The sequence below is a fragment of the Larus michahellis genome, chromosome 5, assembly GCF_964199755.1.
Source record: "Larus michahellis chromosome 5, bLarMic1.1, whole genome shotgun sequence".
Lineage (NCBI taxonomy): Eukaryota > Metazoa > Chordata > Aves > Charadriiformes > Laridae > Larus > Larus michahellis.
This window is the reverse complement of record NC_133900.1, coordinates 60,328,723-60,400,811: the sequence shown is the minus strand read 5'-3', so window position 1 is coordinate 60,400,811 and position 72,089 is coordinate 60,328,723. Positions and strand designations below refer to the sequence as shown.

Sequence of the window (72,089 nt, the reverse complement as noted above, 5' to 3'; positions counted from 1 at the left end):
TCACAAGCCAGCGCTGTAGTTCCACATGTAACACCGCCTGTCTGATCAGGCCAACATAATGACCCACAGGGCTGGTATAGTAAGCACAATACATATATATTTTCTTAGATACGCAGAGTTTAACTCTGCCTTTTCAGATTGTTTGATTTTTCACAGCAGTAACAGCATACACCAAGTACCTTATGCTTTGGGCATTTTTATAGTGAGAAAGACAGAGTTTAAAAAAAACTTCCAGAACTAGAGAAAAGTGCAGATATGCAACACATCAAGATCCACAGAGTTGTTCTGAAGTGAAACTGCACACTCTTAAGAGAGTGAGAGTGAGCTGGAGAGTGAACTCCACATTTTACACACTGTAAAGGACAGACCTATTGTTCACAATTAATGACTGGCCTCTAGCAAACAGCACATACTGCTCTGGGAATGCAACTCACCAGGCTGGGAAACCTGGATTTTATCATTAAATTACAGCAGCTAGTATAGAAAATATTTCATTGATTATTTACTGCTTTAATAGACGTAACACTAATATATTATTAGAAACATCTATTCATATAATCGCTGTATTATATACATACTGGATTTGGATTCTTCCCCATCCATAGCTGTGTACAATGTTGCCTTTCCTGGCTGTTGCTAAAATTTGTATTTGTTTCTTAATAGAACATACAATACTTTTCATCCAGTTTAATTTTTATTAAATGCTGGTTTACTAGGTACATTACAGGTAACAAGCATAGTAACATGGGAATGTTGCAGCTAAATCAGCCTGTATTATTTCAATTCGTGATGGTGAAATAAGAACGACATGCAAGTCTGTTTGAGCATGATAAGAACAGGGACAAACATTCAGTCTGTGTTTTGCTTAGAGATTGTCAGCATTATGAATATAATGTGGTAGGCAAAATGCTACAATGGAAGTGGGAACAGATGTGGAAAACATTAATGCTTTCCTAGGCTGCAGAACGCAACTGGATATTGTTCTTCAGTAGTCACCAGGCTCTACCATGCACATATCATCTCACATTCAGCTGATAGGCAAAGCTATGAAAGGTAACATTTTAATAAGTTAAAATTATGGCATTCATGATATTCACTGCAAATGAGACCCGTACATCTTCCTTAATGAGCAGGGATCACCAGCTATGAGACGCAGGTACAACGGAATCAATGGGGAAGAAATATCAAAGGACTTCACTCACATTTAAAGGTATTTTGAATACCATGGAGAGAGAGATCTCTCAGTTCCTTTTCTGGAACATTCACAGGAAAGAAAGCCCTGGGATTAAACGATATTGCCAAAGCAACAACTGGGCAGTAAGACGTTTATTCTGAAATTTGTTACCGATGTCTGCACTTGCATTCCCAGTTGCCATCTCAACACAGCAGGATATGTCACCCAACATTACAAAAAAGGTTGCTTGTATATGTGCTATAATAAAAAATACAGCTTGTATTGTAAAATCTAGAGCAATATGTTACAACATTTCTCACAAAGTTACTTGCAAGGCACGGCAGCTAGGCACATAAAAGAGACAACAGTGAGAGCCAAACCTTGTCTGAAAGGCTTGCAGTCCTACAGACGGACACAGGTTAAGACACGGACGTGCCAATCAGAGATTCAAGCCTTTATACTAGCACCTTGTTAAAGAGCTGGTAGTGTGTGGAGTTTTATAGGGCGTCTGACAGCTTCCCAGAAATAGTTTATGAAAGTGTAATACTCTTTATAAGAGGCTTTGAGCCTCTGATGGCAGGTCTAGCTCTAAAAATACAATGTGGAAGAAGTCCTGCAGGGAGGAATAAAGGATGAAAACAACCTGTCGAAAAGACTGGAGTCATTACTGGAGGAAGGGGAGCAAAGTAAGAGAGAAGATCAGACTGTTGAACGAGATGGAGCTACGAGGGCCTTCAAGACAAAGATGAGACATTTAAACCAGCCGGTGGAAATGAGCAAAAAGGAGAAACAGGGGCAGGCGCAGAGGGGTGTTGTGTTTTGAGTGATGGGGAGTGGAGAGAGGGAGTTCCCAGTGAGGCTGCAAGGAAAGAAGTTATACCAAGGGAGGAAAGATACCTGTTAGGATTTTGTTTCCTAACATGAGTCTTTTCTTTTGCCTTACAATTGAAAATGGATCCGGCACTCAACAGATATATAGGAAAACACGTTACCTGTACCACAGCTTATATAGGAAAGAACAAGAAAGTGTCAGTTACAAAAAAATTCATTAACATATTAAAAAAATTAGAATGCATGTATGTATAGTAGGAAACTGTATTTTAGACTATTCCTATAAGGCAGTGTTTTATTAGCTAATAATTATCGCTGCTTTATTTTTTAAGATAAAAATAATTTGTAAAAGAACAGAAGCGAATATTCAGAAAGAGAATAAAGCAAACTTGTTCTTCATTCAGTGAAATATGATTAGTAATGTTTCCATGTCTTAATGTGCTTTCTGGTGGGGTGCTTTTAAGACATGCAGCATATAACTAGGCATTAGTGAATGTAATCCTGACATTTGTTACTGCAATATACCTTAAAAGATACCACCATCCCTTTCTTTTCTGGATAACTTGGAAACCTGAATTTAGAATTGACAAGTAATATTACACAGGGGAATACATTTGACAAAACTGTTGTTAACCTCTTTGCTTTAGACCAAGTCTAAACAGACATTTCTTCCTTTCAGCTATCCAAATATCAACCACCCAGAAGTTTATGGCTGGCAGCAACAGCTGTAGCACAGTTCAGAGGAGAAATCTCTTACCTACCCCAAACAGCAGCCAGCAGCACAAGATTTCCCATCACCTTCTGTGTGCACTATGAATGAAAAAGTTTGTGTTGGCAATTTATATAAAAGTATAGCATACCAGGAAGAGAGACAGGTTGAAAGTGAGGGTAACGCCAGACAAGGAGAATAGGGTCAGAAGAATACCCGTATATTTTCTGCCCTACTAGAAAGAATGGAGTAAATACAGCGTCCCCCACCCAACACAGAGTAGGCAGCCTTACTCTTTGCATTTAGATTAGGCAGCTGCAACAAAAAGCCTTCCAAGCAAACCTGAAGCTGCCATTTCCACAAAGGGTGTGGATGCAGCAGAAAACCTACTAACCAATAACCGAATATAAACTCATTCTACTAATAGAAGTAAAAAGATACAGTCGATTTAGCAGAGAAGGCTAACTACTTGCAGACACAGCAAAAATTGTATTGTTGGTATGGTCTGTAAGGAACAACAGTTAACAGAGCAATTCTTTCAGAGAGGAAATCTCTTGCTACTTCTTGCCTCCCAGAAGCCAGTTTGGGGTATACCAGGAATACCCCTGGGAACAGCGTCTCAGAACATACGTACTCACCAGTTATGCCAGGTAAGGAGGGCAGAAATTCCTAAAACTCAGCCGAAGATCCCAGGAGACAACATAAGCAGGGATGAGATTGGCAAATGAATGAGCACCAGTTCAAAAAACACCAAACCTATTGGAATACCTCCGTGTCTCAGTAAGAAGGGATGCAGACAGAGACCGTAAATATTTTATATGTAATTGGCTCTACATTTAATAGTGATTGCAGTGGGGAAGATTAAATCCTGAATCTTGTAATTCTGAACAAGGACTCTTCCCTGCAGACAGGCACTGATTAATTATACCATTCTCTGAAATCTGAGCCACAGAGTCCTTCAGACTTCAAGAACATTTTAAACTGAATTTATGTGTCCTTCCCAGTTCACTGAACTCACTGTTCCATTATGTCACATTTACTTGCAAGAGAAGACTCTAGACTGTAACTAGCTGGTATTTTATATTTCGTAATCACGAAAAATTGGCATAACATTTCAAAAAAGTTGTATTTTTGAGCAGTAAATTTTATAAGGCAGCAGTGGTCGCTCTGATTGTATATAAAGAAAAATCTGTGCACACTGGAGAAGTGTATGGTTTTGTTCTTGCTATTGACACTTCTAAGCTATTTGCAGTTCACATTTTTGACGCGATCTCATGATCTGTGTGTCACAGTGGTACTCCACTAATGAGGCTAAAATGTATTCTCATCAAGACAATAAGACAGCCTTTGACTTCTTTTAGAGAGAGATTCTCACAGCTGGAGCATCTTCATTGTCTAGGAACATTTATAAGTGGCTGAAGAATTCCTTCCACATCCTCGCTTACTTAACCAAAGCGCAGATGACAATGAGTCCTGGAATCCCGATCACTGCAAAACGCCTTCGAGGCCACCACTATGGATGAGCATTGGAAATCAGGGTCTCTAGCAAAGAGCCCCAGAAGATGCTCAAGCTGATGTCCAAGCTTACATTTCCTTTAAATTTGTGGCAAGTAGATGTAAGCAGGAGCATAATAACAACAGTTGCCTAATTGCTCTTTCCACTTAAAATAAAGGTTTTTCAGTTTTACTCTTTTTAGGCATAATTCTTAAAAAGTAAAACTCAAGGCAAATCCACATTCTTCAATGTCACCAGCTCAAATCAATCTGTCTGGACTGTCTGCCCAGCTCCAGGACCGGAGCAGGAAGAGTTACGATACTGCAAGCAGAGCGTGTAGTGCCAGAGACATTGTTTCCCCCGGCATGCAAGGGAAATAGTTCATGGAATCGTAGAATCCACTACGATGCAGAAAATACTAAGTTTCTGCTCAGCACATAGTAAAAAGCCTTTATTGTTTAGATGTTATAAGGTAGTTTACAGAGGTTATAGCTGCCCAGCACACTCTTATCTTGTGTGGTAGTTCTGCCACTGGAAAATCCCTTTCTCCACTTCTAAAGACAAAGCTCCCCCTCCTCATCCTGGATGTGGTCAATTCTGACACTGTATATGTTTGGGAATATGAGGAACAATCCTGATAGATGAAATAGTTTTAGTTTTGTCTCCCTACCTTGTGATAGAATAAGTGGATAAAAACACTTCAGACCTTCTACCAAGCACATCTGTGCAGGTTAGTGCAATATAACCGAAACACAAGTCAGGCCCCTTGCCATGTACTACGGAGGTTGTAACCTCAAATCCAGTATCATTTAGAAGGATGAGTTTTAAAAGGATAACCGCGGGGGGGGGGAGGCGGGGGGAGGGGAGGGGGCGTGGAGCAGGAGGGGAAGTGTGGTACTGGGAAGAAAGCAGGTCTAAAGAAATTAGGTTTCATGCAGAAAGACCCAGTGGAGCAGAATCTGGTTTGAAGCCTCCTATTTGAGCTCTTGACACTAGATGTCGTTGCCATCGCGTCTCCCGGGGGGACAGCTGGCTCCTGCTGTAGGGCTGCTTTAGTGCCTTGCCGGCAGAGGCCTGTCATTTGCGATATTTAGGAATATAAACCTTTTGTTCTTGCTGCTGTAAATAAACTTGCCCTTTTCTTCAGCCTGTTTTTAGTACTATCATTTCAGATGCAGACTGGTGCCTGAACAGAGAGGACGGGTCGGGAATAGAAGCTATGGAGAAGCCTCGATTCCTTGGGAAAGCACCCAACACCCAGCAGGGATGTCACATGCCTACAACTCTGCCCCTGCGTTATGTCTATATATATAATGATATACGTCGATAGATATCTCCATCTGGGCACGTTGCTGGCAGGAAGGCTGGAAGGGCCTGCCCTTGTTCCAGTATCACACCCGCTGTCAGTGGGGAGCCCCGCGGCAGCATCCTCTTCACGCTCAGCATGCCTCGCGTTTTTCTGTGAGAGTGAGGAAGGACCTTCTTCAGTCGTATCAGCATGGCATTGGCCCCTGCTTCGTTCACATGCAGGGTTAAAGATTTATCATCCTTCAGCGTGGTGCAAAGAAAATTCTCCTGTTCTCTCTCATACTGACCCAGATGTAGCCGGGTGGGTTGGAAATAGTGTATTAAGGTTGTTCGATGAAAAATGCTAGCGAATTATAAATAGGAAACAGTCCTACACAGGTGGGAGGTGGAGTGTCATGTTTAGGAGAGGAAAAAATGGCATATTAAATTAGTGGAGCATCCAGCTAGCCCAGTATCTGGGACTAACAAAGTTCTTCTAAGAAGGTAAAAAAAAGTGATGTTGTTGATGATTAGAAAATTACTGATCTCTCTAGGAAATATTTCTATCAAATCCTCAAGAATTAGAAGTTTGAGTTTGCTCCAATACTGAGAATTTGTATCTTTAGAAACTCTGATCTTATGAACCATAAAACTCTTTTGAGGATTTAATGATTCTTAAAAAAAAGTAACTCCAAGATTTGATTAACTAGATTTTTGTACTCTGCAAGGTATTGAAACTCACAGTTTCATACTGCAGTTCTCATCTACCTTTTGAAGAATGCTTCAGTGGAGGGAATTTCTTTAACTAAAAGTGGTGCATTTCTGAATCCAAAGAATCTGAATGACATTTCATTGTGTCCAATTTTGGGCTACCTATTTCCATGAAGACATATGAGGCAGCCCAAAGGAGGGTCACCAAGGAAGTCTGGGGCTGGAGCACCTGCGGTAAGAGGAGGACCTGAGGTAGCTGGGCTTGTTCAGCGCGAAGAAGAGACATCTTCAAGGGGGGTCTAATAGCAGCTTTCAAATTCACAAGCTGGGCTGAGATTCAGCTCCATATTAGTGCAGCTGACTTAGCTTCTGGATAGCCTGGCACACAAGAGGGAGCAAGATCCCTGCTGCTGGCGCAGAAACAGAATGCCACAGCTCCCTGCTTCCCCTGTGCATTTATCCCTCCCTCTGTGAAACAGGAATAACAAAACTCCTTGTTTCACCTTTGTCTCTGTCTATCTGGGCTGCAAATGCTTTGCCTCTCACTATCAATGTGCGCAGTATCTAAAGCAGCTTCTCTCAGTTAGGGCTTCTCATCACAACGATGACACAGATAGATAGCCAAAATCATTGCAATGCTCAGCTAAATCTCCAGGAGTGTTTTCAAAGGTTGAGGGCTGCCATCTGCAGTTTTTAGCTGTGTTTTAAAGGATTAGGGTTTTCATAAATCAGATGTCACCAGAAGCTATTGTTCTCAGAGGCTGCTGCACCACTTGTAAGAAAAATTCCAAGTCATTTATCATCTGCATAACAGGCATAATCTATCAAACATCTCCATTTTCAAAGAAAGTGTATTGAGACATAAAGCAGACATTCTTTGCTTTAACAGTGGATTTCTTAATTTTGCCTTTGGATAGCTTTTCCTAAAACTGTGACAACCCCATTATGCTCTTGTTAATTTTTCAGAAGGACTCTTTCTTTCATTAATTTATTAATGCTCCTCGATCTACAGACAGCGCTAGCAGAACAGCATTTTGGCAGCATCTCAAACTATATCTTTAGTTTCGTGATGTTTATTTTTATTCTCAAAATAATCCTTATGTCATAGTGTACATTTTTGTGTAACATTAAGTGGTTCCTAAAAAGGATTTTTTTCCTTTTGGTTCTATGATGGTACTGGGTTTCACATTGATCCATATAAGGATGCAGTACATTAACTTTGCCAGATCTGAAGTACTGGCAGTCTTCTTCACTCATTTCTGCAGCTAAGGGAAGAGATTTAGTAAACAACTCCACTCCAGCCATGCATTTTTAACTGTTTCCAGAAAGATGCAAGAAAAGTCATCATGGGGACTCCTTTCTTTGCAGGAATGAATCAGTTTAACCAACAGGATTTGTTTTGGTAAACTCTCTCTAATCTGCTTTAGAACCTCTGGTCCGCCAGAAGAAAATGTCATGGTAACAAAGAAACACTCATACTTCCCTCATCCCTAAAGAAGAACCAGTGGCTGCCATTGCGAAGCTTAGTTCTGCTTCATTCAGAGACGTCAAAGAATGCATCTTGAATGCAATCCAAAAGGCTGCGTTTTCTTGTGCAGTTCCTGAGAGCGTAACACGTCAGCCCATGCAATGCTGCAGTATGACTATAGGGAATGTGTCTGACTTAACACAGGGAAGAAATCCTGTGTTTTCAGCTGCCATGCTTTGCTGCCAGAAGTACAGCAGCAAGGCAGTTATATGCTTCCTCAGGAGGGTCTACAGAAGCCACAGTTCCTGTAGAAAAGCCCTAGCCCAGTACACAGAGGGGAAAGCAGTTCCCTCGGATATACACTGATCTCGTGGCAGAGCTGCCGCTTCCCAAGCACGCTCTCACGCTTCTGCATCCTTGGCATCAGACACACTCCATGTTCTTGCATCATCTGCATTTCTCAGCCCCCTCACTCACATACAGACAGTCCTGCTGGGCTGAAATTAATACTGCATGATTGCTTTCTGAAGAAAAAAACAAAACAAAAACAAACAAACAAACAAAAAAACCCCACCCTCCTTTTATTTTTAGACTATGGCACAGTTTCAGATGATCCTGGACTCATTTCTACGTCGACTGACACTTGCCATTAATCTCACAGATCTGTAAAGAAAACAGTCCTAAAAATTTTTTAAAAATCCTTTATCTCTGGTAGAAAGGCCCTGGGAGTAAGCTGGGAGAAGCCCAAGTCAGAAGCAAGAGCTATTTCTTCCCGGTGATTGCTTGCCTGCCTGTCAGTATTGCCTCTGCCCACTTCCCCAGAGAAGTCAGGCTTTCTGGAATGTGGGAGGTGTATCAGATGGTGTCTGTCTACATCAAAGACCAAATAATGCTGTTACACAGAATGTAGAGGTTGTGTTTTGGTCCTTTTCAATAATTCTTTCTAGAAAATATGCCTTCACAGTCAGTATATACCTTTTATAAATGCTCCTTTAATAATGGCTAGTCTTTCTTTGGGAAACCATAACCACCCTACTGTTTTTCTTCACTTAGGAAATTAATAATCTATATAAATAGAGGTTGTTTATGCTTAGAAGTCTCTCAGACTTCTAGTCTCAAAGTCTAACAGTGCTGCAACATATCCAGGCTTCAATATCTTTCACTAGGTATAGACCAGCTCCATCATTTGAAAGTATTAGCATCTGTAGGCCAAGTATCACTGTTAGAAGACAATATATCACTTTGGATCTAACAGCCCAAGGGAGGTGAGGCTGCAGCAGCTCCATGTCCCCAAGTCCAACGAGCAGTGTGGCTGAAGATGTATTCCTACTAGGCACATGCACACAGAGGACATATATGACATACTACAGGCGGGTCAGCCTCACCTCCATCCCTGGAAAGATGATGGAACAGCTCATTCTGGGCATCATCTCAAGGCATGTGGAGGAAAAGGAAGCTATCAGAAGTACTCAGCATGGATTCACCAAGGGGAAATCATGTCTGACTAATCTGATAGCCTTCTATGATGGCATGACTAGATGGGTAGATGAGGGGAGGGCGGCAGATGTGGTCTACCTTGACTTCAGCAAGGCGTTCAACACGGTGTCCCACAGCATCCTCATAGGGAAGCTTAGGAAGAGTGGGTTAGATGAATGGACAGTAAGGTGGATAGAAAACTGGTTGAAAGACAGAGCTCAGAGGGTCGTGATTAGAGGCACAGGGTCTAGTTGGAGGTCAGTGACGAGTGGTGTTCCTCAGGGGTCAGTACTGGGTCCAGTCCTCTTCAATATATTAATCAATGACCTGGATGAGGGGATAGAGTGCACCCTCAGCAAGTTTGCTGATGACACAAAGCTGCGGGGGGTGGCTGACACACCGGAAGGCAGTGCCGCCATACAGAGAGACCTGGACAGGCTGGAGAGTTGGGCAAAGAGGAACCTTATGAAATTCAATAAGGGCAAGTGTAGGGTGCTGCACCTGGGGAGGAATAACCCCATGCACCAGTACAGGTTGGGGGCTGACCTGCTGGAGAGCAGCTCAGCTGAAAGAGACCTGGGAGTCCTGGTGGACAACAGGATGACCATGAGCCAGCAATGTGCCCTCGTGGCCAAAAAGGCCAATGGCATCCTGGGGTGCATCAAGAAGAGTGTGGCCAGCAGGTTGAGGGAGGTCATCCTCCCCCTCTACTCTGCCTTGGTGAGGCCACACCTGGAGTACTGTGTCCAGTTCCGGGCTCCCCAGTTCAAGAGGGAAAGGGAACTGCTGGAGAGGGTGCAGCAGAGACCTACCAAGATGATTAGGGGACTGGAACACCTCTCTTATGAAGAAAGGCTGAGGGATCTGGGTCTCTTCAGTCTGGAAAAAAGACGGCTGAGGGGGGATCTTATCAACACTTATAAATACTTAAAGGGTGGATGTCAGGAGGATGGGGCCAGGCTCTTTTCAGTGGTGCCCGAGGACAGGACAAGAGGTAATGGGCACAAACTTGAGCATAGGAACTTCCACCTAAACATGAGGAGGAACTCCTTTACTTTGAGGGTGGCAGAGCACTGGCACAGGCTGCCCAGAGAGGTGGTGGAGTCTCCAACTCTGGAGACATTCAAAACCCGCCTGGATGAGTTCCTGTGTAACCTGCTCTAGGTGACCCTGCTCTGGCAGGGGGGTTGGACTAGATGATCTCCAGAGGTCCCTTCCAACCCTATGGTTCTATGATTCTATGTACATGCCCAGACACACAGATCACAGATACACAGAGCACTCACACGAACACTGAGAACCCACAGGAAATCTGCCTTTCTTTACACTTTCTTTTCATGACTCTCCCCTCTTCTCTCAAGGCAAACCACAGGCACTGCTAACTTGCACACCCCAAGTGTCTGTGCACAACTTGATCGCCTATTTCTTTTCCCGAAACCAGAAAAACTGTAATGCCTGTTCCCACAAAATGTCAAAAGGAGTTGTTAACATTGGACTACCTCTGTTTTTGCTAAAATGATTAATGCTGCTTTACAATTTAGTTTTATTGATGATAAATTGTGGCAGACTTGTTTTCTGTTACTTAAAGGCAAACAACCAATAAGTAAAGCATTTCCCTATTTTTAGGTTTTGTAAGAGACAAGTCATGCTGCATGTTTAGACTTTTAACATATGCCTGAAGCAAGCCATCACTGCATTCTGGCTTCCTCAAAAATGGGGCTTTTGTGACTGCAGTGTCCATCCATCCACCCATCCATCCACCCCTCTCATAATTTGCGAGCCGTTGTCTAGTATCAGTCAGGTTTGATAGAGAATCGTAGATTCTCAAAGATAATTAGGTTCCTACCAGTTTCAACCATGTTTCATAAAACTTTTGAGTGTTTCCTCTCCTCTCTTTGAGGGAGAGGAAAGCAGAGTACAAAAGGGCTCTGTACTTCTGCTGTCTGAGCTGGGATGCCACACGTAAAAGCAGAAAAAAAGAGCACTTTGGATGAACAAGCTTGCCTAAAGTTCATCGCTTGTAGTCTTCAAATACTGAACTCTCTTACTAAAGTTACTGACATGCACAGGTGTATTGCTGTAGAACTTCTGTCAAACAAACATTAACACAAATTTCAAAGGTCCTTTGGTACACATATGAAAAACGAAAAATTTAATATTAGCTTACCTGGAGTGTTTCTTATGTGTGCACAAAAAGCACACAAAAAGCATTTGTACTAAAATACAAATTGTGTGCTGTTTCGTGATTACTTACAGGTTACTGCTTCTGCACTGCTGTGAATGAACAGCAGCAATCCTGTACACAGAGTTCGACTAAGAACCATTAGGATGCTCTTTGAAATTACTAAGATATCAGTTATGAAACAACATTTATGCAAAAAAAAAAAAAGAAAACAAGGAGACTTGCAAAGCTCAGGAAGATGGGCTTATTAGTCAATGTTTATTCATGCACTGACTAATGTGAGATGTCACTTGTACAGAACCGAATGTCTCTCCGCAGCCTGCAGCACTGGAGGCCCACAGGTGGTCTCCAGACAGTCACGGTCTTCCCCTTCGATCAGAAAATATTCTCTTTAAACCATGCTGATATTTTTCACAATGCACAGTTCAAAATTACAGCTTAGCCTTCCCTAGGGTGTTTTGTCATTTTCCTGAACTCCTCACTTTTTGGGAATTTGCTGTCTATACTCTTCGTTTTCTTCATTCTCCCATTTCTTGTCAGTGTAAGAGAATAAATGGGAGACCACAGGTACACAATGGACAACTGAGTCCTGGAGCACTCACAACACAAACTGCTGTTACAAGCTGGAATCTCATGTTTTGGAGGGAAGAGGATCTAGATGTACTAAATAACAAGATACTTCAGACTGCCAATGAAGGGCAACTCTGAAAAAGGCAAAAGCAATCCTTGGGTGTATTAATTGCAGTATTTCAAGTACAGATAGGAAAATATCAATATTATTGTCTGAAGTGTTTCTGCTGTCTTCTCTGGGGTAATGCATATTATTCCAATCATTCATACTTGCGAGGGACATAAACAGAAAGATGGCCAGGATGTGCCTGAATTTGGAGACCCTATCACATAAGGGTGGCTTGGCCTATTTAATCCAGCAGAGCAGCACTGGGAATTGATTTAATCATTGATTACAAATACATCATTGCATTGTTAGGAAAGGAAAATTCTGTCTAAGTGAGGGAACAATTTGTCACTAATAATTATGGGCTCATAATAAATAGCTTTAGGGTAGAAAATTAGAAAAAAGCTCTGAATAAGAAGTAAACTGAGCTTCTGAAACAGCCTTCCAGCTGCAACAGAGGATGCAAAAAAGATGTCAGGGCACAGCAAGGGTGGGTGGGAGATCCCCATGGCAGCCATCAGGGCAGGGCGTTGCCAGCCCAGGAGCAGGGCAGTTGGGGGAACTGGGGCAGCCCCAGGCATCAGGCACCTCCCTGGGGATGTCCAAGGCCAAGCCAGGACATCAGCCCATGGATGGGCCTGGCTCAGGGGGACCCATGGCTGGGCAAGGGAGCTGGAGACCAGCATCCTACGGCATCATTGGGGCAGGGACTGACAGCCCCAGGTGGGGGCTGAAATGGGGTCCTGGGACATGGGCAAGGTGGGGAGAGGCCCCAAGGGGGCTGGGAAGGGACTATCAGGCCTGCCTCTTGTTGCCCTCAGGGACCCAGCAAAGAAAAGCCACAACCTAGCTGTTATTAAATTGGATTTTGAAAGTCATTAATTATACTGTGTCTATAATAGTAAAGGATGATAACTGATGCACATAGGGTCATTTCCAGTTCTATATTCCTATGCAGTATGAAGAAATGGGGCAGAAGAAAGACTCCTAGAATCAATTTTTCCCAAAATAAATGAGAAAGACTCACTAGCAGCTGGATCAGACACCTTAGGAAAAAAGCAGGCAAAAAAATGGTTCCCAAAGTCCTATTTTCTGCTTTCAAAATGAGTTGCTCAAATGACAAAGATGTCTGGCAGGCATTTGTCAGTGCTGGGCACAGTCGCCAGACTACACCTCGAGGACACAGACCACAGTCAGACATGAGGTATAACATCTGCCACCTTCCTAGAGCTTCCAAAGTCTGCTAGTCTCCTTGATGCAGAGGGGCAGTCATCTTCTATTGACTCAATTCTAAATGTGCCTCTGCACATTAAAGTATCAGCACACCGCGATCTGTCAATAAGTTTCTCAACAGCTCAAATGATGCCACACCAGTTGTAGCACAGTCCCTGTCTGGAAAGTCCATTATCACCAGAAAGCCCTCCTCTACTGGAACTGTACAACCACTAATTGTAGAGGGCCCTTGGTACTCCTCACCTGACATAGTTATTTTGGTCCATATTGTTCAGGTAAATAACGTGTATAAGAAAGAGGATAGGAAATCTACTGGCTAGTAAAATCCAGTGAAAACATTCATGAGAAATGAATGAACTGAATGTCCTGAAGGGAACATATGGTGGCTCATGCAACTGTTTGCTCAAAAGCCATATGTTCTACAGCTCCACCCTTTGCAAATTATAACAAGAGACTCAGAAATATTGGTCATTGTGACTCTGGAAGTTCACAGAACATGTGTAAAAACTATGCCTAGCAAAACACCCTCTGTTAAGCACACTTCTACTCTTCTGTAAAGGTACCTGATTCTCTACATACTCAATACTGCAGTGTATTTGGCCATGTCAGGGTTGTCACTGTCTTCCCAGTGATGAGTCCTGCAAACCTTGATGTGCTAAATAATGGCTTTTAGGCACTGAAGTTCATGTCTGAGAATATATACCTATAAACTCACTGTTCTACATCAAGAGAACCAGCATCTGAATGATTTAACAATTCCATCTGCCAGAAAAGTTTTTAGACCATAAAACCTCAGTGTTCCTGAAATAGCAACAGCCAAAAAAAAAAAAATCAAAGCTTTTAGCACATAATTTGATGTGGTATATTGGGATTCATAAACCGGGTGATTTTAAAAGTTGTTTAAAATCAATACTCGGTGCCCTAAATTACGGGTGTTACATTACATTTGAATGTGCTGCCTGTGTAATTTGGATTGAAGAGGAGTGGGGAGAATGTGCTCTTAATTGCTTTCCTACACGTGTGTAAGAGCTGGGTACAGCATAATGATGCAAGAAGAGATGTTTCCTGGCAAAACTAACTGTTGATGCAAAGCCAGACGGTAGTTCTTCCTTTGAATAATTTAGTCTTGACATTAAAGCAACAAGAGTGAATTTACTCTAAGTTCCTTAAACGCTTGTGGTGTGACCCTGTGTCACAAGGCTCTGAGGTAGGTGCCCTCTGGGCTTCCTCGTTCTAAGCAAGTTCACCAAAACTAAGCTTTGACTGTTCAAATCTAAATTGTATTAAAACACATTGACCAGGGAGGCTTGTACTAGACCATCTCCAGAGGTCCCTTCTAACCTTAACTATTCTGCTATTCTATGATATTTTATTCAAGTACTATGTACAGAATGAAACACACTTACTATCGGCCATTTGGTATTTTAAATATTATTAAAGCCTTGGAAGCAGATTAACCAAGATACAGTGTGAATATACATTAATGAAGTAGCTATAGATGCATTCCCATTTCAAAGCACATTGCATGTTTGTTCAGTTTCGCCCACCTGCATCTCTCATCGTTTGGCTCTTCATCCGTATAACCTCAGTAGCATCATCCCTTGCCTATTTAAATCTTCGTGCTGCCCTTTGAATTGCAGTTCCTGAGCAATTCACACATTGACATGGCCATATCTGGACAACTGCATCCTATCCTGAGCTCCCCATTACAAGAGAGACATGGACAGACTGAAGAGAGTTCAGAGAGGGACCACTAAAACGATGAAGGGACTGGAGCATCTCTCCTATGAGGAAAGACTGGGAGAGCTGGGACTGTTCAGCCTGGAGGGGAGAAGGCTCAGGGGAATCTTATCAGTCTATATAAATATCCAAAGGGAGGGTGCGAGGAGGATGAAGCTCTTTTCAGTGGTGCCCACTGACAGGACAAGAGGCAACAGGCACAAACTGAAATAAAGGAAATTCCATTTAAAAATAAGAAAAACCTTTTCTACTGTGATGGTGGTTGAACACTAGAACAGGTTGCCCAGGTTGTGGTGTCTCCATACATGGAGATCCTCAAAATCTGACTGCTCTGAGCAACCTGCTCTATCTGACTCTGCTAGGTGATCTCCAGAGGTCCCTTCCAATCTTAACCATACTGTGATTCTGTGAGACGCTCCATCCTGAAGAGAAGGATCATTATATATACAATTCTACCCGAGATTTCTACAGATTTAGAGTCAGTTGCCAGTACTGCCACAAATTCATGTATGAACTGGGTAAAGTAATTTGTAACTATGTGCTACAGTTGCCCTGTCCTTAGAAATTACTAATTTATTATTATTTATGCTACTGCTGTATCATACCATGGAAATGCAATGTGTAACTAATATTACTGAAAAGATTAATTGGATAGTTCGCTTTTTAGGTTCCAAAAAGATGTGTCACTCAGAAAGCAGTCACAATCATGTATAATCTTGCAGTGAAACTGCAGAGTTCTTCAAAAGACAGACAGGCCAAGCTGCAAATGGACAACCAGGCAGAGCAGCCAGTGTATTCCATTGGCACGTACAGACAGCAGCCCCAAAGCTGTTAAACAAAAACTCAAGGATGGTGATGAAACATTTTATAGCACTTCCAATGAACGAATTAATAGCTTGCACGCATTTCTGAGAGGTAATCCAGTATTGCAAACAACTGTATTACATAGATCTTTTCAAAACTAGCTACAATAATGAAAATTACAGCAGTCAGTATTCAAACTACCAAAGCTTTTTCATGTCTGAAGAGCCAGTCTTTCAAGCAATCTTTCACCTCAGATAACCATATTCTTTGGCACTGACTTTTCAACGCTTGGGATTTACTAATCTAGAACATTATCTGTGTTTCTCTTCAGTTTCTTTGTAAACCCATGTTATGATTTTAAGGAGGATGATATTTCTTAACTACTACTTAACGTTAGCTATTAGAGGCTAAAAGCAACGTATGAACCTGGAATGTTTTGTTTGTTCCTTTAGCTTTGCTTTTAACAGTCACAACTTTTAATGTTGTTACATTAAGTAAACCAACAGCTCTTGCAAAACACTTAACTCTAAATTTAAATTCTAAAAATCTGGCAAGAAAACATTCTCTAGAGTCCCGTGGAGTTGAGCCCTGCTTCCCATTACTCTGTCGCATACCAAGATCTTTCTTGTTTATTACTAGGATTTTAAAAATGCTCAGTCCTGGCTTATTACCTTCCTTGTGATGTCCAGAGTACAAAGACCACCGCCTTTAACACTAAAGCTAATGCTGAGTTCTTTCAAAAACTACATCACAATTTAACTAGGTTTTGGGATAAGACAAATACATAGTCACTTTTAAGTCAGACACTTCTTGTGAATAAAGAAGGTTGATCTGTGCAGAAAGGAGGCCAAAGAACAGGAGAAGAGCTGAAATTTTATTTTAGGTAGTATGCTACTGAAATTCTCTAGAATGGCACGTCCTGTGTATGGTACTGTCCTTTGTCATATATGTTGTGTCTTAGCATAAAAAGTACTTTAAGCACTAGGAGATGTATCAAATCTCACAAATAGCCTTTTAGTTTTACTTTCCTGTACACTTGAACCACTCTAAAGAAACAACCACGATGAACACGTTTTTATCTCTTATAAATATCACTTGGAAAATGTTTTCATCAAAATTGTACACACTAAAATGTGCACACCAAAATTGTGCACATCACAATCGCTGCAGTATAGCCATGTTCTGGTGCGTCTGGCAAGGGAAGCCACATCAATCCAACAGAGAGTTCTCCAGGAGAAACAGCCATCAAAGTGTTTCCTCTTCCTAACATCATCAAGGATAATAATAACCAGCTTCAACAACCAGCTTCAACAACCACAGTTAATCATGTTTTTTATCCAATAACAAAACTTCTTAATTATCAAATAACTAGTATACGTTAGAGAAACATTCAGGTCAGACTCTCACTCAGTAACGTGGAAACCCTGGATGCAGTTGCGTGTTAGGGTCACTCACAACACACCACCGACGCTCTCTGCCAGCCCAGGTAAGCTCTGCCAGTCTAGCAAGAGCCACGCCAGGTTCATAAAGGCTTCTGAATGACATATCACACCTCCTTCCTTCATGGGATGCCTGTGATCTCTATGGCACGACAGTATGTCTTGACAGCTTACTTCATATTATAATTCTTAGCATTTATGAAAAGTCTTTCATCAGGGGATCTCACAGAGCCTTACAAGACCTGGGTTTTTTTTAATATTGAGTATATATAAAAACAGATTTCATGTCATGACTCCCCTGCTTTACTCAGTAGTCAAAGATATTTTTTGTAATAGGTATGTCTCATTTAACTGTCTCTCATCACCAGGATTACCTGAATTTCTGTCTGCTCTACCCCTGTTCTCTCGAGGAGGTTTTCAGGAGCAGAGAGGAGAATGACATTCATACATGCCAAATAACAGCACAGGACTGCTCACTATCTAAACTTTCTAAAGAAGGGATCAAGTGAAAACCAAGGGGTGAAAAACAAAGGCTCTCTTTCTCTGAAAATGAATTAGTTTAACTTGTAGGAAAAAAACCAAAACAGAACAACCTTACATGAGCAACCACAGTTCAGTCTACAGTATTTTTCAGAGGATACTTAGGGGTGAACATGTGAGAAGGCATTATTGGCACATGTATCTCCTTTTTCGATATATTTAATTTAATTGAGCTGACTCTTGAAATCAGCAGACCAATTTTTATTAATTCCAGCTTAAAATAATTGTTGCCATTACTATAATGCATTCCTCTCAGTAAGTTGGTGATTCTGCATGGATTTGCCATGACAGAAGTGAAGATGTGACCACCTACAGGAAGTACTCTGTGTCACAAAGTCAATCATTTCTAGAATTTTTCCTAACAAACAGGCTCACGGGAGAATCTAATGTCCCCGCCAGTAAATGTTGTCTAAGGACAGGCCTGACAATATGCCATCATTAACAATCTTGCCAAAATCCTCAGCAACGTCAGAGAGTTCTCTTTCTAAAAATTGAAAATTCTTCCTTATATGATAACAGCTGGCTAACATGAGGTGATCCAAAGGAGGTGTATGCCTACAGTAATTCACGGACATGTTATCTCACAAGTAAACTGTTACAAAAGCTATTTTCCTCCATTTTCAATTATTACATAGCACAAAGATGCCCATAGATTGCAAAACAATCAATAGATGACTTGATAAAACAGTTTAATATCTCCTTATGGTGTTTCCATTATATACACAGATATTGCAGGTGATGACTTTGGTGCAACACCACAGAGAGATTTAACTTCTATTTAAAGACCTAATTCTCAGTGGTTTCAGTGGAAAGATGGCAATTTAAACAGCATTTAGACATTAAGTTCCCTTAAGGATGTAAGCCCTTGTATTTCTATAGTAGATAGACCACCCTCGCTTTCCAGCCAGTTCAGTGTCGATGATTTTAGCTTTTGGGTCTTTAGGCTCTATGGAAGATAGTCATGATATATGATCCAGAAATTCTAGGAGAAATTTGGATCATTATCAACTATATTTAGCAATCCACTTTTAGAGCACGAATAACTCCATCATTAAAAAAAACAACTCTATCAGAATGTCGGAACACAGACGAATAGAGCTAAGAAGCCCATGTGAAACTTCACCGCTGTATTTAATTTTTGTTCTGTCACTTAGCATTGCATTTTTTGCACATACATTAGATACACATACATTTCCATATACATACATTATCAATAAATACACATACGTTTTCTGAAATAGAAAAAAAAAAGTTTTCATTCTGCCCAGTTTAGCAACTATTAAATTTGTAGAGCTTTGAACTTCAGAGACCTAAAGTTATTGGAAAGACTCTTACTGAATATATCAGGCTTTGTATTAGTACCACATTAGAACTTCTTCCTATGCAATAGGAAGAGCTTCCTGACATTTAACACATTGAATTCCCCGAGCATAGTCATTTAAGAAATTGGTTATAAATGGAATTAATCTAATCTTACTTAAGGAGCTTCTCAGTTAAGAAGCTCTGATTCCCCTTTCAGTGGGGTCGTCTTGGCAGACTCTACTTAAAAATCAAGCTCAGGGAAGCATGGAAAACAAAGGTCTCTGAAGGTTACTTAAATAGTCCAGAATCGGATTTTCACTATGTGGAAAACGCAGTCCTCAAAGTAAAGAGTCGCAACAGGGTATCGCAAAATAACACAGGAATGAGCTAATGCCATCAAGGCTGAATAACCTCTTGACTAGGGGAATGGGAGAGTGGGGAAAGGAGGTTGCCCGAGGGTAACCTAGGGCTAATTAGCATAGTAAAAATCACACCCCTGGAAGGAGACCTTACATGCTAAGGTCAGACCGCCTTTGTATAATGAACTAGCCACTAATCAGAGCATGCGCAGAACACCTTCAGTTTTATAATGGAAAGGTGACCAACGAAGAAGTTTTGTGTAACTTTTTCTTTGTTGCAAACTATATAAAAACCTACAACCCCTCTGAAGAGGTCTGCTAGCTTTCTGAACTATCGCTTGGCACCCCTTTCTGTAGAGAACTGCATTAAAGGTTAGAAGGGGGATCTCGACTCTGTGTGCTCATTGGCTCCTGTGCACCAGGGACGAACCTAAACCCCAATTAGGGGACAACAAAAATGATACCAACCTGGCTGAAGTTCATTTCAAGTATGTCCTCGTAAATGTTGCACAATTAAGAGCTCCCTTTGCTAGGCTGAGTAATTGCCCATGTAAATAAACTGGAGTTGAGACAGTCCCTCTTCCCGAGCTCTGAGGAAAGCTTTTTGGATTACATCTTTTCCTGGATATATCATCACATCTTCTGATGCAAATCCTTCTTCACCACACTCTTTTCAGTAGTTGCTTGTAGTTAGATGAATTACTCTGTGACACTACTGCTTTTCTTAAGTCTTTTGCCTCTTTTTGTTCCTCTTGCCTACCAGGCTTCTTTCTAATTTGCATATGTCAGTCTTTGTCTGCCTCATTTGCTTAATTGGGTATGGTTCTGCTCTACTAATGAGAAAAAACCCCAACTCCTAAAGAGCTTGTTAATGTAGAATGGAGACACTGTGTTATATTCTAATTCTCGGAAAGCAATCCAATCTCCACTACAAGATTAATATTAATGTTAGGAGGAAGAACCTTCTCATGCCTCAAGATAGAAGAAACACTCCTTAAGTTATTAACCGTGTTATAGGAACCTTAACTATATGCAAGCTACCATCAGAAGACTGAAGATCAACACTTTGAAATTTGGGTGCCTCAAGGTAACTAGTTTAAGCTGTTTCTACTATAGGTCTGATTTTTACGGTGGTACGCGCACACACACCCCTCTTAATGGAGGCGAAGGAACATGCACACATTCACTACACCTGAAATTGAGGCAACCTTACTTAGAGGCCTAAACGGCATTCCCTACCGTGCTCAGCTTTGACAACTTTAGTTTGGATTCAAGCTGTTCAAAATCAGAGCACATCAAATCCAAGCAGGTACACTGAATGGCACGGGAGAGTTACTGCATCCTGGTGAGCTGTGCCTTACAGTGTCCAATGTCACTTGGCAGTCAAAATTATTTTGACTCTTACCAGTGGCATTAGTGGTATGCTACAGGGAGCAAAGACTATGTCACCAGTGAAACGTGACAACTATAAATGGAGCGGCTGATTATCAGCTGCAAAGCCAACAAGCAGGAAAGAGCACCACGACTCAAAATAAAATGTTGATGTCAAATTTGAATCCCATACACGGCATCAAGAGCATCAGCAAATGAAGGACACTGACTAACTCTCAAGGGTATCCCAGGTACCTGAGTGACAGCTGGAAGCCAATGCATTTTTAAAAAGTCTACGTGAGGCCATGCTCTTAGCTTTTTTTTGAAATCGCTGAAGCTCTTTGTATGATGAGAAATGTCAAGGATTTTTATTTGTCTCCAATATTTCTCCTCATGTTGCTAACAGCACTGTAACCAAATATTACAGCCTTTCTTGTCAGACCAAATCAACAATGAGCATTTACAAAAGAATATGTTTTGTTTGTAGCTGCGTCTCGCTATAGACAGCATATAAGACATCTCTGGGAAGAACAAAAGCTTGCCTGTTTCAGAAGCTATGTATTCCTTTTGTTGTTAGGAGTAACAGAGGTACGGCTTCTCCTGTGCATGGCAGTAGATGTGGAAACATCGCTAACACCAGAGTATCTACAGCACAGCAGTCATTGTAACAAATGCATAATGTGTTCCATTACACGATAACTCTGTCTCATAATCCCACATGTAATAAAGATCCTTTTTTACGCCACTTAAGCTTGTTAGGAAGAGGGGAGCTTTAACTGCTCAACAATTTTGGCAATTGTAAATTGCCTCATTAAATTTGGTTTAGGCTGTTGTGGAATACAAAGGTATAAATATATATGGTTTCCCAAGCCTCCATTACAAAAGATCATGATCTCATCTGTTTCAGTCAGGATAATTTTCAATAGATTAAAATAGAGTAGCCCATAACCTGTATCATGTTGCAGACACCAGTCAAAGCTGTATGCTCTAAGACATAAAACCTCCACAACGCATTCAAGTAACATTTCACAGAGGGGAATTTACACCTATTCCCAGGTGGTGTACACTTTATGCCTTTAATCAGGAAAACAATCTTCTTCTTACTTAAGGCAGTGAGTATTCTAATATATATATATCATCTTAAGCGTTACCTTTGTAGTGACTGAATTCGGTGAAGGAATTATTTGACTGGAAGTTAGCCTGTGGCAAAGAATTCCATGGGTTAATTGTACAACACTCCTCCTATCACTTCTAAATCAATTGCCTCTTAATTTCAATGACTGTCCCCTTAAGAGGGTGAAAAGGATCTAATTGCCTCCCTGTGGACCGCTTGTAATGGCCTGTCCCTCCTATCAAAATGCCTTCCTTCCCCCTAGTTGTTAACTATTTTGTCATCTCCTCAGATTATTTCTCATACTTGCTGACAAGATGTCCAAAACAGAATGCTATACTATTAGTGAAAACACAGACTGGGTTGATACAACAGGTTTGGGTTGTTGTGTTGGTTTTTTTTTTTCAGAATTTTCTATATCCTTCTTTCCTTTACCTGAGGGTACTAGAGATACATCTTTACATTTTTGTCAGTGTTACTGACAAAAACTACCTTTATTGAGGTAGAATTTAGTGTAACAAGGACATATTCTTGTATTACTAAGAGCTCCAGGTAAAACTGTATTGATTCAAACATCAAAGAGGGATTCAAACAAGAGGGATGTAGTTTCTGGAGAAGAAGGACCAACAACAGTATTTTAACAAATAACCCTGTATCTCAGAACAGCTGAGATGAACATTATACATCTTGGAGAAGGGCACAGAACTTTGATCTTTCCAGAAAGGTCCATACATGACCCTCAGCCTGAAGTGTCAACAACCTTTACCTTTTATTGGCTTCTTAGGGCTCCCACAGTTCTTTACGACACACAGAGGTCATAGTGAGATGGGGATTCTGCAACCATTTCTTATTGCTGGGGCATGTGAAATGCACAAGTGGTCACCATGCCAATAGTCTCATGACACTCAGGCTTTCCCTCAGATTTTCCCTTGTCTCTCTGACAAAGCTAAGAACCTGTAAAAGAGAGAAATAACCAAGGTTTATCTCTGTAACAGCTGGAGATAATCAGCTGTATTGCTGATTTTGCAACCTTCCTCTCACACATTCCCAACCCTTTAGGCTCACCAAGCCCTGAGGTCATTTAACAGTCCCGCGAAACAGGCCAACGTTCATTTAATTGAAAACCGAAAATTTCATTTCGTCTGGCCCAGTTTAGGTCTCTCATCTAGGAATGGGAACACACGAGTGCCGGTATCTGAAGAAAGGATGGGAGAATAAGGTGTGGCCTGGGGAAACTAAAGGAACTACGGGATTGCGGCACCCCGGAATGAAATTCTCTTAAACTGCAGGGAACTTGATTTTCACCCACCTGGAACAAATTCTGACCCTACAAAGGTCAGTGAAAACAGAATTTCACCCTAATTCTCAGTATGTTTGCATTTTTAGATACTGAATGATCATGTTGCTATAGTATTTCTACGAAGATAGTAATTCAAAGTATTGTATTTTTTAGCTTTCTGTGTATTTCAGGGTATCAGGGTCAGAAAATAGTCATCACAGTCTATTTTCACTGATTTGATGATGAGCATTCTGATACTGACCCCACATGAGTCTGGCTGGAATCAGAATTCAGTATTTCTTAGGGCTCAAAGCAGAGTATTTATCTTGTTGGTATTTGTAATAATTGTAATTTGTAATATTGTAATAATAATTGTATTAGTAATATAGAATACCTAAAGCAATTACATATTGACATCTGGCATTCTGAAGTCTTGTCATAATAGCAGCAGATATGATGTTTAACATTAATTCTCATTTCAAACTTCTTGTTCCATTTCTGTTTGACTATCTGGGAGCAGTTTTCACCATTCAGACCTCATGACACAGCTGCAGCCTGGAAAAAAAACCCACCTCACAAACAAGTATTTTATTTAACATTCCTTTTAGAAAAGCTGACGGCTACTCAGCATCAGACAAAACTTGTGTATAAATGCAATGCTATGCTAAGTGATGTGGAAATACCAAAAGACTGTGAAATACTTTCTAAGGAGTTGTTAACATGTGCCTCAGGCTATACTGCTGAGTTGCAAATTTAAGGGGCGTGTTTTTGATCAGTATTCAAGTCATATTTGTTGGTGAGCAAAGGGGAACAGTAAATAAAGGTATGAAAACGTGAAGAGTTGCTATGAATTTTAGAAATTCCACGTGCTGAGCAATGTAACAGCATAATCTTTGATTTTTCATTACTTTCTTAGCTAATGGTCTGAAGTCCAGCCTTAAGTCCACACACCTTCCTCACACAATGTTGTCATTTATGCTTATTGTTATCGTAATGCTGGCCCAGAGCCTTAAGCATAACATTAGTATTCAACTCTAAATACGTGAACAACATCTTTGATATCACATGCCTAGCAGTAAACATCTACATGCCTGGAGAACAGAGGCTGCAGGTTATGAGCCTTCTGGAATAGAAATCAATCGTTACACATTTTATAAGCCACTGTATGTATCTGTGATCAACTACGTAAATAATGTTGGAAAATTCTCTAAAGCAACATAATAGGACGTCCATGTTGTCTCTATGTAATTAATGCTATGAAGATGAATCAGGTGGCACATTCACACTCTTGAAAAAAAGACGTAGCAAAACCTGGCTTTACAAAATACTCAGAAATGTCTCAATGTGTGCCAAGAGCAGGCCCAGGGGTGTCAGACTTTTCTGGCAGATTTCGTATGGCAGAAGGAAGCAGTCAGCCCTCACTGCCCACCCTCCACCAAAGACCACCCTCTCCACAGGTGTGCCCACGTAAACTGACATTGGCAGATCCCCACGGAGTCACTCAAGAGAAGAGCCGCCTGGCAGCTGGGAGCAGTGACTTCTTCAACTATTCCAAACAAATCTGCCACCAAATAGGAGTCAGCTGTGATTCCCCAAGAGGATGAGCACTTGCAGCTTGAGCTGGCTGGAAATCTCCGTTCCAAAAAAAAAACCCCAAGAATCTGCCAAAGTGGTTGTGGAAACACGAAAAAATTGTTAACCAAGTTAATGAAAACTAAGTGAAGTAGGGAAAAGTAACAATTCATCAATTCCGTCCCCCACTACAAGATGAAAAATGGAAGCTCCAGGAGCACCACACTGAGTCTTACCAGCCTACTTCAGATTTGGATTTCTAGCCTCTTGATTCCTTGATGCACCTCAAAAAAAAAAAAAAAAATTGCTTCTGAAATTCTGACTCCACATTTTTCACAGGAGTCTCTGCAGGCATACTTGCTACTTCTAAGCCTAGGCGATTATTTGGATATTTATGAGAAGTTAATGAGTAAGATATCTATAATACATTAGCTACATCATTTCAAGTCATTATCAAATTTATACTAAAAATCTTAGGATGTGAGCCGAGGTCAGTGCTTCAAGAAACTACAAAGGCAACCCCTGCATGGAGAGAAAATTTCTTCTATGAACTAACATAGTTGAAAAAATGTAAACATGATTCCGGGCACGTAAGATTTCATTCACGTACATAAGAGATAATACAGCTTTGGTGCACAAAAACATATTATGGCAAATGTAAAACCTTTACTTTGCCTTCAGCATGAAATATTGACATAATAAATACATACACATTCATTAATTTCTGAAAAATCCAAACAGGCGAAGCAAAAAAATAATCTGTTTTCATATGGATAATTTGCTTTTTGCTGGGCGCATGGCAATCATTCAAGGAAAATGTAACCCTATGAAGCCACATACTGGACAAGGGAAAACCCAAATCCGTTTAGCAGAGAACTGAAAAGCAGAGAAATCTCTTCCAGGAATCCCAGCATAGCTGTGAGCTGCTCTCGATGTTCTTTACGCAGAGCAGCTCCACAAGCCAACTCAAGACAGGTTCTTGGCGAAGTTTTAGCATCCTTTTATCCTGAACTGCCTATACCTGCCTGCACGAAAGCCTCTCTATCCCTGTACTGCAATGCTGATTCTTTTTGCATTTGAGAAGCTAAAGTTTTATTTCTCTTCCCCCCCCCCCCCCCATCCCTAGTCCCAACCCCTAAAGAAGAAACCCCCAGGGCTTCCCATGCCTGTTTTACAGGTCAATTGGCCAAGCACACACTGAGGGCACTGGCATTATTGTACACTATATTCACATGCTGCACAAGGCATTGTTGTCATACCCATCTATCCTGATGCTTTTTTCCCCATTTGATATGAAAAAACTAACTCACTTCATGAACGAAGCAAGTTAAAGGGACAAAAACACAAACCAGCACCCGTTTCAGGAGTTTCTGACAATTAGATATAAATGCTTTGTCTTGCTGTAGAACTATGGTATACTTATGATCTATATTAATAGCATTGGAAGGAGAGAAAAATACAATTTATCCAAAGTTAATAGGAGAAGTGAAGGATGGTATGTGGTTCTCCTTCCAGCTTGCTGTCCACGTTAATTTAAGCAGACATCCAACTTGGCCTCTGGGCACATCTCTGAGATAAACACGCAGTTTGTAAAGCACCTCAGCAGTATCTGGAGTTGAGTGGCATTAAAACTATGGGAATATGCCCCAGACATTAGTAATTACAATCACAAATGCTTAAGGGATGAGGTTAAGACCCATGGTCAAGGAAACGCTGACTGCAGGCAGGAAGGGCCTTCCCAAGACCTCTATACAAGGAGGAAATCAAGGACCAGCAGGCCTGCATAGCCTCTATTGCGGGACATTATATCCAGGTATATATATCTATGGATATATATGTCTCCCTACAGCAAACTCTGTCTACTAACAAGTAGGATGGCTCCCAAGCAAAACTAAAGGCCCGTTCCCACAGTACCTTAAGGCACACCCCACAACAGCCATCACTGGCACAAATTTCCCCCAGTTCAGTTTATTTTAGTTATGTTGAGTGATGCCGTGGGAGTCAAGCAGTGCTGCTGCCTGCAAGTGAGGAGGGCCGGAGCTGCCCCGCAGCCCCTCACCACACGACGACAGAAGGGCGGGAAGACGGTAACAGGGCAAGGGGGGCGGTGGAGCTCCCCCCGGCCTGTGTCCCCCACACAGCCGCAGGCGCCCCTAGGCCTCCTTCTCTCCCCTTCCTTGGGGATCAGGACGAATTCACCTCCCCTCACAGCTCCCACTCCCGCTCCACTCCGCTATAATAACGCCGTGGACCCTCCCCACAGAGTGTCCCCCCCGCCGCCGCTCCCGCGCATGCGCCGCCCCCGCGGATCCCTGGGGCGGGGGATCCTGCGCAAGCGCAGTCCGCCCCGGCGGCGCCCACCCCGAGGCCGGGCAGAGCCGCCGTGTGGCGCCTGCCGCGGCCCCCCCTCGCCCGGCCTGCCTCCTTCCTTCCTTCCCTCCCTCCCTCCCTCCCTCCCGCCTCCACCGCCTGCCGGGGCGGGGCCGGCTGCTGCTGCCACCGCCCCAGCGCAGCCCCCGCCGGGCCCGTCCGAGCTCGACGGCATTTCCGGGGGAGGGCAGCGGGGCGCGGGCTGGCGGGGAGCGGCGCGGCGGCGGGCGAGCAGAGTTGACTATATATGGTCAAAGGCAGGGGAGAGCGGCGGGACGCGCCGGCGCTTCCTGGTTCGCGCCGCGGGGCTGAGGCGGCGGCGGGAGAGGTAGAGGCCGAGACCGGTTGGGTCCGCCTGCGCTGCGCCGGGCTGCCCTTGCCGCCCTTGCCGGCCCTTCCTTCCCCCCCGCCGCAGTAACAAGTGGGCGAAGATGCCGTACGAGATCAGTAAGCCCGGGGAGCGGCGGGGAGGACGGGGCGGCGGGGGGACCGGGCGGGGGGGAGGCCGGGCGGCCCTCCGGGAGCCGGCGCGGAGCCGGCGGTTCCTCACAGCCCGCTGACAGCAACAAGTGACCGCGCCTCCGGCGGCGTCCGCTAACGGGGAGAAATAAAACGCCTTATTTCTTCATTATATTTTTTTTTCCTCCTTTCCCTCCCCCTTTTCTCCTTCCCCCCCCCCTAGAAAAAGTGTTCGCCAGCCTCCCGCAGGTTGAACGAGGCGTTTCCAAAATTATCGGAGGCGATCCGAAGGGCAACAATTTTCTCTATACCAACGGGAAATGCGTCGTCATCAGAAACATTGATGTAATGTACCCTGATTCATTTTGTTTCGTAGCGCAGAGCTTTCGCTAAGTTTCGTGTTGTTTCCCAGCCCCTCTTCCTGCAGTTCGCGCTCGGTGATTGCAATTGAGGTCGCAGATCTGCCATCAGCAGCAGGGGAATAAGCCGGGTGCATGACTCAGGCGTAAAACCATGGGCAGCCACTGTAAAAACCTGTAGAAAATCTCAGGGAAATGTGCAGTTGTGTCTCTCTCTCTCCTTGTGCAGGATTTCTAGACGAGAGACTGGTATATTCTGGTTGGCCCTGTTTATCTTCTTAAGTATCACTGCTATGAAGTTGTGTTGTGTTTGCCTAATAAATGAACTTCCCTATTTTCTGTATTGGGCCCTTAGCTTGTAAGAGAAGCATGCAAATACTTGCAGATACCTATCTTTAAATGCATTAGTCTGTACCTTCATTTTCATCCCCCCCTGCACTCTAGGAATCAAAACAGTTGTCAGTTGCTTGGCTCCGAGGCAAGCTGGCTGCGTGTTGAGTTCTCAGCCCTGGTCGTGGGGAACTTTACTCATCGATTAAATATTAGAATGCCCCAGTTAATGTTTTCAGTGATGCGGAGGTTTGAGTTGTTTTTCTTATGTGGTGATGACTAGAGGAACGTTAAGCGAGTTATTAAAATGATTCCTTTTCAAAGATGGCATCCCTTTGAGAAGTATGGAGGAAGCATTGCATGTCTAGGCTACTCTTTTGCTACTGGTTTTCAGAAAATACTTTTCGCCAAAGTAAATGCTTGTTCTCCAGAAAATCAAATTCTCCCCTAGATTTCCTTTCCTTTCTTAGTGCAGATTTGGCCTGCAGGGGGGCAGGTCATACCTCTGTGGAATTTTTAGGTCTCCAAAACAATGGATTTGCTTATGGATGCTTCTGTAAATCACCTTTGTAAACTGAATTTTTATGAGCTATTTTCCTGATTTATCTCATCACCTCCACTGTATTCAGACATTTCTTCATTGTCATACTGTAATACAGAAATGCTACTAATAATTTAATTCTCTGCAAATTTCTAGTTTGATATCAGTTTACATTCATCCATTTAAAAACAAATGAGTTTACGCTCTGGTTTCAATGTCTCAGTATAGTGTTGTTGTAATAGTATTTCATTCTTGGTATCAAGAAAAGTTCAATTTTCTGAAACCAGAAGCCCCAGTTAAACACTGTAATGGCACACAGCATGATGAGAGAAGAGAGAAAAGCCACTCTGCTTACATTACAGTTTTTGCCCAAGTTATGGATTGTGACCTCCTCCCTTGCACTGTCATTAGTGCTCAGCTGACCCTATTTTGAGGGTTAAATTGGAAGAAAACCATTTGCTTTTATCTTCCTGAATCAGCTCACTGAAGATTCGTCCAGTGCAAATGTTCAGTCCCAGCATGAGCCAGAATGTAGAGCGTGTGGCAAGGTCTGAGTACAGGCGAGGTGGGATTGTGGGAATTCAGATTTAGACTGTTTAAACTCTCAAGGGAAATTGAGAATGGAAGTCATAAATCCTTCAGTTTTATGGGATGTAATTCATGCCGATACGCAAACTTACCTAACTGGCAAGGAGAGTCTGCTACTGTTAATAATTGACAGGTGACACGCTGCAGACAACTACAGAATGTATTGTAGCAGTGACACAAAAACTGACCAAAGCCTGTGCTATGGCTTTTGTGTTTGAGAATGTTGGTGTTTGTTTATTACGCAGCATGAAACTGTGTCCACTCTTAGTTGAGCCATGCCTTCTCTGAAAAATATGGAAGCCTGTATGTTTGCAACAACCAAATGAAATACTGGGAGGTCTGTGTGTAATCCCTCCATGAATAGTTCTCCAGTGGGCTGGTTGTGCTCTGAATTAAAAAAAAAAAAAAAGGCACAGCAACAGGTCATCAAAATGCAGTGATCACCATTCTCTTATGTCTGAAGCTATCTAGTATTAGCTGATCAGTGGTGGTGAATATAGTGTTCAGGGTTAATGCTTGATCTTTGAGCATGAGATGGAGACTTCATTTAATAAGAAAGAGTCCTGGAACGGTGTTGGAAAAGTGCTGTGAGAAGGACTAGTGATATTTGTAAGGTTTCATACCTTATTAATGTTTTATTGTCTTCATGGGTCTAAGCCTACTTTGAAGCTTGGAACTTAAACTGCTCACTTTCATATGTGGCTCTGGTTTCAGTGTTTGAAATCAGCCACATAAGCTCACTCTTCTTGTTGAATCCAGTATTAGGTACTGCATTTGTCCCAGCTAACACTATAATCTTATCCTAAAATCTCTTTTTAGAAGTGTGGGTTTTTTTAGGTTTTGATAGGAAAGACGTACAAGTTAGAAAGCTGACTTTACAAGGAGAAATAATGTTTTCAAATATACAGCATTTAATTTGACAGCTCTGACTTATTACCTGGTTTTCTGAACCTATTTACCATATCTTAAATTTGGGAGTCTGTCTTCATTTAACCCCTTAAGTCAGTTTGTTACGTCCAGTCTCTCATCTTAGCTTCCTCTTGGAGATTCTTGCTGTAAAATAGCAACTGCTTATGTATGCCATTACTAACAAAGGTGGGGGGGGGTGTTTGAGCTCCCTGAACTTGTAGGTGATGCAGCTATAGCATGGGGAGAATGTTATCTTGTCGTGCTTTGATAAAATCCTGTTGCACACAAAATGGAGACTGACATGTGGATGCTGTAAATGCAGATGATTGTGACTTAAGTAGGGCTACAATGCATTAAAGCAGCATGTAAAAGCAGGAATGAAAAAGAGCTGCTTCTTGCATGAGTACGCTGTATTCTGTCTCCTGAGATGTAACAGTACTGCAACAGCTAGAAAGAACTCTTGCAAGCAGGAGACTGTCTGCTTTCTAACACAGAGCAGGTGTTTTAGTTTTTCCTGATTGGATGGCTGAGTCATGCCATAACATCAGGTGGTTTTCTGGTTTGGTTGAATAAATCTGTATTAATTATAGCAGCTGAAATGGACTTTTGACTTGATATTAATCAAGTTTCTGGAGCTGGAAGATAACCTGTGAGCTGGTAGGAAAAAAATTTCTAAGGAATAGTGTATTACTGTTGTAGCATATATGCACTATATTTGGAAGATGTGCAGAACGGCTTTTTTATACAGTTAATTTGAGAGCAGATTTTGCCATGATGTCATCCTTTTTTGATTTGTGTGGCATCTCTGTAGTGTAACACTGCTGATCTGCTGAGACACTGAGTCAGTCCTGCTGTACAACCTGACGCATCGGAAAACATGTTTAAGACTAAAGAGATAGAGTTCTGATGGAGTGTCAGTGAATTTCTTTCAGAATGCTGGTACAACTCTTGATACTAGGGAAAACTTCTCCCATGCCAGTCTACTAGCTTTTTAACCAGTTTGCAATTGGCAAGAAACAGCAAGCCTTGCACACCTCATTGATTTTTGAGTGATCTTGAGTACATGATGATGATTAACAGCCATGCAATATGGTTAACAGTATGCTTAATTTTCACACTCAGCTATAGGAGAACTTTTGGATGTGTGCTGCAAAGCACAGCTTGTGTTTAGTATTCTGCATGGGTAACTGCCTTACCTGAGCCTGCCACATAAAAAGCAAGTTCAGTGCTTGGCCCGTTATTTTGGAGAGTGTTTTTCAATCTTTCAGTGGGTATTGGAGAGGAAAGGGTCACACCGGTCCTGGCTATTAGAGGAAATACTTAAATTGTGTCAGTTGTTACAAATTAGTGTGTTTTAGTTGCACTGGACAGCAGTGTTCTGCGATGTGTACTGCACTTCTCAGTTTTATACAATAGCTCAATTTAAGCTGGAAGGAAGGGTGTGAGAGAAGGAGTATAGGGAGAAATCCTGAATTTTATCTTTGAAGGTCTGATATTATTCTTTTGAAAACCAGGAAATACAACTTAGTAACTCTTTTTTTCCCTTTAAACTAGAATCCTGCAATTGCTGACATCTACACTGAGCATGCCCATCAGGTTGTAGTTGCCAAGTACGCTCCCAGTGGATTCTACATAGCATCTGGAGGTAAAGTATCACTACGCGTGCTGCATGAGATATGTGGACAGAGCTGTTAGTGTTTGATGCAAAACTTACTGGCAAAACAGAATAGTAATGCTTCACATTCATGTGCAGAATATACATAGTCAATGTGACGTGCTTCAGTGGAATTACGTATGCATGCCTGAGGGAGGAATGGTTTCTGTAGTTGTTACTCTAACCTCTTTTTAAAGCAGCGAGTTCAGTGACATGCTTGGTCTTTTTAAATTTTATTATTTAAATCAAAAAGAACCTGGAAATGAACTTTAAATACTTAGTGTGAAGTGTTAAAGAGAACAAATCTTACTGTAATGAATACTTGTGTACATGCAACAGAATGAAAAGTTATTTCTGAAATATAGGACTATTGTTTCTCTTTGTTAATAAACTTTGATACTTTGGGGGCAGGGGAGGGATTCTAGAAGAGCATATACTCCTTTCTCCTGACCAAGCTTGGCAAGGCTTGGCATGACTTTTCTTACGTTTGTAACCTGAATTAAAAAAGCTTTCCTTGGTAGGTTAGCAGGCAAAGAGGCTGATCCTCAGTTTCCGTGTAATTTGTGTGAGTCAATAGTCTGAGAATGGGTAATGCGAATTTCTACAGCATGAATTTGCTGGGTTGTTAGTGGAAACGTCTGCAGTTTTGATGACTTAAAAAGAACTAAACAAGCCCTTTTTAATAGAAGCTTTCTTCAAATAATTGATCGGGTTTTTTGTGAGGGAGGATTGGTATACAGTTGAAGAATATTGATAAATACAATACTATAACTTCCATTTCTTAAAAATATTTGCATTTAATCTGTGGAATTTTTTTTGTGTAAATCTGCTTGCCATTGTCAATTAGAAACGCTTCAGAAGCAAGTAATGTGCCCAAATACAGAAATACTTTAAGCAATATATCTGAAAATAAAACATTCTGAATATGAGCTCCTTAGAAAGGGACTTATGCAAAGGTCTTAGTAGAACGGGAATTTCTCTCTCAGCAATTTAAAGGGAACAATAATTTTTAAAATGTTCTATCCTTGGATTCCTGCATATCAGAAAGCTGGATTAGAATATCTATCTTTTGAATACTGGAGAACCTTTAAGAACACTGAAAGCATAGCCTTTTTTTTTTTTTTTTTTTCCTTCCCCCCCCCCCGCCTCCCTGTCTGAAGGGAACCAGAGCCAGGATTTTCTTGGCTCGTTCTTGTGTGTGGACCATATGTCAAATTGAATACCTTCTTAAAATCCAGTTTGCGTTCTTTATTCTACAGACTTGGTGCTCTAAGTTTGTGCTATACATAAACCTCAGAATAACCATCTATTTTGTTCTTGTAGCCTTGTAGATATTCAGTCCTCTGTGAAAGAACACTAATATATACATAGCCTGATCTGTGAAAAAGTTTTTAATTAACAATTAGCTTAAGGAAGCTTCTTGCTCCTAGGGGAGTATTCAGTTGACTTTTTTTCAGAAGTTGTCTGTCATAAATTAGTTTTGGCTGCAATATTTCCCCTTAAAAAGTATCTTCTGTATGTCGTTTATAAATAGTTTCATGATACTGCTGAGCATGGGGTCTGAAGATAGTAGCACGCTCTTTAAGCTGTTTCTAAGTATAACATGTAAGATTCCTTTCTCTATCTATAAATCTGCATTAGCTATGCAACCTGCATTAATACTTCATGTGCTTGATGAGCCAGACCTTCAGCAATATGCTTTGTGGCTTTTACGGTAGTTCCTCTTACTGCAGTCATAACAGATGGAGTAATGGGAGGTACCACAAAGTTAAAGCTATTTGTGTCCTATCTATTAATAGGTGGAGCAAATAATTAGATTTTTGAAGTCTGCATTAAAATTCCGCTTCAATAACAAATTCTCCCTGTAAAATGGAGGGTTCTTCATGTCTCCTTTTAGCAGAAGTAGAGAAGATGAGTCCATGACCAGGTCCCAAAGATACAGGGTTGCTGTACGTTCAAATTGCACTGTAAAGATGCACCAGTAAATGGTGAACAGAACTCAGAAACGTTCTGCTGAGGTGAAAGGTATATATGTTAGCACGTAGTTTATTCTAAAACAGCGAATTTTATGAAGGGTCCGATATACACAGAATTTGACGTGTGGATTTCATTAGAGATGTGTAAACCCGTCTCCATATAGAACAATTCTTCTGGTTACAATGCTGCACCACAGTAATTGCTCTGAATAGAAGCAAGCTCTAGGGCTGTGTAATACTGGGAAGAAACAGTGAACATGGAAGCCTTCGTTATATTAAGTCTTAAATTGTTATGACCTGTGCCACGTCTGCTGCTTGTAACATTACAATTTTTGAATATTCTGTTGTATTCCTTTGTAGTAATCCAGATAGTGCAGCTATCCACACACACTATTAAGTGTGTGCATGCATCTGTATAGAAACAGTACGCCGATGCGTGCGTGTGAATCGAGTTCTGTGGGCAGAAGTCTCTTTGTATGTTTACATATACCTGGTATTTGTATGCAAAACGGGTTTGCTTTGAAGGTACAAAGAAGCCGAGGTATGAGTTCTAGTGCATCAGCCACTGTTCACCAGATTGCTCTCTTATTGTAGGCGTAGGGTGGCTCACTTCACTATGAAGTGTGTGTAAGCTATCTTGTAGCTGCTGAGGTGGGGGGCAGATTTGGGGGGGGCGGATGGGGGTGTAACACAGGTACTTAACACATACTGGTTGCTAACAGTTCCTACCCTCTTACTCTGCAATTTTTCACGTGTCTGTTTGCAAAAGTTGTCTCTGTGTGTTATATTTATTACTACATGTCTTGAACCTTAATATCTAATTAAAAACGTAATTCAGTGAAACAAATGTAGTCTTCAGCACTCTTAAATCAAGTGATTTGTAGTAATTGTAATAGGGTAAGATAATAGGTCCCTACTACAAGTGTTCGGTGTAGCTGAAAATCTGTATCCTGGCAGATTGCTGAGTCATGTGACTGAGTCATACTGGAACAACAATAGTTATATTCTATTTTATTGTGGCAGATGTCTCTGGAAAGCTAAGAATCTGGGATACTACACAGAAGGAACACCTACTGAAGTATGAGTATCAGCCATTTGCAGGAAAAATAAAGGACCTTGCCTGGACTGAAGACAGCAAGAGAATTGCTGTGGTTGGAGAAGGAAGGGAAAAGTGAGTAGTTCTTTTGTGTGTGTATGTATACATACATGCATATACTGTAAATCTCTGTATTCTAACAAAGCAGGTTCTGTGCAGAAAGCTTTTAATTCTTCAGGGAAGAAAATCATGACTTGTTCCCTCTTTAGACTTCAAGTTTTGCTGTTCTGTAGCAGAATTCTTTGTGCAGTATTTGACAGCTGTAAACCTACTTGGAAGATACGGTTCTGTTAGAATTGCTCAGTTTAAAAATTGTGTAGGTCTTGTTTGTTTTTTAGATTCAGTGATAGCTGTTCAGTATACCTTTTAGTGGATTTTTTTTTTTGTGTCTAGTTTTGATAGAGTAGGAAGGGAGAACCACAAGACAATTCTCCCTCTTCTTTCACCCTTCCCAAATTGAAAGGAAGTGATTGACTAAGAGTAAAAAAAAAAAATAAGAAAAAATTGTATCTGAATTTTCTCCCTCAGCAACATGCCCATATTTTTAGGCCTTATTATGGTAATTAAAAGAAAATAACGACCAGTTGTCCTTATCTGACTAAATGAAGTGCCCGTTACAGTCAGGTTTGTGTCTTTTCCTTAATGTTTAAAGACTGATAGATCTTTAAGGCGTAGTCTAGACCAGGTATCCTTATGCCTAAAGGTATGAAAAACATAGTGTGGTCCTGATCCCCCGGACCATTTTTTAATCACCATCATGTACTGTGTCCTGATACTTGAGAGTCTTTGTTATCCGTCGCTCCCCCCAGCCGCCCCTGGGTAGATACTATGTAAATTGGTTCTCCTACTTCAAAAACATTGCCAGTTTCCTGTTAGGTGGGTGCGCTTTCAGTCTAGAATTTTGCTGAAGTGATTCTATAGAACCCCTTTTTAATAGCAATACTCTGGCAGTTTAATACCACTGTATTGATTATACCAATTTTTTTTTTTTAGGTGATTTAAAGTAAGAACTAACAAAAATGCTATTATAACTCTTCCTTAAACCTTTAAGTAATAATAGCTGTAAAAGTGATGGTACCCAGTCTAAGCTAAACAATCAGATAAATGATCCAATATCATTGTTATCCTAGCTTTCTGCACTCTTTGTAGTGACTGGGCAGACGGAATAATTTACTGCTTTCTTTTATAAACCGACAGAGTTACTGAAGATTATCTTTTGAATCTCTGAATTTTAGAAGCTTTATATGTAAAATTTGCTTGCCTGTCCCCTTCAGCAAATGTCTCTTATTGAAGATTAGATTGTCTCTCCAGCAAGATCTCAAATAGCCTTCAGGGAGCTATGATGCGCTTGCATGAGATTAACGAGATGACCTAATTTCTTTTCTTTGAGTGCACTCAAATCTGCGTTTGCAGATGCTCAAAGAGTTAATCTACATGTAACTTGTATGAATTGTAGTTATTGTGTGCTTTTCTAACTAGGTTCGGAGCAGTGTTCCTGTGGGATAGTGGTTCTTCTGTTGGCGAGATTACTGGGCACAACAAAGTCATCAATAGTGTGGACATTAAACAAACAAGGCCATATCGTCTGGCAACTGGCAGCGATGACAACTGTGCTGCTTTCTTTGAGGGACCGCCGTTCAAGTTCAAGTTTACAATAAGTGTGAGTTTAAGTTTTTAGATGTGGCTCTGTTTGTCTGTGCAGCAAGTTGACTAAAGGCTTTCCAACAAGTTTGCAGTTCTCACAACTAGCTGTTACAACAAAAGTTCTTTGCTCCCTATTTGAGGCATAGTTGGTGTCAAGCGGCTTTCTTAAACCCATGTATGAGGGTAACTGAAGGCTTGTCTTAGGCGAAGAAAACAGAAATAAATGGTTGGTTAGGAAGAAAACCTGAAGCCTTTTTCCAGTATTTTTTGGGGGGGGGCGGGGGGCTCTTCATTGTCTTCTAAGTAGGATTAGGGTGCTTCACCGTCCCTGTTGGTGCTTTCTGAGCTCTGCTTCCCATTGCAGACATGCATAGAATTTCTTAATGCTCTCCGAGGTGCTTGGTTCAAGAAATGTGGTGGTGTGAATGGAATTTTTCAATCTGCTTAAGAGTGCTCAAATCTGAAATCCCAGGGCAGCTTAGAAAGGGTGAATGTAGATGTTTGAAGGCATAACTGATTTCTACAACAAGGAATGGGCGTGTAACTTCTGTGGTCAGTTTTCTGTTTCTACATTCCTTTTCACTTTTCGTTTCTTATTCTACTAGTTAAAATCTCATGTAAATGAAACAAAGCCTGGAACTACCACATTTGAGACATTGTTACTTGAGGCCAAAGAAAACAAAAAAGACAAAAGCTTCTGCAGCTGTGTCTGATGGCAAAAGACATGTCTGTTACCTCAAAAAAATTATTGCAGAGATACTGGATGTTACTGCAGTAGTACACCCAAAATGTTTGGTTCTTATTTTATTTTTAAAAACACAGTAGTAGTCCTTTTTATTTTCTTAAGTATGTGCCTTGAGTAGTCTTTGTACGCTGACTTTAGTAAGGACTCCATTTCAGTTCTAGAAAAGGAATTGTTTTGAGCTCTGCAATCCAATGAAATGATGTAGTTGCCTAATATATTTCTGAACTTAAGTTGATACTTGCATTTTGCTAAGCTGCTTCTTTTGGAACTCTGAAGTCTGAATTGCTAACCAGTGCTGCTTAGACTTGTCTAAGATGCAGTCTTCCTTTTGAAGTGATATTTGAGTTGATATATGGGGTTGTGGTACAGGCTGTTAATGGTTTAGATTAGAGCTTTGAGGTGTCATCAGGAAAAAAAATCCAATAGTTAAAGAAACTAGGTTAGAACCCGCCTTTCATAATACTAAAAATAGTCTCCCAAATCTCTTTGCATGGGAGCTATGGCCTCATTGTGGTGCTTCTCTATTTAACGCGTGTTTTCTAGTTAGCATGGTCTGAATAGTCTCCTACTTGTAAATAGTCTATTTGGGGACCATACATCAGTCTTCCCTGGTTACTTCCCAGAGCTACCACTAATGCAGTCTCACAGAAATGGAATAAAAATAATAGGAGTAATGGAGTAAAATAATAATTTATTCTTCATGGCTGTCTTTTTTACAATAAGAGTACTTTATCCGTCTTCTGTGTATAAAACTTACTGGCACAATGAAGCAAGAGTCAAAATCTGGAGAATGTTGCAGAAGAGTTTAGTGCCCAGAGGGGAAGAATCCCATGTTTGTATCTAGGCTGCAGCTGAGGTTTTTTAACTACCTATCCCTGAAACTGGGTACTCATTCACTTGGTATTGTGCTAAGTTGTTTGAACTACATCAGTATCGATGTCACAGTTTGTGCCCTGGACTGTTCTTGATCCTCATGATCCTCTTTAGATAGAGGCTAGACTTGCTCCGTAGCAATTCTCTACAGCAGGCATCTCCTACACAGCTAACTTACGGCTCGCATCTGAGAGAACTTGTTTGTTACTGGATTATCTTCTTGTGCTGACTCTTACTTTTTTTCCTACAGGACCATACACGGTTTGTGAACTGTGTGAGGTTTTCTCCTGATGGGAACAGATTTGCTACAGCTAGTGCAGATGGCCAGGTAAAAAACAAGGAACTCTTGTAGTGATTATAGCACGAGATTTTTCTTGTGCGTTTTGGGAATAGGATTAGTATCGTAAAATCCATGTTGCTTCCTTTTTTCATGCCAAGAAATGATTGGCTTAAACTTTTAAGTATCCTCCTATAAAGCTGTAACAACTGATGTCAGCCGGACTATTGTCACTCAACGTTTTTCCCCATTCCATCTCCCTAGCATATTACTTCTCTCATAGGTTATTTTTGTAGGAACATACTAGACTTCTGGAATACTTATGTCCTTGTTATGATCCTGAGAAGTCTGGCTGAAATAGTAAACTCACAGGTAGCAACCCAGCTCCCTGTTATCTACTGATAAGGGCGGGTTTCACAATGATGCTGTTACCATAGGTAGCTCCTCCTTCTAAGAAGGCAGATTCCCATGACTGTAGTGCTAAGCAGCTGCCATCCCAGCAGGAGTCAAAAGTGTAACGTCTTCCAGAATTTCAAATGTCAGGATCCAATGTACAGAGTGGCTTACTGTGATTATTTACAATTGTCAGTTGTTTAGTCTTAAATGCAGGAATACTTGTGCTGCTTCTTCAAAAATCTAGTGGTTTATAAGCCTGCAAGCATGCCACCTAACAAAAAAATGATCTGTGCAGTGCAAGGGTTTCAGAAAAAAAAAGAGTTGTTTTTTTGTTTCAGCTACTACTTTTCCCTTTAAGTTATGTGTCTCTCTGATCTCTTAAGATTTTTGTCTATGATGGCAAGACTGGAGAGAAAGTGTGTGCTCTTGGTGGAGGCAAAGCTCACGATGGAGGTATTTATGCTGTAAGTATCACTTCATTTGTGCAAATGGTCCGTAGTATTTCATTACCGAGTTCATGAACTGTGAAGTCTTGCAATAATAAATGCATTTACTATCTTGTGGTGACATTTGTTTTTACAGATTAGTTGGAGCCCTGACAGTAGTCAGTTGCTTTCTGCTTCTGGAGATAAAACTGCTAAAATCTGGGATGTTGGTGCTAATTCTATTGTCAATACTTTTAACATGGGATCAAATGTGTTGGATCAGCAGCTGGGTTGCTTGTGGCAGAAAGACCATTTACTGACTATCTCCCTGTCTGGCTATATCAATTATTTGGACAAGAACAATCCAAATAAGCCTTTACGTGTCATAAAGGTAGGTTAAACTTCTGTTGTTGCTCTAGTTTATGCAATAAATAACTCAGTGATTGAAGCTGTCTAGATGGAATAGTAACTATTGAAAAATAGGGTTCAATTAGCATTACCAGATATTGCAAGTCACATGAATCAAGAAGTTAAAACGTTACATGTGTGATACTGTGCTCTGTGCAAATACGCAGACTGATTTTGATTTCAGTTAAGGTCATCAACTTATCTTTCATAGCAGCTTGTTAGCATTCTTGAGATGAGAAAAGAAATACAGCATAGATAGAAAACTGCCAGTGATGTCTCCTTCTACCGGAGCCTAATGTATTGTGAACAAGGTGACTAGGGTTACTGTGCAATTGAGCTTTAATTTTAGGAATTAAAGAGTTCGCTGACACAGCACTCTCACGGGAACTTACATTTTTACATGAACTAGAAACGGGCGTCCCAGATTCTTGCTATTGCTACTGTAATTCTGGCAGTCAGTGTGGGTACATGACCATATTTAGTCCTCTTCCCTGAATCATAAAGTGCCCAAAATGCAAACTTTGTTGATGAAAAGGCCATGAAAGTGTTTTGGCCCAGCAGGCTAATAAGGATATTCACGGTGCCTTTTCCCTCTCTTCAGGGAGCAGTACGAGGAAATAGCAATGCTGCAACAGTTAAATGACTGCACCATTAATTAGTGATTTGTATTCTGTGTGACTTTTAATGCTTGTGAATAAAGTGATGTTATTTTCTGAATAACCTATAATTATTCTCAAAGAAGTTTGATTTATGTATGTGTTAAGATGAAAAATTGCCCATCAATAATTATTATTTGTCTCCCATTCACAGGGTCATAGTAAATCAATTCAGTGTCTTACAGTGCATAAAAACGGTGGAAAGTCCTATATTTACTCTGGAAGTAATGATGGTCATATTAATATCCTTTGAATGATAGAGGTATTTGTTTTAGCCTTATAGTCTGAGAGAGATCATTAGGAGGAAGGAAAAAAAAAAAGCTTTGCCACATCCAAACACGCAAAAACTTATGTTTATTGGACACAAGTGAATATTTTATGTGTGAAGAAGTTTATTTTGCTTTCCCTTAACTTGCCTTTTATACTGATAAACCAATTCTTATTTTTCAGTTGTCTCTTCTTTGCGGTAGATAGATTGTTAGCCTCTTGTAGCTTTTCACATATTGTGTCATATATGCAGAATATGTGTTGCTGTACATGCACATTGCTGTACATGCACTAGGTAGATAGTTTTTAGTGGGTGCTGAAAGTCATGTATCTTGTTTTTCACATGTTCAGGACAAGAAAGATAAACTCCTGTTGGCTTGTCTCTGACCTATTAACATGCATTTATCTTTACAGTTGTGTTTTTAAAGTGTGTTTTTGAAGTTCTGTGACACATTGTGTTCTTTATTTGGTATCCCAAATGTCATCAGACTTTCTCACTACTGAAGAGAACTTGTACTTCTCTTGAGACTCTATTTCAGTCCTGTTGGTTTCTGGAGCAAAACACTGGGAATGCAGCCTGGTTCCGGAAAGGCATGTTAAAGGGTGAGGTTGGGATGTGTTCAGCTAGAAGACCGTTGGCTTTTCTTCGGTGTGCTGAAGCTTATAAATCAGTCCTTCATCCTGCTTGCTGTGATGCATTAAAATCATATTGTCATAAACAGTTATAAATATAGGATTTGTTTCTTTACAAACCTGTAGTATGGTGTTAATAATTCAAACTGATGTTAACATATAACATCAGGGAAAGCCAACGTTGCATGACTTCTACTTAGAGTTCTTTAAAAACTATTTCCTATTCTCAGACCTAATGCTAATTGTTCTAGTGTTTGCTACTGTTTGTGGTAGGTCATTTAGCTCATTACAGAACATCAGAGGTTCATTTAATAAATATTTGGAGGATGTGAGGTTGTTTGAACCCTGGTGCACGTTGTCCAGGGAGCTTGTAGAGTCTCCATCCCTGGAGATACTCAAAACGCCACAGAATGGGCAGCCTGTTGTAGCTGACACTGATTTGAGCAGCAGGTTGGACTAAACAGTCTCAAGAGATCCCTTTTAACCTTAGCTATTCTGTCAGTTATTTAACTTTTTATGATGCTGTATCTGACTGCACCAGTGTCTTCAAATGTTCCTTAATTCTGTTATGCACATTACTGGGATTCTGAAACTGGAGAGAACGATGGCTTTTCTGGGAAAGGCCATACAAACCAGGTTTCTAGAATGGCAGTAGATGAAATGGATCAGCTGGTCACCTGCAGTATGGATGACACTGTGCGCTATACCAACCTTAGCAAGAGGGACTACAGGTCAGTTAAAACGTTGCTTTTTATTGTAGTATTACAGCCCTAATTATTTTGCAGCAAGAGTTTTGTTGACTTATATGGTAAAGAATTTTATGCTGCAATTTATTCAGGTTTTAAGTTACCATGGAAACTGTAGAAATGATTGCTGTACCAACCTTGCATTTTTCTGTGACAAAAAGAAATGCATCGCAGACTTCTCAATTGGTCTTGTCCCTTCCACAGGTTAGATAGAATCATAGAATGTGTTGGGTTGGAAGGGACCTTTAAAGGTCATCTAGTCTAGATAGACATCTGCCTTGTATTGGGTGGCTTAGTTAGGGTACTATGGGAAGGGTGTCTGTTTTATGATTCTTAAATATCCAGGAATATTGATGATAAATATGGTTAGGAGGAGTAGGACACAGCTATTTCTTCATGGAAACCACAATTGACGCAAAAAACTTTAAGGACTCTATTAAGATCACCTAGTTAGTTTAAAAAAATTAGACTATAGTGTACTAACACTGACTTTCACTTCGAAGGTGTACTACCTAATCAAGATGCAAATGTTTTAAACATTAACAGAAGGAAACTTTGCAGATTATTTAAAAAAAAAAAAAAATGAACTATGTGCATTCTTGATCATCAGTGGGGGATTATTTGAATAAGCATGGAATAATTTTCTTTCTGCTTTGTCCTTCCTCCTTCTCCACGTTGGCACGCCTTTCTCCAGTGGCCAGGATGCTGTGAAAATGGACGTTCAACCAAAATGTTTAGCTGTGGGTCCTGGTGGTTATACTGTAGTTCTATGCATTGGACAAGTAAGTATTAACTTTTGTATTATTGACACAATTGTTCTGTTAATAATGCTGTGTATGGTAACATGGTGGTTTCTGACAAATCTATTTAGTGCAGGATCACCTTGCACATCTGCAGAATTTCCTAATAAGAGCTACGCAGAACATAATTAAGCTGGATACTGATAGATTTCTCTCTTTGCATTCTGTACCAATTTGACAGTCTTATGTATAGATTTACATTTCACATGGTCCCTCATGTGGCTGCATCTGAACTTGTTATCAATACAACTTTGTGCTGGAAGGCTACACCGGTCTTGAGTCATGCTCTTGCCTGATCTGTTCAGTAACATGATTTTGGGGAAAGGATGCCTTGCTCCTGCATTTTTCTAGTTTTTTTTTTGCAACTAGTCAGTTAACTAATGGTGTTGTGCAGCATAGGTAGCTCTAGCTTGCTTGCCAGTAATAGTCAGATCACACAAAACCAAAGAGATTGTAGCAGGTCTACCTTGTATCAAAGCATGCTTAACTTCTAATGACTTATGCCTTCTGTATGGATGCTGGTTTTATGCTTGGGATTTTCAATACTGTTGTCCAAAGCTGTTTTCCATGTGAGTTATAATTCCAATTGTCCATAGTAATAGAACGGGATTGGAAATACCCCTTATAATTTAACATAGCAGTATTAATTTGCTACTAATTTGGTCCTGCCTCCCCTTAACAGTGAACAGCATTGCTAAAAATACTCCTTTGCCCATGTTTCTTTAATGCTTAAACCAAATGAGGCAAAGCTGAAGGCAGTAGAGCATGCCCTGCACTGCCTAATTTAGAGCACATAAGTACTCGTCACTGCATGTCAGCATTTCTTTCATTTTTTTTTTTTTAAAGAATGTAACTATTCATTTAAGATCAGAATATAGTAAACTTCTGAGCAATCAGAGTGGATTTGTATTTATGACTAAGCAATGTGGCTTAGTCATAGTTTTGCATCAGGCACTTTTGAACAAGGGTCTTAGTTTCTGGTTTTGTATTTACAGATTGTCTTGATGAAAGATAAGAAAAAATGTTTTGCAATTGATGACCTTGGCTATGAGCCAGAAGCTGTAGCCATCCACCCTGGAGGAGGTACAGCAGCAGTGGGAGGAGCGGTAAGGTTGCACTTCCTGAAACTGTACTACTTTGAACACTGGAACTGGTAACGGAAGCATTTAATAATAGTAGGTGTGTTGTGTTGAGAAGTAGTAGGCAGCAGTTTGTAACAACAACAGTGTTGTAACAAGTGAACTATGCGTAATTGGTAATCCTGGGCATTCATTCTCCAGGTTCTCCCACCATTGTAACCTAATGTCTGTTTCATTTTTTTTTATCTTGTATTTGCTGTTTCTAAATATTCAGATTGGTTTTACCCAGTGTATGCTTAAAGTAGGCAAATTCTAGAAATCAGATCTATATTCTAGACTTATTGGATTACAGACAGCATAACTGATAGGTTCTTTAAACTATATTTCTTAATGTAAGCACTACAAGATAGAATTGATGCAGAAAGTTCCAGAAACTCAGTAAGCCTTCCTCTTTCTATTGTAAAGTGATATTTTTTTTTTTTTGTACCTTCTCCCCTTCTTCACTGCTAATTTGCAGGATGGGAATGTCCGTTTGTATTCAATCCAAGGAACCTCTTTGAAAAATGATGATAAGTCTTTGGAAGCTAAAGGTCCTGTTACTGACCTGGCATATTCTCACGATGGTGCCTTTCTTGCAGTCTGTGATGCAAACAAAGTTGTCACTGTCTTTAGTGTCGCTGATGGCTATGCGGTAAGAATTGTTGTTTCAAGAGTTTTGTTTGTTTAAAAACAAACTAACTGGCATCTCATGTCTAAATAATGGTGGAATATAATGTAGCTGGCGAGACTTAAATATACATCAGTGATCTAACAATCGGTGTTTCTGTGACTGTCTGTTTACCTGGTATTTTGAGTTAGTGGTGTTTTTCACAGCAGTCTATGTGAAGCCTCCGGATCATAAGAATAGGTGAGGAAATGTAGAGCGCAGGCTGGCAAACCCATCTAATAAGAAACATAGTTAAATGGGGGAGGGGTTGCATTTCCACGGGCTAGCAGTAGTTAAATACAAAAGATTACTAAGTGTGCAGGTTCCTTATTCAGGCTGTCTGAATCACTAGCATGTTGGGTTTTTTTAAAAGGAAAAAAAAAAGTCAACAAAACATACGCATGCCTGTTACAGAACTTGTGTGCATCTTGTAAATGCACAAGAGTGCAGGCTCAATTTGATAAGAATCATGCAGTACGATAGAACTTAATGAAGTAAATAAGGCAGACCTGGCAATAAAATTCTGCTGGCTGTGGCATAACAGTTCCATGGTAAGAACTAAGCAATGAAAGGGATACATTAGGACAGGGCATCTTGCTTTATCCTTCCATCTCTAGTGTCTTTTAACCAAGAACCAGAAAAGGAGCGATTTTTCTGCTTTTCAGCTGAGCAGTCAATATGTGTATCAGCCTGCAAAGTTATTAAGCTTTGACTGAAACCACACTGAAGTAAAAAATGCAGGATGGCATTCCACAAAAACATTCCATTTTCTCAGTAAAAATTGAAAGAATTTTGCTTTTATGATCACGTGTGAGGTTATTTTAAAAACCTCTAAGCAAGAAGTGACTTGTTGCGTAAGCACTTTACAGGTCCAGCTTTCACAGAAAAAGTCTTAGCGTTTTTTACAAAAGGGTTGGATTTTATTGGCTTGGTAAGTGTTTAAATAAATAGCATAAAATGAAGCCACCACTTGGTTTAGGGCATCCATCTTCACCCGAGATGTACACTGGAGTCTTGCAGTAACTTATTGTGATGTTACACGTTAAAAGCCAGCGATTTCCCAAAGTGTCTTAAACTAATGAAATAACACTGTATCTCTAACTTTCAAATAGGAACATAATGTCTTTTATGGACACCATGCAAAAATTGTTTGTATTGCCTGGTCACCAGACAATGAACACTTTGCTTCTGGAGGCATGGACATGATGGTATATGTTTGGACTGTAAGTGATCCAGAGACCAGGGTCAAGATACCAGGTATGTTTCCTTCAAAATCTTACTTTTGAAAGTTGCTAGTAGTTCTTGAAATTCAACACAATACCTGTTTTCTAGAACTAATGTTAAGCAGGCTTTGAATGTTCCCAGCCTCTATGTTAATCTCTATCTAGCTAGAATAGCCAGAACTCTTCTGTTCTGTTATTTTTTGTAGTCGCTTTTAAAATGTGCTACTGGTATTTAATGCAGTTGAAAATCACATTTGGAATATGTGATAAAGTTATTTTGTCAGCCTAGCCTTCCTAATTCTTTTCTGTTATTTCGCACTGCCACACAGATGCTCACAGACTACATCACGTAAGCGGCTTGGCGTGGTTGGATGAACATACTCTGGTAACAACATCCCATGATGCTTCTGTCAAAGAGTGGTCTATCTCCTACAATTGAAATAAGCCCTCTCTTTGGAAGGACCTAATCAGGGACTAGAACTACTGCAGTGGAACATAGCATTTCTCTTAAAGAATCTGTATTGGCCTCTGGGTCTGCTATCATATCCTCATACCTTTACAGGGTGTTCATATCTGTAATTAAATGTACTTTGAAAGCTTTAGCCAGTAACAGTTTGCACATGAAAAGCACTTAAATTATGTCTGGAGCTTAACCTTTGTGCTGAACATTCCAGAGGCAACAGCTGAGCAAGTTGGTGTGAAAGATTCAGGTGTGAAAGATTCAGACTCAATCAGTTGTTCTTTTCTAACCAAGAAACATGAGACTGTACAGCATGAGAGTAATACTTCTCATTTTTTCTAATTACAGAACATTTCTGTACTAACGGTCATAGTAAGAGTATTTAGTTGTGATCTGAAACCAATCAAGCTGTGTGCAGCTACTGTATATTGCTTTGCTTCTCTGTACTGCACCAAACTGTTGCCTCAGATTTTCTCCTCCAGATAACAAAATGGGGTACATACATAATAAACTTTTTATGTATTTCATGTCAAAGCTTTGTGGTTTATTTTCAGGTGGAAGTGTGGGGTTTTGATGTACTTACTGTTGTGGGTATAATGTTTACAGATAATTGTTGTGGCAACTTCTTGCTTCAGAAACCCATTTGTTACTTTCATGAATTAAGAATGTCTGGTCATTTCAATGTCAGAAAAAAATTCTGTTTCAAAGATTAAAGATATTTTCTGTTTGGAGGAGGAGAAGCATGTTATTGTTTTAACAAAATGCAGTACTTCTGCCACCTTTTCAAAAATACAGGAATTAAACAAAGTGAAGCGTTGTTATGACTTGAAGTGGTTTTTGAGAAGATAGTGTTTGCTGAGTTTTATGCCTTTGCATGTGCAGAACGGTTGCATGGAAGCTGTTATCTAATGCGAACAGATCATGATTTTGTGTTTAGTTCCCTTCTCGCACTCTGCAACACACTTAAGTGATTTGAAGCTAGCAGCCCAACAAGGGTGGACGAGGACACTCTGATGCAAAGTAGTAGGAAGATTTGTTACCATCTCTAGTGGCCAAAAGAAGTTGTTGCTGTCCAGAACTTTGGAACCCTTTTTTTAAAAAAAACTTTCTCTGCTGAAAGAGAAACCACCACCACCACCCCTCCAGTGCTTTTTGGTTTTTATTAAGCTTTCCTTTCTGTGTGGACTTGTGTGTTGTTTTTTGTTTTGCTTTGTTTTTTAACCAATCATATTTCTAATGACACTACAGCAAATAAAACGCTTCTGCTGCTTCTCATACTGTGGACCATTGCTCAATTGCTGAAAAAAAAATTGCCTGTTCAAAAGAGGCTTGGTGAAACATCCACTTAGAAAGAAAAATGTTGATTTCTTTTTAGCAGTGGTGATCAGATATCTTCTGTCATACAAACCAACATATATATTACAACAGTTGACATAAATTTTATCTAAGAAGCAGAATATTTTGCATCATGGGGTTTTTGTGCTTACTACATCTCTCTATTTTGCATGACTGTTTACTAACAATGCAAGGATAAGAGAAGTTTTGGAAAAGGGCATGTTTGAAAGTACGCATAAGGTCCAAATGAACAAGATTTCTCAGTGTCTAGCCCCTAAAACTTGTTCTGCTATTGTTGTGACTGTTTCTCTGCAATTCATCCATTGTTTACCGAGTCTGATCTGGAAGAGTTGCTGTTGAATCTGCTCAGTGGGTTCCTGCTGTAGTTGAATCCCTGTCATTTAAGTAATGGTAAAAAGGCCGGGGGCAGGGGTGGTGATGCAGATGTCTGTGGGCAAAGAACAATTCACTGGCAAATCCTGCTTTTTTGTAAGAGATGGGCTTGCTAGTGCAGTGTGGGGTTTTTTGAGGGAAAGGGTGTCATTTCCTGAAGCTGCCTACCGCTATAAGTTGATTCTTTCCTGCACATCAGAGCTCGTGCACCATACCTGAAAGGGGATGTGTAGGATGAGATATCTTTTGATCCCGGGGAGACCTTGTAATACTGCTCATGCGGGATGCCTGTTAGCTAGCAACCCTGTATTAAGACTTGTTTGGATGCCTGCCTGTGGAGGTGGTTGCTCGTGCTTCAGCTTCCATTGGATTTGTTTATTGGCATATGGCCTGAGCTTTGAATTCCTTAAGGACTAATATGGTCTTTGTAGTTGGGTAGCAAATCCTGACTGCAGAACTGAAAAGATGTTCTTCTGTTGGACCAAACATTCTAGCACAGGCTGATTGTGGGTCCAGCATAGGCAGATCACAAAGGGAGTCAAAGGAGCCCGGTTGTACTGTTCTGAGGCAGGCCCCTATATTACTTGTATTTGCCCCAGACTGAAAAAGTCTTGTGCTAAACTGGGAAGTCGAGAAATAGTGTTGGGGTGGGAGCCCCTAGCTACAGCATGACTCTCGCTTTCTAACCTCAGTTGCACCCCAAAGCTTGGGTTTCTTTCACCGAGCCTTCCTTCACTGAGCATAACTTAAAATGCAAGGCCTATCATGTTTTAGGTTTTTTTTTTTTTTCTAAAGTGGGAGCAAATACTGAACTCTTACTTGGCTAATAAAGCAAAAGACCTTTTCCAAAGAGAATGCAGACCTTTCTGGAGACAGCTACAGAGAAGTAGAGCGTTGCTGAATTTAAGCTTTCTCCTCATCAACCCGCTTTGGCAAAACAATAAGGAGTAGTCATTTGCTGTCAGGGTGACTGTAAAATGTATGTGTAGGAATGGAAGCCGTTCTCTCTGTTGGACAAATGGTGATTGTTTCAGCCATCATTTTTCTTTCCCATTCTCTGTGAGCCCTCCTCTGCCTGTGACGAGAGAGAGCGTGGAGATGGCAGCTGGCGGCAGGCTGTTCTTGTGGCAAGCTATGGAGCCCTTGGCCTGCGCTGGAACAGAGAAGCGGCAGGAATAGACCGAGTGGACTGTCATGAGGTCCTGACTCCCGTGGTTCCCAAATTGTGTTCTTCAGCAGTACTGTACAGATTGTAGTGACCTCAAAAGGAAATACATGAGATACGTGACATGAATATAAAATCAGGCTGTAAGTGGGAATGCAAATTTAAAAAAAAAAACAACCAAAAAAACAAAAACACCAAGGAAAAAACCCCTTAGGTGTTGCTATATTAAGAGTTGTGTGAGTATTTTAATGCTAGTTCAAGAAGCCATCCCCAAACATGGCTCTTCAAGCCCCATTACTCTTAAAGGTTTCTGTTTCAAGCACGAACATACTTTTGAGCGCTTAGCTGGCAGTTACTGGAAAGCGGGTTTCACTTCGCCGTTACTGGCAGCTCGCCTGCTTTACAGTGAAAATGCAGCTTAATTAGGCCAGGGATAGATTTGGAGAACTAACGTGACCTGTAATTCCGCACAAGGCTGTATTGCAGGGGTTCTTCTCCCCTCCCCCTTTAACAGCGTGATTTAATCCGGGTTGCCTGTTCCATTTCTGCCACGCTTGTACAGGACATTGGCCTTCCAAGAAGCTGGTCTATACTGTCAGCCAGAAACTAGCAGCAGCTGTTCTGTGGAACATCATCAGCAAATCCTAAATGAGATCTTTAATTGGCAGTGGATAAATAGAAAGGTAAAGGACACCACAAATCCATTTGGAGATGGAAGTTGTTTGTTCTGTAGAAAGTTGGATACCTGATGGAATTATGGATAGACCCACAACAGATGTTCTGGCACCTCTGTTCCTCTGCTAAATGCTTTTGCTCTTGACCATTAGAGCTTCTCAGAGTGAGAGTAACTGCCCCAAAATCTTATTTACGTGAATATTTTTCTGAAGCAAAATGCCAAAGCTGTAGGATCCTTCAAGCCGGAATTTAATTTTTTTGAAGCTACATTTCTAAGCAGAGAATCCAAGAATTTCTCCTACTGCATGTGTTAGTATGTCACTGCAGATACTGTTTCATGGTTGTGGCACAGGAAGGATTTGCTGATCAAACCTTTTCCCTACGATAAATTTAGCCATGGCTATCTTTGCGATGAAAGTATACTGAGGAGAAAAAGGTGCCTGCCTTGTGCCCAAGAGTGGAATGATGCAATTAACTGGCTGGGCTGAGAAAAAGTCACGAGTTCTTATATATGCAGTAGATGCTTGTGCTAAGAGTGCAAAGCTCCCTGGAGACGTGTGGGAATGAAGCTAATCACTGAAAGAATCATAGAATATCTCAAGTTGGAAGGGACCCATAAGATCATCAAGTCCAACTCCCTGCTCCTCACAGGACTACCTAAAGCTAAACCATGTGACTAAGAGCACCGTCCAGATGCTCCTTGATCTCTGACAGGCTCAGCGCTGTGACCCCTTCCCCACGGAGCCTGTTCCAGTGACTGACCACCCTCTCAGTGAAGAACCTTTTCCTAAGGTCCAACCTGAACTTCCCCTGGCACAGCTTCATTCCATTTCCTCGTGCCTTATTGCTGGTCACCAGAGAGAGGAGATCAGCACCTCAACCTCTGCTGGTCCCCACCCCCTATGAGGAAGTTATAGGCTGTGATGAATGAAAGCATGTCTTTTGCATACTAAGGGTAGTGCATTTGAAATACCAACGTTTTTACCGATGGGAATGCAATCAGTTGCCCCAATTCATAGACATGTTCGTGGAAGGGACCCTGAAGATCCACTTCATCCTTCCATCTGGTCTAATCTTATGTGTGAAGCAGGGCTGTGAGCTACATTAGACGAGGTGAGCTGTGTTTTGTTTTCTAGCCAAGTCTTAGAAAACTTTAAAGGATGGAGATCATGCAGCCCCTTTGAGTAATCTGTTCCAGCCAAGTTTTTCCCGCTGTCCAACCTGAGACTCCCAAGCGGTATTGTGTGGCCACTGTCCCTTGTTTACATTTTCTGTTACTAACAGGAGGAGGTTGAATGCTATGGCCTTGCTTTTGTCCCCCTGGGATACTTCCTCAGTATCTCAGTTGGATGTTAAGTTGTTGATTGTTGCTCTTAGCCCGGTGGTCCCTTTCCCCAGCCCGCTTACCTGAGCTTCTAAGGGAGACTGCTGTAGGAGGAGGTGTCCGCAGTCCGGATGTGCCACATTCCCCCCTTCACCTCATCTGCATTGCTATCAGTGGTGAGATGCATCGCTATCAAGTGGTCAAGCGTGGTTTGCCTGTGGCAAGTCTGTTGGCTGTTCCTTTGTCCCGGCAAGTATTTAGGATTGAATTCCAATGGGAAGTGCTCCTTCATCCCTCTGGGGGCTGCAGTGGAAGCGAACTAGCTCCTGTTCCCTGGGTCTTTCTTTTATTCAAAGTTGCAGCAGTGTGTTTGGTACATCAGCCTTTTTCCAGTCATCGAGGCCCTCCCATGATAAACATCATTTTTTCATGGATGATAGATAACTTATCTCGTAATCACATTGGCCAGTTATTTCAACAGCTCTGGGTGGTTCCCATCACAGCCCTATGGACTTGAATGCATCCAGTTTTCAGGTAGACCCGAGTGTTGCTTCCTCCTGGCGGCTGCCACTCTCCTCTTCAGAGCATGCCGGCGCAGGCAGCAGTCTGGGAGCAGGCCTGTCTGCAAACATCAAGGCACAAAAGCATTGAGTACTTGAGCTTTTTCTACCACCTATCACCTGGCGCCAGGTTATTTCCCCCATTTAACAACAGGCCACTGCTTTTCCTTGAAAAACTCAAAGAGAAAAAACTGCACTGTGCACTGTTATAAATATCTGAAGCACCGCCGTGTTTCTCCATTAAAGCACTGACAGGAGAAGGAACTTCATTTTTTGTGGCCTAGTTGCCTGGGTCTTGCAGGAAGCGTATGGAGTTTGAGGAATATGCCTCACTTTCAAACTCATTCTGAACTTACCGTCCTTATTTCTGAAATACTCAGTCACGTAGCTGTAAGAACAATTGCGTCCTGATGAGAGATGTGTAGATTGCTGTTGGGTCGTGAAGTTCTACAGTTCACGGTTCACACCAGCTCTCTGTAAACCAAGCTGAGAGAGACACATGCAAAATGCAAGCCAGGCTTAGCTGTTCTCTTTTCCCGTTCTATAGGTTGGCTGGCAGCTGCGTATACTGCCTACGTAGCCATGAGCGTCTGCAGCAGGGTTATTTACTGTGGGTTCAGGCCAGCCAGCCTGCGCTGTGGGCAGTCAGCCCTTCCGTGTCTGTGAGTTAAACTGGTCAGTTCTGATTTCCCTTAGAGAAAGATAAAAGTCAGAAACGTGGTTTACCTCTGCCAGCAAAAGTGATTTCATCTTGGATACCCAGAAATGTTTCTCATTCCCGATTGCCTGGTCTGCATGATTGCCAGCAAGTCTATTCCACATGAACAAATGAGTCATCTGCATTTAGCAACCCCTGAAAACACGGCTTATCAGCATTATTCAGGCTGGGTTGTCAGAGGATCTGACAAGCAACCGGAGAGTTGCTTAACGTGTCAGCCAGGTCTCAGTGTTTGCCTGTTGATTTGCTTTACTCCATAAAGCTTGCAAGCATTAAAATGGGAAGGGGGGAGTCTCCTCAGGGTAGCCAGGCATGAATATTTAGGCCAAATAAATATTAACAGGTGTCTGTGCCATGACTCTCACGCTATCAAGACAGGCCAGAAATGACACAGATTTCTAGATCGGTATATTTAACCTTTGTTTCCTGTACCCCGTTGCCTATATGCAGTTTGCAACCTATGCATGGCCTATGCAAAACTCGTGTCCAGTTCTGGGACCCCCAGTTCAAGAAGGACAGGGAACTACTGGAAAGAGTGCAGCAGAGGGCTACAAGGGCTATCAAGGGAATGGAGCACCTCTCTTATGAGGAAAGGCTGAGACACCTGCGTCTGTTTAGCCTGAGAAGACCAAGAGGGGATCTCATCAGTGCTTATCAATGTCTAAAGAGTGGGTGTCAAGAGGATGGGGCCAGACTCTTTTCACTGGTGCCTGGTGACAGGCCAAGGGGCAATGGACACAGGAAATTTCATCTCAACCTGAGGAAAAACTCCTTTACTTTGAGGGTGGCAGAGCACTGGAACAGGCTGCACAGAGAGGTTGTGGAGTCTCTTTCCCTGGAGATATTCAAAACACGCCTGGATGCATTTCTGTCGCACCCGCTCTAGGTGACCCTGCTGTGGCAGTGGGGTTGGACTAGCTGACCTCCGAAGGTTCCTTCCAACCTCTACAATTCTGTGATTCTATGGCTTGCTGCGTGTTTTGCCTCTGAAGGTCCATCATACGCCCACTGACCTGCTGGGGGGCAGCACTGGCTTGCTGCTGCTCTCCTCAGGTCTCGGTATCACTGTTAGTGCAGATACTCTAGAGGTGGCAATTGCACCCAGGTGTGACCCCACAAGGCAGGGCCAGTGGTTTTGGCATGGGGAAATCGTCTGGGGAGGTAGCTGCAGCCAAAGAAGTTAAAGCATAAAGTACTTAGACACAGACTTTCTGCAGATTTCTCAACAGCATCTGTTTGGAGGTGGAAAACAGTCCCTTCTGCTGAGTATTTTTTATAATCTTCATGGAGAATCCATTTCCAAGCGTTTAAAAAAACAAATCTTTAGTGCGTGCAGCAGACTAAGCCATGCCTCAGTTTACAACTACAGGAACACCTGCACCATATAAAAAATGTAAAATAGAAACATCAAGGTAAGGAAGGGGTTAAGAACACACCTAATCAGATCACACATGTACATATTTGGCACTTTTAGACTTAGACAGTAAGAATGAAAATAATGCTTGTAAATGTCAAAAAATGGCTAACTAGTAGTTACAGCTTTGCAACCAGTGTTTACCACATTCTGGGGCACGGTTTGGTCACCAGCGCTGCCCTGTGCAAAGGGGGATGATATTAGAAGTCATAAAGGTTTAAAGAACATTTTTATAGTGACATGTAGTAACCTGGTGCACGTATGTCTCAGGTTGCTGGACGGAAGGCCGGCAGTGTTGGTAGGAGAGGCGCTCAGTGACAGGTTTGACCCAGGAATGAGTGACATGCTGGGGAGGGAGGGATGTCCCTGCGGTGACCTGCCAGGACAACGCTCCAGCACCAGGTGGCAGAGCAGCACTGCCAAGCACATCTCCATCGCCGGCTTTTCCCACTGTTTTCAGCTGATTGTCCTATCCAGACTGACACTTTGAAATTATTTCTGTTTCGGAAATGATTTGCCTGTTCCCGTGTGTGTTTGCGACCTGCAGCAGACACAAGATAACAAGGGGACTTTATAGCCCCAGCCAAACCTAGCTCGCATCTCGGTTGGGTCCGTACGTGCCACCCAGCTGTCTTCTGCTACGTGCTACCCAGCTGTCTTCTGCTGCTGTTCATCTACCCAGCGCTACCAGTGCGCGAGGGCCCACAGAACAGGGCAGTGTGTCTAAAGGGGGAAGAAGAGTTGAAGAGTTGACAGCAAGTCGTGACAGATCAGCATATCGCCATGCCAGCAAAGACGGCTCTTTCTATTATGTACCATATAGAAAAGGGCCACTAAGGGGGCTGGAACGTAAGCAGATAAAAAGAAATGAAGAGATGAAAAGGCAGGTGGCCTAAGAATTAGGCATTCATAATTTTTTACTATATTTATATGCCTATGTTTAAGGGCAAGTCCGTAACAATCTTTCCTTACAGGAGCAGAGAAAGTGATGCCTGATCAAACGTGAATCAAAGACAAGGTGATGGATAAGTCTTCAGTTCACAAGGCAGGAGAAAGGAGTTGATGGGAGAAGATGCATGCACTGGAGCTTTGGCACCTGTGGTCACCGTAGGGGCTGGACAGTGCTAAGAGAATCAATGAGGCAGTTGATCAGTTAAGAAAAACTCAAAGCTGAAAACAGTAGAGGTTTGATACAGAAAGAAAATATGAACAAATGAGCCTTTATTTATCAGGGGACCAGATCATATATGACTCACCAACAAAACAAGTTAAATCAATTCCTTTTTATTGTGGTCAGCATAACTTGATTAATTAATGTCTAGGTTAACAGACTTGGTGAGAGCAGAAGGAAAATCTGCAGTGTATAACAAGGCAGCAAAATCAATTGCACAAAGACCTGGGACAGGAGGTAGTTGCTGACCCTACCCTGATAACCGTGAATGCACGGGGAATGTCACAGCTGGACTGTGCAGGAGTCAATGACCAGCTGAGCCAACAAAGGAGTGATACGAAGGAAAGGTCTTTCAAGGTGGTTAGATTACGCTCCTTGGCAGAGGAGTGCTGTTGGGTTTTGCAGGCAGCCTACTGCAGCTTACTGCAGTGATGCTTCAGAGCCAGTCCTGCGGTGGCAATGTGCACAGGGCGCCAAAGGCAATGAGGGATGTGCCATCGGCAGATTGCTCAAGGAGCACAGGGATAGTGCCTAACCCAGAAGACAACACCTGACCTGACTTAGGTCTCCTGGTTGCATAGCTGTCTACAGGCTTCTTGGTGCGGCAGATATGCCAGAAAAACTCTGAAGCACAACAGTCCTGCTATACAGGAGATGACTGACAAAGTTGAGGCCTGCCCAGTGTTCGTTCAATATAGAAGTACCATTAAACCATTCTTGTTCTCTTTCTCACAAATGGTTAGAGCCACCAAGGAAGAGGCAGAGCTTCCACACACAGTAGTCTCCCTTGATAATGTTGTCAGTTCATCCTCTCATGTGCAGCATTTCTGGCAGGACAGAGGAGAGAGGCTGACCACCGTCAGTGATTCCAGCTACCATCTCAGTGTCCTCCCAGAACAGTTCGTTCTACTCCAAGAATACACACAGACCTACAGATCGTCTTGGGCTGGAGATCGTCTCTCTTAGCTGCAGCCTCCAGGTCTTCTCTCCATCACCAGCCTCTTTTCAAGGACCCTTTTCATAAAAGCTTATGACTCTGGGAATTCTCCTGCTTGCTCATCTCTGAAGGTGTTCAGGGGAACTCCTCTGTACCTGGTTACAGGATACCAAAAAAGAAGTGAGACCAAGGCCCACATTGGACACAAACTAACTCAGCTGAGATGGGCTGTCAAGGTCAAGTCCAAGAAAGCACGGTCAGGCACCATGATGGACCATATAGCTGCTTGATTTCCATGTCTAGTGTCAACAAGGCTCAGTGTCACAGCAGCTGTCTGAACAGCAAGGAGGAAGGTTGCCAACTGGCCCTGCTTGGACCACGGCACCCTGGTCCCTGGAGAACACGTTAGTGGGATGAGGGAGGCTGTGTCTGCCCTCACCATAACTGGGCACACACAATGGAGACACTGGGAGAGCTAGAGGTGGGCACGTGGGCCAGGAGGCCCATGGGGAGAGCACTGGGGGCTGCGGGGTGTTCACCTGGGAACAGAAGGGGAGACAGTCTTCCTGTGTATTCAGAGGAGACTGTGTAGAGTTGGCTGGATTTGTTTACAAATCTTTTCCATCCCACCTTTTCCAGAGGATGAAAGTTTCTTCATTTGAAAGTCCACAGTTTGAGTTTGTGCTATAATCTAGAAACAAAGCTCTTTCCATGTGCCAGCAGTGCATATTTTAAGGAAGAAGCACAGGCAGCTGCATTTTTGAGCCAGGTTCCTGTCACAGCAACAGGCGTTGGGGTGCAGGTTTTGTATGATCTGAGTTTTGCATATATTACTTCTGTTTTTCCAGAAAAAAATTATTGGGAGCTTGGAGGGGTGCCTGTATCATCATCTGGTATCAGTTCCCACTATTTCAGCCATTAACAAGTTCAAGGGTTTTTTACCATTTCTTCTCAACAGTGGCCCATCTGCAGAGAAGAGACACCATGGCACACCCATATGGACAAATGGCTGAAAGAGACCCTTTTTTAATAGCAAGTAGCAGACAAACTCCAGCTCATCCAGAGAGACTGCTCTATCTTCTCCAAGAAGTTCTTGAATTTGATGAGGTTTCCAATACTGACAATGATGAGAATCTGCTACTTGTTGCCAGGCCCTAGCAAGATCATAGCTTTTGATTAGTGTATCTTTGAAAAGGACCTCCCTAAGATCAGCCTTCCAGACCAAAAAATCAGGCCTCTGCTTCTGAAATATTTCTGGTAGACACCTGTTTTATCCCTGATTCAGATCAGATGTATGGCTGGACGTCCATGTGGCTGCTCTCCCATTCTGCGCGCTCCACCAAGAGAAACAAGATCTCACCAGCCAGCACTCACTAGCTCCAATGTGACAGTTTTGGTTCCCAGAGGGTCTTAGCCTGTCATCAAGAGGTCCTGCTAGACCTTTGGAAATGCTGTTCCTCAGACAGAAGCTACTTAATTTAAACTCTTTATTTCGTAGCATCATCTCCTATTTCCTTGGAGCAGTGCCTGACTGACCTGACCGATGCACTCTCTTCCATAAGATAACAGATGGAGAGCACAGATCAACCCATTTCTGTTCCAAAGGTAAGGAACTACCGCAAGGTTTGTGAAAGGAAAGCTTGAGATAAAGTACACCATGTGCTCTCGCTGCTGGTTTTTCCCAGATCCATGGAGAGTTTATTGGAATGCAGGATCCACCCAGCACTGCTGGACAGTTTACGGATATCACATTTATGGGCTAATCCTTTTTTTGACATCTTTTCCTTCTGCCTGACAATATGAGGAAATGTAAGACTGGCTTTGAGTGATTATTTACAAAATGGTGAGTTTACTTCCCCAGGTATCCCAGGTATCATTGCTTTCAAGACACTGTACCTTGGCATTAAAATAATATAAATATTAACCTCTGTGGCACAGGCATTATACATTAAGCAACAATACTGCAATACTGGGGTTTAGGATATAGTGTACAAATCACTTCCTGAAATAAATCAAGTTCTGCCAAGTATTTTTAACTTCTTGGATATCTTTAAGGAAAAGAGCAAGTTTGGATAATGGGAACCTGAATGTCAAAGATAACATCTCCTAGGAGTGGTTTTCTAAATGGTGCCAGACTCTGCTAAATATAATAGATACTCTTTTTGAATATGAATATGTCTGTCTGTTTTAGCATTGGGTTGTGAAGTTCACATTAAATCATTTAACTCTAGATTATTAGATTATGATGGCAGCATAAAAATGCTATACTTCTAAGAGGGATCAATATATAAATCATATCTCCACAGAAACTAGGATCTTAAAGAAATAGTCTCTTAAAGAGATAAATTAAATTGTATTTGGGCTACTCTTTTAGGTGGAAGTCAGTATCTTAAAATTCTTCATCTTTAAAATCCTTCTTTACCATGACATAGGCAAGCCCTGTAATAACAACAGCACACTTTGGTATGTGTGCTGTAACAGAACTTTTTTAAAATTGGAATTCTCTACCTAAAAATCTTCTTCCTGTATTTTTATTTGGGTTTTTCCACTATTGGCTAATGCATGATGCATCAAACATCTAGGTGATTGTCTGTCTTGTTCGTTATTAGTTCTTGCCCTTTCAATATGGAAAGAGAGCCCAAATGTCCACCAGCAACCACATTATGAGTATGTGGGCAAGATTTCCCTTTAGGGATGTGCTGACGGTGTGCCCTCCTCTCATTCACGGCATGAAAGGTCTCAAATGGCTTTGGGAGAAGAGGGGCCTGGAGTCACTCAACACTGATGCATTTCTTTGCTGAGTCACACGTGCCTGCCTCACAAGCATGGCAGGATTGGTACTCTGCCAGTACAATGCTTTGCCAAAATGGTGTTCTGTACAGTAGGCGTAGTCATTCATCAAGCACAACCGATGATATCCTGAGGATCTAGTCAGATTTATTTGACTATAGAAGAGAGTTTATTCTTTGTGTACCGTAAGTGCAATAATTTCCTGTTTGCTATTCAACACGATCATATAGTTTCCGCGTCTCTTTTGCAATCCGTACCACCACGTTTCACCTAAGATAACAGCTACAGTATAATCATTGCTACAAGCCAGTACACTTTACGGGAGAGTTGTACTTGATGTTATTTTGCTGTTACCTTATTTAACCCAGTGCTGTTTCAGTACTTTTTTTTTTCTCATAAATGTTATAATTTCTTTTCTTAGGCAAAAAAGGCTTCCTCTGTCATTTATTACCTGAGAAGATGGTAATGTGTCATGCTAAAAAAATTGCTAAAGGCAACAATTCCGGCCAGTTTTCTGTGGGTTGTAGTTTGCTTCCCAGTGACCCCTGCTGAGGCAGCTCCCTGTGTGGCATATTCCACCAAAGTTAAGGTCAGAAGGAACTATTAGATCATCAAATTTGGCCTGATGCATATCAAAGGCATTTAAATTTTACCCAGGAATGTCTTACTTGTTACATATTAAGTTCTCCGGCAATAAAACTACACTATTGTCTGGTGCTTAACAAGATTGACCCCTCACTCTGCCCCCAGCAGGAGTACTATTTCTTGATCTCACCAGGCACAAGAAGTCTGGGGGTCAAAGACCCTGTGAGTGCATACATACCACAAAATAAAGCAGGGCCAGCTACATACTGCAAGATAAAGCGGGATCAAAGTGGAACAGGTTATTCTTCTCTGCGCCATGTAGTACTTGGATTTGTACCTCTCCTGAGCATTACAATTTCTGGGCTCCCAAGACACAACTTTGAGTTCAACGTGTCTGAAATAATGTAAGTGCTGTGTTGCAACCCATCAGGGGCATAGGTTGATAACATGACACGAGCTGGGTGTGTTGCATGCCTTCAAGAGTCACCTGTGGGTGCAAAGTCTGCTGGGCTAACGTTGGAGGACTGTGTAAGGTGGAGAAGCCAAACCTGGCACAGTTTTGTCCATAATACCTATGGAGAATGGTCCTTGCGGTCTGCCGTCTCCCGGACTGGACCCACTTATTGTCTCATAGTGGTCTAACTGGGACAGACCAAAACCATGCCACATGCTGAGAGTCGCTACAGTGCTTTAGGTTGCTGCCTCTCCCTATTACTTAGCCGCCTACCCACAGCTTGTAATTGTGTCAAGCAGTGGCTCTGATTTAGGAAGAAGGTGATTCCAGCTCAGATTAAGAACCAGTACATAAATGGAACCTAGAGTCCTGAACCCAGTAAGAAGATCTGGCACATCTTTTCACCCTGGACTCACAAATACATGCAGAAGTTGAATGCCTTCCTGAAAGACATGTATGCAAGCTTTTCGTTGACTAAAGATGGATTTTCTTTTAATACTTAGCTTTTTGAATATATGAAAAAATGGATGGTGAGGGAATAATTCTGTCTTTTCCCTTTAGAAGCACTGAATGAAGGACTAACCTACTTAAACATCACAGGAGATTCCTCAAGTCTGTAACAAACTGCTAAACAAGGAACTGGCTGGATGTAGAATGCCCTGGGACACCAGAAAACCCTGATTTCAGTCAAGTTGTACTGTCAAAAAACTGAAGGAACACAGTCATCGATCAAGCAAAACCATAAAGGCAATATTTTATTTGTTTCTGTTTCCTCATGCTCTCTTCACTGTGGCTTTGCCACGGCCATTAAAACTACTCAACTTTTTACAATAATCATTCTCTTTTAATTTGTACAATATCTATACAGAATAACAGAATGGTTGAGGTTGGAAGGGACCTCTGAGGTCATCTTGTCCAAATCCCCTGCTCAAGCAGGGACATGTAGTTGCCCAGAACTGTGTCTAGATCATATCTAGACATCATAACAGTGGCATAAGTATTTCATCTTGACCCTCATGCATGACTTTTAATTATAATTTCATCATTGGCTCTTTGTAAAAGCAAACTTGTCCCTTCTGCCATCCTCAGCCAAGCTCTTTGAGTGTGAGTAAGACTAATAACTACAGCAACACTGATCTTGAGAGTCTGTGTACTCCTTGACTCCATGTTAAAGAATCCAGACAGAATATTTACCCATTTGTGGAGTATTGTTTGGTTTGTTGTTTTTTTTTTTTTGAATTATGTTCATAAAATATTTTAAATTCTTTTTTCTTGGAAAACAATTTTGGAAATACGTCTAAGGTTGTGTAGATTGGTCTACCTGAATCTGCCAGTTCCTTGAAAAAACCATTCACAACCTGTGAACTGCCTTTTGGGATTCTTGGCAATACAGTCTACCATACTGTTTGGTCTTTCTTTTCGGGTCATTTTTAAAGACCTACTTTGCCAATGTGTTCTAAATTCCCCAACTCATATTCAGCTCCAGTTTGATTCATGACACTCAGCACAAAATATCTGTGACCAAATCAAAACCGTGGACTAGCAGCAAGTCAGTAAAATTTAATCTTTAAGTAACTAACAACTGGGGTGCTGCCTGTGACCATATCATTCATTAAAAAGGGAGGGATTCTTCCTTCTGAAGCAGTAGCTGTGCTACTGCATATGAAAGCCTTTCTGGCCTTCTCATGTACTCAGGGGTTCTGCTGCACGTTTCAATCCAGTTTGCCGTGTCTTGGATTATGAAATGTTTCTCACAATGGTTCTTGAATATTGAACATGAGAAAGGAGTTAAGAGTAAGATTCTTTTCCCAACAGAATCGGAGCATAAACTCCCCTCTGCAGCCTCTGACCAAGCAGGACAGGGCAGTACACTCTCTGATGCCCCACTCACTGCACAAGTCCAGTTATCTTGTAGTTTAACACATTTTTAAATAGCTGTTTGGAGTCCTGCTGTCACTATTATGAACACAGCTTATGCAGCCCTTAATAATAACAATTATTTAGATATAACAAGAAATAATACCAAAACGTGCTTCTATAGAGCAAACCAGGCTCCTTGTCCATGTGTGCAGTTTGTTTTTCACCTGCCTCGAAAACATAACAGCAGAGTACAACTTTGAGGCCTTACCTGTGAACAAGCAGCAACACAGAAATCTGAAGTGAGGGAAAGCTATGGCACCTTTGAGCAATCATGGCACAGCAGGTTAAGACAAGTATTGAGGTGAAATATGTGGTGGCAATGCCAAGCCAGGTTAAAAAGGGTCATTAATTTTGCAACAGAGGTGCCCTTTGCAAGTAGGTCAGGAGAGGATGTTAGCCTGAACCCATCCCAGTTCCAGTAGCGTGACCTTCAACTGCAAGGGACTCATAACAATAGTGAACTGCTAAATAAAAGACATGAGAGTAAGAGCTACAGTTTTAAAAACTTGGATTTTTTCTCATTAAACAAGAATTGTGGCTCTTGTACATTTTTTAGTGTATCGATCTGTTATAATTTTCCTAATTGCCATGATCAGCCCAAGACTGGCCCTAGTAAGTTACAAGACAAGATGCAAAGGTTTGGAACCGGCCACTTTATTGCTTGTGCAATTAAATCACATCCACTATAGCGTTTTTAGTTCGACGATTAAGGTTTTGCTAAATACTGCTGAGGCCTTATCCTAGATATGACTAAGGGATACCTACCCCACTTTCTGTTTCCCTTTTTAAAGTAAAATCAAGTCAATCAAAGTCAAATCAAAGTCAAATCAATCACAAATTTTGAGCCTTTTGAGACAGGAGCGCAAAGGTCAGGGATTTTCAAGTTCTGTTCCTAATCAGGGAACCTCATTGACATCTCTGGAGGTTATATGCAGCTGCAGCTAGCATTTGTCTATGTATTTATAACGTGTTATTATTCCTAAAATTTTTTAGAAAGGAGAGAATTGGCACATGTAGTGTCGTATCTTGTTAACATACAAACTTCACCATCTGTAATTGACTGGACCCACCTCTGCGCTCTCACTTGGTGCTAACATATGGGATAGTATTGGAAAACTGATAAATTGCAGAGATTCTCTGCAGTTTCCTAGCACAAGTTCTCCAGCAAAACATCTGAAGTCAGACGCCCTCTTAACCTCTGACTGACACTGAAATGGCTGACACCTCTACAAAGGGACTCTGAACCCAAAGAAATATCTTTTCTGGGTAAAAGAGGGTTATTATACCTTTGGAGGGACCTTTTAGTGCAAGCACCTGAAATGACACTTTCTTTCCTCCAAGCAAACAACTGTTCCTATAAGGGTAGGTAAGGAATCTTCTGAAACCTACCTTCTTCCTTTCCACCTGAGCTGGTAAGCTCTTTAGGGAGGGAAGGGAAGTGTTTCTGGAAGCCCATGGAGAAAGCCAGGTGTCTGCAGAAACAAGCCTGTACTTTGCAGCATTTAGAAATGCATAAATGTATATGGTTTTGATAGCTAGGTAGCTGTAAAACTCAATGACTAATTAGTGACAAATTAATTGTTTAGCTCAATGGGGCTCGTAACTTTTTTACGTTTTCATCCTTGTTGATACCATCCTGAATTTTAAAGGTTCCACTTGACAGAGTTTAAAAAAAAACAACAAAGCAGATAAAGAAAACTCCAAACTTGCAGTTTATTGAGTTCCTTCCCCACTACTTTTCAAATTGAGCTGAAAGATTGCGTTTTATCTGAAATGTAAGAAAAGACGCAGGAGTCATTATGTAATTGATGCCAATAACAAAACCTCCCGTGGTTTCAGTAGGCCCAGGATTCATATCAAGTATTGTGAGTTTCATTCATTTGTATTTCATTATCTATTGCAAATCATGGAATCACAAACCTGAGGTCCTGTTGCTCCAGGTATTGTACAAATGCAAAAGATCTCTCCGCTTTCTGTCTTGCTCTCTCCAGAAATGCCCTTCATAATTACGTGTAAGATACAAATATACGCAAAAGAGAACTCAATGTCGCATGACTCAGAGCTGTAAGCGACAGCCGGGCCCACGTTTACACCCAGGTAAATACTTTGCTGTTAGGAAACTCAGATCATATTTAACAAGTTCCGCAAGTGCAGTCAAGGTAAAAAATGGGGTCCAGTTCCAGTTATTTTGGAGCCTGTGTGTAAGCAAAAAAAATAATGCTGTACTCCTCCTGTCTTACTGTGGACCTGCCCAGAGCGCTGTGGAGCTACATACCGAGACTGAGCTGCCTCGGGTGCAAAAAGGAGGAAGGCCGTGTTGGCTCGGTGCTCCCCCAAGGTGGAGAAGCAGGCGGACAGGCCAGCTGGTGTGCTTCGTGCCGTACGGCAGCACCCAGGGAGACATCAGTGCCGCACGGAGCCTGCAGCCATTTTGTCCAGCCATGTTCTCTCTTGCAGAAGGAAAGTTGCGTCACGATGCTCCACAGAAGGCCTGTTCTGAAAAGGGAGATATGAAACTTAAAACAGGTCAAAAGCCCTAATTTTCTAGAAAATTGTTCAAATTAATTAACAGTAGATATAAGGCCAAAATCATGAACTGCTGAAAGCTGTGATGAGGGCATTCTGAACTGCCGAAAGCTGTGACAGAGCTGAGTCTTAGGGCACTCCACTTAAAGAACAGTAAGGAAGCCCTATCATACAGTACTGGATGTGCGGGTAGATTAATCTTTACTAATGAGTCAACAGGGGTTTCACTAGAAGGCTGTGCGTTGAACGAAGATATTCCCAGATTCACTGTCCATGCTTCCTGGCCAGCAGCACTCAATTTTGAGGTCTTGTGATTAAATCTGACCTGCCAATTCTGTGGAAATTGCCTACTCATGCTGCTGCTCAGCCTCTTCCATGCGGTGTCTGTCACTGAGACAATATTCCTCATCTCCTTCACAGAGGATACGGACAGGCCTACACTAACATGTTAGTGTGTTAACATTCGTCCTCTTTTAGCATTACTTTTAATATTTAAAGTGCAATTTTAATTTTATTCAAATTAGAACTTGGTGAAGCATGCAAACTTCAACTAAATGTGAACGCATGGAAATGTCTCCTTGTTGAGCAGCACCATTTCAGCAATGCAGAAGATTTGTGCTTTGTGTTCATGACCAACAAAAATGTATAATTTTATGCTTTCTCCTAGTCTCTTTATTTTAATTCTGTATTCTTCTCTTTTATTCAAAATGTTTATCTTTATAGGATGGCTTCTAGTAGACCTTCACTTTGATATGTGCCAATTCACTAGTAAGAAAAGTCTGACTCAGACTAGATTATGAGAATGTCACTAACTTATTTTGTTCCCAATGTTTTCTGGCATTTTCTTGAATTTGTGAGATATTCTGATGTCAAAAAAAAAGAAGGAAGCCCAAACTGAAAGTTCAGGACAACGCAAATTTCATTAGATTGATAGGAGATGTGTCAGATCTCTAAGGACTATGCGTATATCACATACATCTGTGCCAGCAAACAGAAAAATAATTCAGGCAGGAAGTCACTTGCCACCTCTGCCTCTTGGCTGTCATAGCCATTTTGGTATCAGCAAATTTCTCCTTCCCAGTGCTGAAACCCTTTTAATGTATCAGAGAGATCAGTCACTGCAGACATGAATCAATATAGCGGTAACTGCTGATCTGCTTGCTTACAGACTCTGTGTTTGTTCATTGCCTCTGGCTTTTGCAGAAAACTTTTGAACATATTATTTGTTTTCTCTACTTTGGGAAAGAAAAGTTCCTTGCAGTCTGCCCTGATTCTTCTGGGCCATTTATGAAGGGGCTCTTCAAATAATGGCTGTTCCTTACATACGTAGGTCTGTTCGACAAGGAAAAAGGTGCGGAAACCTTCAGGTTAAAAATATAATAATTAACAACTAACAAAATAACTTCCCTGGTTTCAGCAGGTAGTTTTCACATCTGCTATCACAGAATGTAAAAGACCTTGCTTATGCTGTTGTAGAAGTTGATATCCATCTCATTTACAACAACTTAGCGCAATGTATGGAAAGATGTAACTATACTCTAACAGTCCCAGAACAAGATAAAATTGTCCAAGAGCAAGAGATGCAATACATAATGCCGTTTGATCTCCCCATTCCCCAACACTTTGCTTCCTTCAGGTCTCATTTCAAAACAGCTTTAGAGCATTTTTCTTTAAATGAACATCTCAGTAAGACACACTTTTAAATAGGAAAAATTAACGCAGCTAAGAGTGTCTTTTGGGATGTTAAAAAAAAGATCATAGCACAAAAAAGATTAAATCCTTACCACCAGTGTTAACAATGTTTATTTTTTTATTGAAATGTGTTTTTCTGTGAGAGTTCTTCATTTTACATAAATTTGAGAAGACACTTCAAAAAGGTAAACCAAAAAAAAACCCCAAAAACTTCAGTCATTAAAAATGGGGAAAACAATCCCACCTTTTTGCATTAACTTTCGCTAAAGCAATAACTATTCTGGTGATGTTAAAAAGACATTAAAAATGAACCATGAGAGAAGCTATTCCAAAGCAGCTCTACTTATTAATGTGCTTTGTATAAACTCTTCTGTTTCTTGTTGCTCTCCTCTGCTGATTCTTCTCCCCAGTTCCTTTCCCACAGCGAGTTTGCATTTCCTGACTCTTTGAAGCAAATGTACGTAAACAGGGATAACTATATATTGATAACAATTCAGGAAGTATTAACTAATTAACAATAGTCTGGAAGAAAAGGAAGAGAAATGAAACGAGATGTGCTTGCTGGTAGGATTAGGATTCATAGGTTAAAGCCAGTCAGAGGGTCTTGACGTCATGATATACAGCTGCGAGCGGCTCAGGGTTGTAAAAGGTAGAAAAAAGGTTTTCCCCAGGCAGCTGTTTCCTGAAACTAATATGTAGTCTTTGTATTAATCCTGGGAAAAAGGAGTGGCGATCTGTTTCTTTGACGTTTGTGTTTGCTCTTTGTGTCATTTACTCTGTGTAAGAGGAAGGAAATTCAAGACATGCACTATAGTGGAAATGCCGCAAGGAAAGTGGCAGAGGTGGATATATACCTGAGTCATGCTCTACCTGTTCACCACAGGCCTGTTACTCTTCCATTAGACCCAAAAAACCCACTGTCATATTTATCTTAAAACACGGCATATTTTAACTTTCTGGATTACTTCAGCTGCTTAGTAGGATTCATCGGGAACACTCTGATAGTTTGTCTTTAAATTGAAAATTTCTGAAAATATGTTCGTTTGGACTAAACTTTCATTGAGAACCAGGAGAAAATGACAATGGTAACTCTCTCTGCTTTGCCTCCAGAAGACAGACTACAGCACAGTGACTGCAGCGCTCTCTGGGATACAGCAAACCACTAAAGTGGTTTCTTGTTAGTATAAGAAAGGCAGGAGATAAGAAGGTATATTAATGGAGAGAATTTCATTTCAGGGAGAAATCCTGTGTTTGAGGCTTGCACAAAGCTCTAATCTCTTAACCTGGGCTTTCTTCCAACAGTGTTGCAGTAAAGCATTCTTGACGTTATCATTCTGAGTAATAGACTCAGCAGCTAAAAGAGAGGATGAAGAATTTTGTTATTTCTGCAGACAGGCTTTCACACCTTGATCCTATACTGTTCTGTGTCAGGCATGCACCTTCAGGCCCTTTGCTGACTGCAGTGTTTCTGAAAGTGCATTTTAAATGCACATAGAGAGAGAGAGCAAAAGGGAGTGTTTTTTTTTTTCTAAATCATTTATTTGGTAGTTTATTGCTACTTATCTTCAGGAAGACACTCTTCTCATTTGAACATTGAAACCTATTAAAAGCTCAACAAGTATGAATGATGTGGGTTGTTTCCTCACTATTTACGGTATAGCTTCTGCCCTAGAAACTGTGGCCAACTCCTGTCATTTACAAGGAGTTATTCTACAACTAAGAAGCACTTAATTTTACTTATATTCTTTTAAGGTGGACTGTGAGAGTCTACACCAAAATATATTCTTTGCACAGTGTTGAAGTATCGCATGTCTGAATCTGCTCTTAAGAGACTGTGATCTGAATCAATGACAGCTTTTACCCAAGAATCGATGGATATGAATCCAGTAAAAAGTGATAGAAGTGACTGCTCCAGTTTTTGCTAGCTCTTGATAACTTCCATGGCCTGTTCCACTAGGTGAGAACAGACTGTGCTAGCAAAGCATTTTTGCATTCCCTTGCCCAGAAGCTGGAGCTGGGGAAAAAGACCAGGAGCTCCTGGGAAGGAAATCCCTATCCTGAAGCTAGAATATAGAGCCAGGCAAAGAATCCCACAGATTACCACTGTGTCAGTCCTTAAAGAAGTCTACTGTCGCTACTTGATTTACTGTAATATCTGTTTACAATTGTATTTTTCCCCCGCTCCCCGAGTTCTCCTTCAGTTACAAGCCCCACTCAGACATGCTGCCTCAGTCATAGTGCGGCAGTACCCCTACTGCGGGGGGGGGGCGGGGGCGGGGAAGAAAAAAAAAAAAGATTTATAAACAATTGCACTGTGACTAATGAAGTACCTGAATTGTCAGAAGTTGGCATAAATCAGAAAATAAATTATTTTCCCCCCAGAAGAGGCCTTGGAGCAATAGAACATTATCAGGATCTGAACAAAGAAACTAGGTGTTAGAAGACAAGAGAGTACATCATGCACAGGAAGACTTTAGCAGGAGGGAGAAAAAAATAACAAGGAGGGCCTGGTCCTCAGCCAGACAAAAGTTCAGTGGAGGAACTAAGCTGCGTTTTCTCTTCTTAAGGAGTATTCAGCAGGAGAGCTCATCCAGAATATTGAAATTGTAACCTGCAGATCCGACGTAACGATAATCTCCTTGTATTATTTTCAATGTCTTGGAGAAATGTTTCACTGTAACATAATGCTGAAAAGTATAGTTAACTTCGTTCCTAAATTATTTTCAATTCTGTCTTGATCTCTTGGAATGGAAGGAATTTGAAGTAACAGGCAGGAAATCATAAGCCTCAACCAATAGTTTGGATTCTTCAGATGAAAACTGAAGTTATAACTCCTGGAATAAATTGTAAGATTTATATAATGCAATATATAAAGATGCATTATGTAATGTAATATAGAAGTGAATTACATACTTTAACATTGATTAGACTTGCAATACATGATTGCAATTACATATTAAAATGTATAATGCATATAATTTATTGTCATATAGAAAATGTGATGATATAGTAAGCCATGGAAAATTATCAGGTTAACAACTCTGGCATACTAAATGCTGTAGCCAGCTTCCATATATTGCAGGCCATTCCACAAGGAGATGACCTTTTCAGACCTTAACTGATAAGAACTCAATTAATCAGTAATTTGCAGAACCTAGAAGGAAAGTTTAGTATCCACTATTTAACATGATCTTGATGATATCCGTGGCCTAAAACCAGCCTGAGTAGGGCTGGAAACTGCTCAGATCGCATTATTGTGGTGTGAAAACAGTGACACTGAAGAAGCTCTTCATAAATGAGAAGCCAAAGGCTTGAGTCCTTGGAGGTTCTGTCCTTACAGGTAGATTGTCTTTGCACCCTCCACGAGCTTCCAGTCGCAAAACACTCTCAGCAAAAGTCCTCATATCTTCCACCAAAGCTGAAGGGAAGTGCTTATTTTTTAGCCTAGAAATAGGAGATGGAGGTCGGCTGCAATCTACATCTGTTGTTCTTATGGGTAAGTATAAATGAGGAATCGCTTTTTATGAAGTAAAAGCTCAAGTGTAATCTGAGTGTGTGGTTGTTGATGTCAAAGGGAAGAACTGCATATAAAAGAAAGAGATGACACCGAGAGCAAAGTTTATGGTTTTATTGCCTATAAACTGTGGCCTAGCTATTTAAAAAAAGCCCTCTTTTTGTTTGTGTTTCAGTGTATAAATGTTGTCCTTTTTCTTTTTTCTCTCTGTGAGCTCTGTTACATGAATGTTTTATTGCACAATAGCTAATATAAAGTATTTTTTTATGTTATGGCAACATCTTTGGCAAAATCTGTTGATCCCACAACAAGCAACAATTAAACTTGCACCTAGTATCTTAACCTGTAAACTAAAGTTTTCCACCTACTAATAGCTGTGTGTGTGGAAAGCTGTTACCACTGTGCTAGAAAAAACAATGGATAGAATAAAAGTCCAGCTTTCTACAAAATGGAAGTGTCTTTTTCTTATGCGAAGCCAGCAAGCAAGACTCGGCTCAAAAAGGGATGTGTTTCACTTGCATGGTCACTATAATTCTGAAGTGATACATTTGATGATCAAGGGGCTGGAGAACCTGCCCCATGAGGAAAGACTGAAGGAGTTAGGTCTTTTCTCCCCGGAGAAGAGAAGGCTTGAGGCGGGGAGCCTCAGCACAGTATTCCGGTATTTAAAGGACAGCTACAAAGAGGGCAGAGGGTCTCTCTTCACAAGGAGCCACATTGAAAAGACAAGGGGCAACAGGTACCAGCAGCACCAGGGGAGGTTTCATTTCAATATAAGAAAGACATTTTTTACAGTGAGAACAACCAACCACTGGAACCACCTCCCCCGGGGTTGTGTCAGAGTTCCCATCACTGGAGATTTTTAAGACGCAAGTGGACAGAGTGCTAGATAACACCATTTGAGCTCCCTTTCCCATGAAAGGATGGACCAGATGATCTTCTGAGGGCCCTTCCAAACTGGGCTTTTCTATGACTCCCCAAAAATTACCTTTTAAAAAAAAATATGATCTTCTGGTGTTCAGGAATTTATTTTTGAAATACGTCTGAAAGTTCCTGGTCAATATGACTGAATGATATACATCTACAGGTATTTTTATTTTCAAATCTGTCATTCACAAAATGTAGCACGCTAAAGAGAATAGGACATTTTTCAGAATGCCTTAATATGTCTTAATCCATAAAACACTATGACTTAAGACATATTAAGACCACTAATACAAGGTCAAGGTCGGTGGGAGACTGAGTCTCTGTATTGTAGAATTGCAAAAGAGCATATGATTTTACAGTTAAAGGCTATACCCTAGTACATACATAAAAAGCCCTCCCAGGAATGTAAGTGAAACATTCCACAGTAACTTCTGAGTCTGAGTCGTCAAATATTTTACTGTGCAATCATAAGGTACAGGTCAGGTGAGGGAGAGAGTTGTCATTTCTTACTCTTGCACATCAATGGCTCTTCAATATGGACAATTTCTTCCAAATCCTCACATTTGTCTTACAGTGAAGGGAAAAGGGACAGAGTGGGTTCCCTTGGGTCTTTGTCCTTCCATGCATTTTGGACCTTAAAGCAAGTGAGTACGCTGCTAATACTGCCAGCTCTGAGTTCAGCCAAGCAAGTAGCTCAGCCAGCCCACAGCAATAGCACGTGGGTTTTCGGGAACCACAGGTGTTCTCAGCCTGCTAACCATATTAACTTGTGCTTATACTTTCTCAGCCAAGTCTGAGAATAATGTGCAATTATCCGCAATGCAATTACCAATCATTAAGAACAGTTGTAGTTCTAGAAAACATGTTTCCTTATGTCTTGCCATGTTTTAACCCCAGCCGGCAGCTAAGCACCACGCAGCCGCTCGCTCACTCCCCCCGCCTTGGTGGGATGGGGGAGAGAATCAGAAGAGTAAAAGTAAGAAAACTCATGGGTTGAGATAAGAACAGTTTAATATAACAATAATAATATTAGCAATAACAATAGCAATAACAATAACAATAATAATGATGATGTAATGAAAAGGTAAATAACAACAAAAAAAGATAAATAAACCACAAGAAAAGACAAAGGATGCAAATGAAAAACAATTGCTCACCACCAACTGACCGATGCCTAGCCTGTTCCCGAGCAGTGGCCCGCCCCCCCGGCAAACTCCCCCCATTTTATATGCTAAGCATGATGTTGTATGGTATGGAATCTCCCTTTGGCCAGTTTGGGCCAGCTGTCCTGGCTGTGCCTCCTCCCAGCTCCTTTGGCATCTCCAGCCTTCTCGCAGGCAGGGCATGAGAAGCTGAGAAGTCCTTTACTTAGTGTAAGCACTACCTAGCGACAACTAGAACATCAGTGCGTTAACAACATTATTCTCATACTAAATCCAAACCACAGCACTATAGCAGCTACTAGGAGGAAAATTAACTCCAGCCGAAACCAGGACAGTCTTTACAAATGCCGAGTGTGACTAACCTGTCCAAGTTCCAGTAGGCAGTGAATACCATGACCGATGTGCTTACAAAGTGGCCTAATTTCCAATGAGTCATATTTACAGATA

The 72,089-nt window shown here is 41.3% G+C and overlaps 1 protein-coding gene across 1 annotated transcript; it reads left to right on the top strand.

Annotated features, from left to right (window-relative positions):
* The first annotated feature begins 27,118 nt into the window (after window positions 1–27,118).
* Window positions 27,119–47,654, top strand: WDR1 (WD repeat domain 1). The gene is made up of 15 exons (XM_074587597.1): window positions 27,119–27,576; window positions 27,812–27,933; window positions 31,870–31,960; window positions 34,969–35,116; window positions 36,521–36,701; window positions 38,554–38,631; window positions 39,360–39,440; window positions 39,559–39,792; window positions 40,620–40,707; window positions 41,940–42,096; window positions 42,806–42,893; window positions 43,907–44,017; window positions 44,508–44,681; window positions 45,809–45,953; window positions 46,249–47,654. The coding sequence occupies exons 1-15, from the start codon at window positions 27,561–27,563 to the stop codon at window positions 46,356–46,358; spliced, it is 1,824 nt and encodes a 607-aa protein (XP_074443698.1). The 5' UTR covers window positions 27,119–27,560; the 3' UTR covers window positions 46,359–47,654.
* Window positions 47,655–72,089: the final 24,435 nt, after the last annotated feature.

Excerpts from the sequence above, each read along its gene's own strand:
- WDR1 (XM_074587597.1), top strand. Across the intron at positions 40,708-41,939 it reads AAGTAATGATGGTCATATTA|ATTACTGGGATTCTGAAACT; the intron begins ATATCCTTTGAA and ends TCTGTTATGCAC. Across the intron at positions 44,682-45,808 it reads GTGTCGCTGATGGCTATGCG|GAACATAATGTCTTTTATGG; the intron begins GTAAGAATTGTT and ends ACTTTCAAATAG.